The following is a 54,061-nucleotide window of genomic DNA, read 5'->3' as shown; positions in this document are numbered from 1 at the left end:
CCCCGACATCTCTCTCCTCCCCAACCCCGGACATTCTCTCTCCTCCCCAAACCCCCCCCCCACCCCGGACATTCTCTCTCCTCCCCAACCCCCCCCCAGACATTCTCTCTCCTCCCCAACCCCCCCCCCACCCCAGACATTCTCTCTCCTCCCCAACCCCTCCCACCCCAGACATTCTCTCTCCTCCCCAACCCCCACCCCAGACATTCTCTCTCCCCCCCACCCCGGACATTCTCTCTCCCCCCAACCCCCCCCCCGGACATTCTCTCTCCTCCCAACCCCCCACCCCATACATTCTCTCTCCTCCCCAACCCCCCACCCCAGACATTCTCTCTCCTCCCCAATCCCCCCCCCCCCCCACCCCGGACATTCTCTCTCCTCCTCAACCCCCCCCCCCCCGGACATTCTCTCTCCTCCCCAACCCCCCACCCCGGACATTCTCTCTCCTCCCCAACCCCCCACCCCAGACATTCTCTCTCCTCCCCAACCCCCCCCCACCCTGGACATTCTCTCTCCTCCCCAACCCCCCCCCCACCCCGGACATTCTCTCTCCTCCCCAACCCCCCCCACCCCGGACATTCTCTCTTCTCCCCAACCCCCCACCCCGGACATTCTCTCTCCTCCCCAAACCCCCCCCACCCCCGACATTCTCTCTCCTCCCCAACCCCCCCCCCCACCCTGGACATACTCTCTCCTCCCCAAACCCCCCCCAGACATTCTCTCTCCTCCCCAACCCCCCCCCACCCCAGACATTCTCTCTCCTCCCCAACCCCTCCCACCCCAGACATTCTCTCTCCTCCCCAACCCCCACCCCAGACATTCTCTCTCCTCCCCAACTCCCCCCCACCCCGGACATTCTCTCTCCCCCCCAACCCCCCCCCTGGACATTCTCTCTCCTTCCCAACCCCCCACCCCAGACATTCTCTCTCCTCCCCAACCCCCCACCCCAGACATTCTCTCTCCTCCCCAACCCCCCACCCCAGACATTCTCTCTCCTCCCCAATCCCCCCCCCACCCCGGACATTCTCTCTCCTCCCCAACCCCCCACCCCAGACATTCTCTCTCCTCCCCAACCCCCCCCCCCACCCTGGACATGCTCTCTCCTCCCCAACCCCGGACATTCTCTCTCCTCCCCAAACCCCCCCCCCACCCCGGACATTCTCTCTCCTCCCCACCCCCCCCAGACATTCTCTCTCCTCCCCAACCCCCCCCACCCCAGACATTCTCTCTCCTCCCCAACCCCTCCCACCCCAGACATTCTCTCTCCTCCCCAACCCCCACCCCAGACATTCTCTCTCCCCCCCACCCCGGACATTCTCTCTCCCCCCCAACCCCCCCCCCCGGACATTCTCTCTCCTCCCCCCCCCACCCAGACATTCTCTCTCCTCCCCAACCCCCCCCCCGACATTCTCTCCCCCACTTCCTTCCCAACCCCCCCCAGACATTCTCTCTCCTCCCCAACCCCCCCCCCAGACATTCTCTCTCCTCCCCAATCCAGACATTCTCTCTCCTCCCCAACCCCCCCCACCACTGACTTTCTCTGTCCTCCTCAACCCCCCCCCCCCGGACATTCTCTCTCCTCCCCAACCCCCCACCCCGGACATTCTCTCTCCTCCCCAACCCCCCACCCCAGACATTCTCTCTCCTCCCCAACCCCCCCCCACCCTGGACATTCTCTCTCCTCCCCAACCCCCCCCCCACCCCGGACATTCTCTCTCCTCCCCAACCCCCCCCACCCCAGACATTCTCTCTCCTCCCCAACCCCCCCCCGGACATTCTCTCTCCTCCCCAACCCCACCCACCCCAGACATTCTCTCTACTCCCCAACCCCCATCCCAGACATTCTCTCTCCTCCCCAACCCCCCCCACCCCAGACATTCTCTCTCCTCCCCAACCCCCCCCCCACCCCGGACATTCTCTCTCCTCCCCAACCCCCCCCCACCCCGGACATTCTCTCTCCTCCCCCCACCCCGGACATTCTCTCTCCTCCCCAAACCCCCCCCCCACCCCGGACATTCTCTCTCCTCCCCAACCCCCCCCCACCCCGGACAATCTCTCTCCTCCCCAACCCCCCCCCACCCCAGACATTCTCTCTCCTCCCCAACCCCTCCCACCCCAGACATTCTCTCTCCTCCCCAACCCCCACCTCAGACATTCTCTCTCCTCCCCAACTCCCCCCCACCCCGGACATTCTCTCTCCCCCCCAACCCCCCCCTGGACATTCTCTCTCCTTCCCAACCCCCCACCCCAGACATTCTCTCTCCTCCCCAACCCCCCACCCCAAAACATTCTCTCTCCTCCCCAACCCCCCACCCCAGACATTCTCTCTCCTCCCCAATCCCCCCCCCACCCCGGACATTCTCTCTCCTCCCCAACCCCCCACCCCAGACATTCTCTCTCCTCCCCAACCCTCCCCCACCCTGGACATTCTCTCTCCTCCCCAACCCCCCCCCCACCCCGGACATTCTCTCTCCTCCCCAACCCCCCACCCCGGACATTCTCTCTCCTCCCCAACCCCCCATCCCAGACATTCTCTCTCCTCCCCAACCCCCCCCACCCCAGACATTCTCTCTTCTCCCCAACCCCCCCCCGGACATTCTCTCTCCTCCCCAACCCCCCACCCCAGACATTCTCTCTCCTCCCCAACCCCCCCCACCCCAGACATTCTCTCTCCTCCCCAACCCCCCCCACCCCAGACATTCTCTCTCCTCCCCAACCCCCCCCACCCCAGACATTCTCCTCCCCAACCCCCCCCCACCCCAGACATTCTCTCTCCTCCCCAACCCCCCCCCGGACATTCTCTCTCCTCCCCAACCCCCCCCCCACCCCAGACATTCTCTCTCCTCCCCAACCCCCCCCCCACCCCGGACATTCTCTCTCCCCCCCACCCCGGACATTCTCTCTCCTCCCCAACCCCCCACCCCAGACATTCTCTCTCCTCCCCAACCCCCCCCCCACCCCGGACATTCTCCCTCCTCCCCAATCCCCACCACCCCAGACATTCTCTCTTCCCCCCCCAACCCCCCCCGGACATTCTCTCTCCTCCCCAACCCCCCCCAACGCAAACATTCTCTCTCCTCCCCAACCCCCCATCCCAGACATTCTCTCTCCTCCCCAACCCCCCCCACCCCAGACATTCTCTCTCCTCCCCAACCCCCCCCACCCCAGACATTCTCTCTCCTCCCCAACCCCCCCCACCCCAGACATTCTCTCTCCTCCCCAACCCCCCCCACCCCGGACATTCTCTCTCCTCCCCAACCCCCCCCCCCGGACATTCTCTCTCCTCCCCAACCCCTCACCCAAGACATTCTCTCTCCTCCCCAATCCCCCCCCCCATCCCGGACATTCTTTCTCCTCCTCAAACCCCCCCCGGACATTCTCTCTCCTCCCCAACCCCCCACCCCGGACATTCTCTCTCCTCCCCAACCCCCCATCCCAGACATTCTCTCTCCTCCCCAACCCCCCCCACCCCAGACATTCTCTCTCCTCCCCAACCCCCCCCTCGGACATTCTCTCTCCTCCCCAACCCCCCACCCCAGACATTCTCTCTCCTCCCCAACCCCCCCCCACCCCAGACATTCTCTCTCCTCCCCAACCCCCCCACCCCGGACATTCTCTCTCCCCCCCACCCCAGACATTCTCTCTACTCCCCAACCCCCATCCCAGACATTCTCTCTCCTCCCCAACCCCCCCACCCCAGACATTCTCTCTCCTCCCCAACCCCCCCCCCCACCCCGGACATTCTCTCTCCTCCCCAACCCCCCCCCACCCCGGACATTCTCTCTCCTCCCCCCACCCCGGACATTCTCTCTCCTCCCCAAACCCCCCCCCCACCCCGGACATTCTCTCTCCTCCCCAAACCCCCCCCCACCACGGACATTCTCTCTCCTCCCCAACCCCCCCCAGACATTCTCTCTCCTCCCCAACTCCCCCCCCACCCCAGACATTCTCTCTCCTCCCCAACCCCTCCCACCCCAGACATTCTCTCTCCTCCCCAACCCCCACCTCAGACATTCTCTCTCCTCCCCAACTCCCCCCCACCCCGGACATTCTCTCTCCCCCCCAACCCCCCCCTGGACATTCTCTCTCCTTCCCAACCCCCCACCCCAGACATTCTCTCTCCTCCCCAACCCCCCACCCCAAAACATTCTCTCTCCTCCCCAACCCCCCACCCCAGACATTCTCTCTCCTCCCCAATCCCCCCCCCCACCCCGGACATTCTCTCTCCTCCCCAACCCCCCACCCCAGACATTCTCTCTCCTCCCCAACCCCCCCCCCACCCTGGACATTCTCTCTCCTCCCCAACCGCCCCCCCACCCCGGACATTCTCTCTCCTCCCCAACCCCCCCCACCCCAGACATTCTCTCTCCTCCCCAACCCCCCCCACCCCAGACATTCTCTCTCCTCCCCAACCCCCCCCACCCCAGACATTCTCTCTCCTCCCCAACCCCCCCCACCCCAGACATTCTCTCTCCTCCCCAACCCCCCCCCGGACATTCTCTCTCCTCCCCAACCCCCCCCCCACCCCAGACATTCTCTCTCCTCCCCAACCCCCCCCCCACCCCGGACATTCTCTCTCCCCCCCACCCCGGACATTCTCTCTCCCCCCCACCCCAGACATTCTCTCTCCTCCCCAACCCCCCCCCACCCCGGACATTCTCTCTCCTCCCCAATCCCCACCACCCCAGACATTCTCTCTCCCCCCCAACCCCCCCCCGGACATTCTCTCTCCTCCCCAACCCCCCCCACCCCAAACATTCTCTCTCCTCCCCAACCCCCCCCACCCCAGACATTCTCTCTCCTCCCCAACCCCCCCCACCCCAGACATTCTCTCTCCTCCCCAACCCCCCCCACCCCAGACATTCTCTCTCCTCCCCAACCCCCCACCCCAGACATTCTCTCTCCCCCCCAACCCCCCCCCGGACATTCTCTCTCCCCCCCACCCCGGACATTCTCTCTCCTCCCCAACCCCTCCCACCCCAGACATTCTCTCTCCTACCCAACCCCCACCCCAGACATTCTCTCTCCTCCCCAACTCCCCCCCCCACCCCGGACATTCTCTCTCCCCCCCAACCCCCCCCCGGACATTCTCTCTCCTTCCCAACCCCCCACCCCAGACATTCTCTCTCCTCCCCAACCCCCCCCCCCACCCCGGACATTCTCTCTCCTCCCCAACCCCCCCCCACCCCGGACATTCTCTCTCCTCCCCCCACCCCGGACATTCTCTCTCCTCCCCAAACCCCCCCCCCACCCCGGACATTCTCTCTCCTCCCCAAACCCCCCCCCACCACGGACATTCTCTCTCCTCCCCAACCCCCCCCAGACATTCTCTCTCCTCCCCAACTCCCCCCCCACCCCAGACATTCTCTCTCCTCCCCAACCCCTCCCACCCCAGACATTCTCTCTCCTCCCCAACCCCCACCTCAGACATTCTCTCTCCTCCCCAACTCCCCCCCACCCCGGACATTCTCTCTCCCCCCCAACCCCCCCCTGGACATTCTCTCTCCTTCCCAACCCCCCACCCCAGACATTCTCTCTCCTCCCCAACCCCCCACCCCAAAACATTCTCTCTCCTCCCCAACCCCCCACCCCAGACATTCTCTCTCCTCCCCAATCCCCCCCCCCACCCCGGACATTCTCTCTCCTCCCCAACCCCCCACCCCAGACATTCTCTCTCCTCCCCAACCCCCCCCCCACCCTGGACATTCTCTCTCCTCCCCAACCGCCCCCCCACCCCGGACATTCTCTCTCCTCCCCAACCCCCCCCACCCCAGACATTCTCTCTCCTCCCCAACCCCCCCCACCCCAGACATTCTCTCTCCTCCCCAACCCCCCCCACCCCAGACATTCTCTCTCCTCCCCAACCCCCCCCACCCCAGACATTCTCTCTCCTCCCCAACCCCCCCCCGGACATTCTCTCTCCTCCCCAACCCCCCCCCCACCCCAGACATTCTCTCTCCTCCCCAACCCCCCCCCCACCCCGGACATTCTCTCTCCCCCCCACCCCGGACATTCTCTCTCCCCCCCACCCCAGACATTCTCTCTCCTCCCCAACCCCCCCCCACCCCGGACATTCTCTCTCCTCCCCAATCCCCACCACCCCAGACATTCTCTCTCCCCCCCAACCCCCCCCCGGACATTCTCTCTCCTCCCCAACCCCCCCCACCCCAAACATTCTCTCTCCTCCCCAACCCCCCCCACCCCAGACATTCTCTCTCCTCCCCAACCCCCCCCACCCCAGACATTCTCTCTCCTCCCCAACCCCCCCCACCCCAGACATTCTCTCTCCTCCCCCACCCCCCACCCCAGACATTCTCTCTCCCCCCCAACCCCCCCCCGGACATTCTCTCTCCCCCCCCACCCCGGACATTCTCTCTCCTCCCCAACCCCTCCCACCCCAGACATTCTCTCTCCTACCCAACCCCCACCCCAGACATTCTCTCTCCTCCCCAACTCCCCCCCCCACCCCGGACATTCTCTCTCCCCCCCAACCCCCCCCCGGACATTCTCTCTCCTTCCCAACCCCCCACCCCAGACATTCTCTCTCCTCCCCAACCCCCCACCCCAGACATTCTCTCTCCTCCCCAACCCCCCCACCCCAGACATTCTCTCTCCTCCCCAACCCCCCCCACCCCAGACATTCTCTCTCCTCCCCAACCCCCCCCACCCCAGACATTCTCTCTCCCCCCCACCCCCCCCCCAGACATTCTCTCTCCTCCCCAATACCCCCCCACCTCAGACATTCTCTCTCCTCCCCAAACCCCCCCCCCCCCGGACATTCTCTCTCCTCCCCAAACCCCCCCCCCCACCCCGGACATTCTCTCTCCTCCCCAACCCCCCCCCCAGACATTCTCTCTCCTCCCCAACCCCCCCCACCCCAGACATTCTCTCTCCTCCCCAACCCCTCCCACCCCAGACATTCTCTCTCCTCCCCAACCCCCACCCCAGACATTCTCTCTCCCCCCCACCCCGGACATTCTCTCTCCCCCCCAACCCCCCCCGGACATTCTCTCTCCTTCCCAACCCCCCACCCCAGACATTCTCTCTCCTACCCAACCCCCCACCCCAGACATTCTCTCTCCTCCCCAATCCCCCCCCCCACCCCGGACATTCTCTCTCCTCCTCAACCCCCCCCCCGGACATTCTCTCTCCTCCCCAACCCCCCACCCCGGACATTCTCTCTCCTCCCCAACCCCCCACCCCAGACATTCTCTCTCCTCCCCAACCCCCCCCCCACCCTGGACATTCTCTCTCCTCCCCAACCCCCCCCCCACCCCGGACATTCTCTCTCCTCCCCAACCCCCCCCCACCCCAGACATTCTCTCTCCTCCCCAACCCCCCCACCCCAGACATTCTCTCTCCTCCCCAACCCCCCCCACCCCAGACATTCTCCTCCCCAACCCCCCCCCCGCCCCAGACATTCTCTCTCCTCCCCAACCCCCCCCCCGGACATTCTCTCTCCTCCCCACCCCCCCCCCCCACCCCAGACATTCTCTCTCCTCCCCAAAACCCCCCCCCCCACCCCGGACATTCTCTCTCCCCCCCAACCCGGACATTCTCTCTCCCCCCCACCCCGGACATTCTCTCTCCTCCCCAACCCCCCCCCCACCCCGGACATTCTCTCTCCTCCCCAATCCCCACCACCCCAGACATTCTCTCTCCCCCCCCCAACCCCCCCCCCGGACATTCTCTCTCCTCCCCAACCCCCCCCACCCCAAACATTCTCTCTCCTCCCCAACCCCCCCCACCCCAGACATTCTCTCTCCTCCCCAACCCCCCCCCACCCCAGACATTCTCTCTCCTCCCCAACCCCCCCCCACCCCAGACATTCTCTCTCCTCCCCAACCCCCCCCACCCCAGACATTCTCTCTCCTCCCCAACCCCCCCCACCCCGGACATTCTCTCTCCTCCCCAACCCCCCCCCCGGACATTCTCTCTCCTCCCCAACCCCCCACCCCAGACATTCTCTCTCCCCCCCAACCCCCCCCGGACATTCTCTCTCCCCCCCCCACCCCGGACATTCTCTCTCCTCCCCAACCCCTCCCACCCCAGACATTCTCTCTCCTACCCAACCCCCACCCCAGACATTCTCTCTCCTCCCCAACTCCCCCCCCCACCCCGGACATTCTCTCTCCCCCCCAACCCCCCCCCGGACATTCTCTCTCCTTCCCAACCCCCCACCCCAGACATTCTCTCTCCTCCCCAACCCCCCACCCCAGACATTCTCTCTCCTGTCCAACCCCCCCCCCACCCCAGACATTCTCTCTCCTCCCCAACACCCCCCAACCCCACACCCCAGACATTCTCTCTCCTCCCCAACACCCCCCACCCCAGACATTCTCTCTCCTCCCCAACCCCCACCCCAGACATTCTCTCTCCTCCTCAACCCCCCCACCCCAGACATTCTCTCTCCTCCCCAACCCCCACCCCAGACATTCTCTCTCCTCCCCAACCCCCTCCACCCCAGACATTCTCTCTCCTCCCCAACCCCCCCCACCCCGGACATTCTCTCTCCTCCCCAACCCCCCCCCCACCCCGGACATTCTCTCTCCTCCCCAACCCCGGACATTCTCTCTCCTCCCCAAACCCCCCCCCCACCCCGGACATTCTCTCTCCTCCCCAACCCCCCCCCAGACATTCTCTCTCCTCCCCAACCCCCCCCCCACCCCAGACATTCTCTCTCCTCCCCAACCCCTCCCACCCCAGACATTCTCTCTCCTCCCCAACCCCCACCCCAGACATTCTCTCTCCCCCCCACCCCGGACATTCTCTCTCCCCCCCAACCCCCCCCGGACAATTCTCTCTCCTTCCCAACCCCCCACCCCAGACATTCTCTCTCCTCCCCAACCCCCCCCCCAGACATTCTCTCTCCTCCCCAATCCCCACCCCCCCCCACCCCGGACATTCTCTCTCCTCCTCAACCCCCCCCCCCGGACATTCTCTCTCCTCCTCAACCCCCCCCCCGGACATTCTCTCTCCTCCCCAACCCCCCCCCCGGACATTCTCTCTCCTCCCCAACCCCCCACCCCAGACATTCTCTCTCCTCCCCAACCCCCCCCCCACCCTGGACATTCTCTCTCCTCCCCAACCCCCCCCCACCCCGGACATTCTCTCTCCTCCCCAACCCCCCCCCACCCCAGACATTCTCTCTCCTCCCCAACCCCCCCACCCCAGACATTCTCTCTCCTCCCCAACCCCCCCCACCCCAAACATTCTCTCTCCTCCCCAACCCCCCCCACCCCAGACATTCTCTCTCCTCCCCAACCCACCCCCACCCCAGACATTCTCTCTCCTCCCCAACCCCCCCCCACCCCAGACATTCTCTCTCCTCCCCAACCCCCCCCACCCCAGACATTCTCTCTCCTCCCCAACCCCCCCCACCCCGGACATTCTCTCTCCTCCCCAACCCCCCCCCCGGACATTCTCTCTCCTCCCCAACCCCCCACCCCAGACATTCTCTCTCCCCCCCAACCCCCCCCGGACATTCTCTCTCCCCCCCCACCCCGGACATTCTCTCTCCTCCCCAACCCCTCCCACCCCAGACATTCTCTCTCCTACCCAACCCCCACCCCAGACATTCTCTCTCCTCCCCAACTCCCCCCCCCACCCCGGACATTCTCTCTCCCCCCCAACCCCCCCCCGGACATTCTCTCTCCTTCCCAACCCCCCACCCCAGACATTCTCTCTCCTCCCCAACCCCCCACCCCAGACATTCTCTCTCCTCCCCAACCCCCCACCCAAGACATTCTCTCTCCTCCCCAATCCCCCCCCCCACCCCGGACATTCTCTCTCCTCCTCAAACCCCCCCCGGACATTCTCTCTCCTCCCCAACCCCCCACCCCGGACATTCTCTCTCCTCCCCAACCCCCCATCCCAGACATTCTCTCTCCTGTCCAACCCCCCCCCCCACCCCAGACATTCTCTCTCCTCCCCAACACCCCCCAACCCCACACCCCAGACATTCTCTCTCCTCCCCAACACCCCCCACCCCAGACATTCTCTCTCCTCCCCAACCCCCACCCCAGACATTCTCTCTCCTCCCCAACCCCCCCACCCCAGACATTCTCTCTCCTCCCCAACCCCCACCCCAGACATTCTCTCTCCTCCCCAACCCCCTCCACCCCAGACATTCTCTCTCCTCCCCAACCCCCCCCACCCCGGACATTCTCTCTCCTCCCCAACCCCCCCCCACCCCGGACATTCTCTCTCCTCCCCAACCCCGGACATTCTCTCTCCTCCCCAAACCCCCCCCCCACCCCGGACATTCTCTCTCCTCCCCAACCCCCCCCCAGACATTCTCTCTCCTCCCCAACCCCCCCCCCACCCCAGACATTCTCTCTCCTCCCCAACCCCTCCCACCCCAGACATTCTCTCTCCTCCCCAACCCCCACCCCAGACATTCTCTCTCCCCCCCACCCCGGACATTCTCTCTCCCCCCCAACCCCCCCCGGACATTCTCTCTCCTTCCCAACCCCCCACCCCATACATTCTCTCTCCTCCCCAACCCCCCACCCCAGACATTCTCTCTCCTCCCCAATCCCCACCCCCCCCCACCCCGGACATTCTCTCTCCTCCTCAACCCCCCCCCCCGGACATTCTCTCTCCTCCCCAACCCCCCACCCCGGACATTCTCTCTCCTCCCCAACCCCCCACCCCAGACATTCTCTCTCCTCCCCAACCCCCCCCCACCCTGGACATTCTCTCTCCTCCCCAACCCCCCCCCCACCCCGGACATTCTCTCTCCTCCCCAACCCCCCCCACCCCGGACATTCTCTCTTCTCCCCCCACCCCGGACATTCTCTCTCCTCCCCAAACCCCCCCCACCCCCGACATTCTCTCTCCTCCCCAACCCCCCCCCACCCTGGACATACTCTCTCCTCCCCAAACCCCCCCCAGACATTCTCTCTCCTCCCCAACCCCCCCCCACCCCAGACATCTCTCTCCTCCCCAACCCCTCCCACCCCAGACATTCTCTCTCCTCCCCAACCCCCACCCCAGACATTCTCTCTCCTCCCCAACCCCCCCCCACCCTGGACATGCTCTCTCCTCCCCAACCCCGGACATTCTCTCTCCTCCCCAAACCCCCCCCCCACCCCGGACATTCTCTCTCCTCCCACCCCCCCCATCTCTCTCCTCCCCACCCCCCCAGACATTCTCTCTCCTCCCCAACCCCCCACCCCAGACATTCTCTCTCCTCCCCAACCCCCCCCACCCCAGACATTCTCTCTCCTCCCCAACCCCCACCCCAGACATTCTCTCTCCCCCCCACCCCGGACATTCTCTCTCCCCCCCAACCCCCCCCCCGGACATTCTCTCTCCTTCCCAACCCCCCCCCCAGACATTCTCTCTCCTCCCCAACCCCCCACCCCAGACATTCTCTCTCCTCCCCAATCCCCCCCCCCCACCCCGGACATTCTCTCTCCTCCCCAACCCCCCCCCCCGGACATTCTCTCTCCTCCCCAACCCCCCACCCCGGACATTCTCTCTCCTCCCCAACCCCCCACCCCAGACATTCTCTCTCCTCCCCAACCCCCCCCCACCCTGGACATTCTCTCTCCTCCCCAACCCCCCCCCACCCCGGACATTCTCTCTCCTCCCCAACCCCCCCCACCCCAGACATTCTCTCTCCTCCCCAACCCCCCCCTCGGACATTCTCTCTCCTCCCCAACCCCACCCACCCCAGACATTCTCTCTACTCCCCAACCCCCATCCCAGACATTCTCTCTCCTCCCCAACCCCCCCCACCCCAGACATTCTCTCTCCTCCCCAACCCCCCCCCCCACCCCGGACATTCTCTCTCCTCCCCAACCCCCCCCCCCACCCCGGACATTCTCTCTCCTCCCCAACCCCCCCCACCCCGGACATTCTCTCTCCTCCCCAAACCCCCCCCCACCCCGGACATTCTCTCTCCTCCCCAACCCCCCCCCACCCCGGACATTCTCTCTCCTCCCCAACCCCCCCCCACCCCAGACATTCTCTCTCCTCCCCAACCCCTCCCACCCCAGACATTCTCTCTCCTCCCCAACCCCCACCTCAGACATTCTCTCTCCTCCCCAACTCCCCCCCACCCCGGACATTCTCTCTCCCCCCCAACCCCCCCCTGGACATTCTCTCTCCTTCCCAACCCCCCACCCCAGACATTCTCTCTCCTCCCCAACCCCCCACCCCAAAACATTCTCTCTCCTCCCCAACCCCCCACCCCAGACATTCTCTCTCCTCCCCAATCCCCCCCCCACCCCGGACATTCTCTCTCCTCCCCAACCCCCCACCCCAGACATTCTCTCTCCTCCCCAACCCTCCCCCACCCTGGACATTCTCTCTCCTCCCCAACCCCCCCCCCCACCCCGGACATTCTCTCTCCTCCCCAACCCCCCACCCCGGACATTCTCTCTCCTCCCCAACCCCCCATCCCAGACATTCTCTCTCCTCCCCAACCCCCCCCACCCCAGACATTCTCTCTTCTCCCCAACCCCCCCCCGGACATTCTCTCTCCTCCCCAACCCCCCACCCCAGACATTCTCTCTCCTCCCCAACCCCCCCCACCCCAGACATTCTCTCTCCTCCCCAACCCCCCCCACCCCAGACATTCTCTCTCCTCCCCAACCCCCCCCACCCCAGACATTCTCCTCCCCAACCCCCCCCCACCCCAGACATTCTCTCTCCTCCCCAACCCCCCCCCGGACATTCTCTCTCCTCCCCCCCCCCCACCCCAGACATTCTCTCTCCTCCCCAACCCCCCCCCCACCCCGGTCATTCTCTCTCCCCCCCACCCCGGACATTCTCTCTCCCCCCACCCCAGACATTCTCTCTCCTCCCCAACCCCCCCCCCACCCCGGACATTCTCCCTCCTCCCCAATCCCCACCACCCCAGACATTCTCTCTTCCCCCCCCAACCCCCCCCGGACATTCTCTCTCCTCCCCAACCCCCCCCCAACGCAAACATTCTCTCTCCTCCCCAACCCCCCCCACCCCAGACATTCTCTCTCCTCCCCAACCCCCCCCACCCCAGACATTCTCTCTCCTCCCCAACCCCCCCCACCCCAGACATTCTCTCTCCTCCCCAACCCCCCCCACCCCAGACATTCTCTCTCCTCCCCAACCCCCCCCACCCCGGACATTCTCTCTCCTCCCCAACCCCCCCCCCCGGACATTCTCTCTCCTCCCCAACCCCTCACCCAAGACATTCTCTCTCCTCCCCAATCCCCCCCCCCATCCCGGACATTCTTTCTCCTCCTCAAACCCCCCCCGGACATTCTCTCTCCTCCCCAACCCCCCACCCCGGACATTCTCTCTCCTCCCCAACCCCCCATCCCAGACATTCTCTCTCCTCCCCAACCCCCCCCACCCCAGACATTCTCTCTCCTCCCCAACCCCCCCCTCGGACATTCTCTCTCCTCCCCAACCCCCCACCCCAGACATTCTCTCTCCTCCCCAACCCCCCCCCCACCCCAGACATTCTCTCTCCTCCCCAACCCCCCCACCCCGGACATTCTCTCTCCCCCCACCCCAGACATTCTCTCTACTCCCCAACCCCCATCCCAGACATTCTCTCTCCTCCCCAACCCCCCCACCCCAGACATTCTCTCTCCTCCCCAACCCCCCCCCCCACCCCGGACATTCTCTCTCCTCCCCAACCCCCCCCCACCCCGGACATTCTCTCTCCTCCCCCCACCCCGGACATTCTCTCTCCTCCCCAAACCCCCCCCCCACCCCGGACATTCTCTCTCCTCCCCAAACCCCCCCCCACCACGGACATTCTCTCTCCTCCCCAACCCCCCCCAGACATTCTCTCTCCTCCCCAACTCCCCCCCCACCCCAGACATTCTCTCTCCTCCCCAACCCCTCCCACCCCAGACATTCTCTCTCCTCCCCAACCCCCACCTCAGACATTCTCTCTCCTCCCCAACTCCCCCCCACCCCGGACATTCTCTCTCCCCCCCAACCCCCCCCTGGACATTCTCTCTCCTTCCCAACCCCCCACCCCAGACATTCTCTCTCCTCCCCAACCCCCCACCCCAAAACATTCTCTCTCCTCCCCAACCCCCCACCCCAGACATTCTCTCTCCTCCCCAATCCCCCCCCCCACCCCGGACATTCTCTCTCCTCCCCAACCCCCCACCCCAGACATTCTCTCTCCTCCCCAACCCCCCCCCCACCCTGGACATTCTCTCTCCTCCCCAACCGCCCCCCCACCCCGGACATTCTCTCTCCTCCCCAACCCCCCCCACCCCAGACATTCTCTCTCCTCCCCAACCCCCCCCACCCCAGACATTCTCTCTCCTCCCCAACCCCCCCCACCCCAGACATTCTCTCTCCTCCCCAACCCCCCCCACCCCAGACATTCTCTCTCCTCCCCAACCCCCCCCCGGACATTCTCTCTCCTCCCCAACCCCCCCCCCACCCCAGACATTCTCTCTCCTCCCCAACCCCCCCCCCACCCCGGACATTCTCTCTCCCCCCACCCCGGACATTCTCTCTCCCCCCCACCCCAGACATTCTCTCTCCTCCCCAACCCCCCCCCACCCCGGACATTCTCTCTCCTCCCCAATCCCCACCACCCCAGACATTCTCTCTCCCCCCCAACCCCCCCCCGGACATTCTCTCTCCTCCCCAACCCCCCCCACCCCAAACATTCTCTCTCCTCCCCAACCCCCCCCACCCCAGACATTCTCTCTCCTCCCCAACCCCCCCCACCCCAGACATTCTCTCTCCTCCCCAACCCCCCCCACCCCAGACATTCTCTCTCCTCCCCAACCCCCCACCCCAGACATTCTCTCTCCCCCCCAACCCCCCCCCCGGACATTCTCTCTCCCCCCCACCCCGGACATTCTCTCTCCTCCCCAACCCCTCCCACCCCAGACATTCTCTCTCCTACCCAACCCCCACCCCAGACATTCTCTCTCCTCCCCAACTCCCCCCCCCACCCCGGACATTCTCTCTCCCCCCCAACCCCCCCCCGGACATTCTCTCTCCTTCCCAACCCCCCACCCCAGACATTCTCTCTCCTCCCCAACCCCCCACCCCAGACATTCTCTCTCCTCCCCAACCCCCCCACCCCAGACATTCTCTCTCCTCCCCAACCCCCCCCACCCCAGACATTCTCTCTCCTCCCCAACCCCCCCCACCCCAGACATTCTCTCTCCCCCCCACCCCCCCCCCAGACATTCTCTCTCCTCCCCAATACCCCCCCACCTCAGACATTCTCTCTCCTCCCCAAACCCCCCCCCCGGACATTCTCTCTCCTCCCCAACCCCCCCCACCCCAGACATTCTCCTCCCCAACCCCCCCCCACCCCAGACCTTCTCTCTCCTTCCCAACCCCCCCCCCCGGACATTCTCTCTCCTCCCCAACCCCCCCCCCACCCCAGACATTCTCTCTCCTCCCCAACCCCGCCCCCCACCCCGGACATTCTCTCTCCCCCCCACCCCGGACATTCTCTCACCCCCCCACCCCAGACATTCTCTCTCCTCCCCAACCCCCCCCCCACCCCGGACATTCTCCCTCCTCCCCAATCCCCACCACCCCAGACATTCTCTCTTCCCCCCCCAACCCCCCCCGGACATTCTCTCTCCTCCCCAACCCCCCCCACCCCAAACATTCTCTCTCCTCCCCAACCCCCCCCACCCCAGACATTCTCTCTCCTCCCCAACCCCCCCCACCCCAGACATTCTCTCTCCTCCCCAACCCCCCCCACCCCAGACATTCTCTCTCCTCCCCAACCCCCCCCACCCCAGACATTCTCTCTCCTCCCCAACCCCCCCCACCCCGGACATTCTCTCTCCTCCCCAACCCCCCCCCCCGGACATTCTCTCTCCTCCCCAACCCCCCACCCCAGACATTCTCTCTCCCCCCCCAACCCCCCCCCGGACATTCTCTCTCCTCCCCAACCCCCCACCCCAGACATTCTCTCTCCTCCCCAACCCCTCCCACCCCAGACTTTCTCTCTCCTACCCAACCCCCACCCCAGACATTCTCTCTCCTCCCCAACTCCCCCCCCCACCCCGGACATTCTCTCTCCCCCCCAACCCCCCCCCGGACATTCTCTCTCCTTCCCAACCCCCCACCCCAGACATTCTCTCTCCTCCCCAACCCCCCACCCCAGACATTCTCTCTCCTCCCCAACCCCCCACCCAAGACATTCTCTCTCCTCCCCAATCCCCCCCCCCATCCCGGACATTCTCTCTCCTCCTCAAACCCCCCCCCGGACATTCTCTCTCCTCCCCAACCCCCCACCCCGGACATTCTCTCTCCTCCCCAACCCCCCATCCCAGACATTCTCTCTCCTCCCCAACCCCCCCCACCCCAGACATTCTCTCTCCTCCCCAACCCCCCCCCGGACATTCTCTCTCCTCCCCAACCCCCCACCCCAGACATTCTCTCTCCTCCCCAACCACCCCCCACCCCAGACATTCTCTCTCCTCCCCAACCCCCCCCACCCCGGACATTCTCTCTCCCCCCCACCCCAGACATTCTCTCTACTCCCCAACCCCCATCCCAGACATTCTCTCTCCTCCCCAACCCCCCCACCCCAGACATTCTCCTCCCCAACCCCCCCCCACCCCGGACATTCTCTCTCCTCCCCAACCCCCCCCCACCCCGGACATTCTCTCTCCTCCCCCCACCCCGGACATTCTCTCTCCTCCCCAAACCCCCCCCCACCCCGGACATTCTCTCTCCTCCCCAACCCCCCCCCCCACCCCGGACATTCTCTCTCCTCCCCAACCCCCCCCAGACATTCTCTCTCCTCCCCAACTCCCCCCCCACCCCAGACATTCTCTCTCCTCCCCAACCCCTCCCACCCCAGACATTCTCTCTCCTCCCCAACCCCCACCTCAGACATTCTCTCTCCTCCCCAACTCCCCCCCACCCCGGACATTCTCTCTCCCCCCCAACCCCCCCCTGGACATTCTCTCTCCTTCCCAACCCCCCACCCCAGACATTCTCTCTCCTCCCCAACCCCCCACCCCAAAACATTCTCTCTCCTCCCCAACCCCCCACCCCAGACATTCTCTCTCCTCCCCAATCCCCCCCCCACCCCGGACATTCTCTCTCCTCCCCAACCCCCCACCCCAGACATTCTCTCTCCTCCCCAACCCCCCCCCACCCTGGACATTCTCTCTCCTCCCCAACCGCCCCCCCACCCCGGACATTCTCTCTCCTCCCCAACCCCCCCCACCCCAGACATTCTCTCTCCTCCCCAACCCCCCCCACCCCAGACATTCTCTCTCCTCCCCAACCCCCCCCACCCCAGACATTCTCTCTCCTCCCCAACCCCCCCCACCCCAGACATTCTCTCGCCTCCCCAACCCCCCCCCCGGACATTCTCTCTCCTCCCCAACCCCCCCCACCCCAAACATTCTCTCTCCTCCCCAACCCCCCCCACCCCAGACATTCTCTCTCCTCCCCAACCCCCCCCACCCCAGACATTCTCTCTCCTCCCCAACCCCCCCCACCCCAGACATTCTCTCTCCTCCCCAACCCCCCCCACCCCAGACATTCTCTCTCCTCCCCAACCCCCCCCACCCCAGACATTCTCTCTCCTCCCCAACCCCCCCCCCGGACATTCTCTCTCCTCCCCAACCCCCCACCCCAGACATTCTCTCTCCCCCCCAACCCCCCCCGGACATTCTCTCTCCCCCCCCACCCCGGACATTCTCTCTCCTCCCCAACCCCTCCCACCCCAGACATTCTCTCTCCTACCCAACCCCCACCCCAGACATTCTCTCTCCTCCCCAACTCCCCCCCCCACCCCGGACATTCTCTCTCCCCCCCAACCCCCCCCCCCGGACATTCTCTCTCCTTCCCAACCCCCCACCCCAGACATTCTCTCTCCTCCCCAACCCCCCACCCCAGACATTCTCTCTCCTCCCCAACCCCCCCCACCCCAGACATTCTCTCTCCTCCCCAACCCCCCCCACCCCAGACATTCTCTCTCCTCCCCAACCCCCCCCACCCCAGACATTCTCCTCCCCAACCCCCCCCCCACCCCAGACATTCTCTCTCCTCCCCAACCCCCCCCCCCACCCCAGACATTCTCTCTCCTCCCCAACCCCCCCCCCCACCCCGGACATTCTCTCTCCCCCCACCCCGGACATTCTCTCTCCCCCCCACCCCAGACATTCTCTCTCCTCCCCAACCCCCCCCCACCCCGGACATTCTCCCTCCTCCCCAATCCCCACCACCCCAGACATTCTCTCTTCCCCCCCCCCGGACATTCTCTCTCCTCCCCAACCCCCCCCCACCCCAAACATTCTCTCTCCTCCCCAACCCCCCCCACCCCAGACATTCTCTCTCCTCCCCAACCCCCCCCACCCCAGACATTCTCTCTCCTCCCCAACCCCCCCCACCCCAGACATTCTCTCTCCTCCCCAACCCCCCCCACCCCAGACATTCTCTCTCCTCCCCAACCCCCCCCACCCCGGACATTCTCTCTCCTCCCCAACCCCCCCCCCCGGACATTCTCTCTCCTCCCCAACCCCCCACCCCAGACATTCTCTCTCCCCCCCAACCCCCCCCGGACATTCTCTCTCCCCCCCCCACCCCGGACATTCTCTCTCCTCCCCAACCCCTCCCACCCCAGACATTCTCTCTCCTACCCAACCCCCACCCCAGACATTCTCTCTCCTCCCCAACTCCCCCCCCCACCCCGGACATTCTCTCTCCCCCCCAACCCCCCCCCGGACATTCTCTCTCCTTCCCAACCCCCCACCCCAGACATTCTCTCTCCTCCCCAACCCCCCACCCAAGACATTCTCTCTCCTCCCCAATCCCCCCCCCCCATCCCGGACATTCTCTCTCCTCCTCAAACCCCCCCCGGACATTCTCTCTCCTCCCCAACCCCCCACCCCGGACATTCTCTCTCCTCCCCAACCCCCTATCCCAGACATTCTCTCTCCTCCCCAACCCCCCCCCCCACCCCAGACATTCTCTCTCCTCCCCAACCCCCCCCCTCGGACATTCTCTCTCCTCCCCAACCCCCCACCCCAGACATTCTCTCTCCTCCCCAACCACCCCCCACCCCAGACATTCTCTCTCCTCCCCAACCCCCCCCACCCCGGACATTCTCTCTCCCCCCACCCCAGACATTCTCTCTACTCCCCAACCCCCATCCCAGACATTCTCTCTCCTCCCCAACCCCCCCACCCCAGACATTCTCTCTCCTCCCCAACCCCCCCCCCCACCCCGGACATTCTCTCTCCTCCCCAACCCCCCCCCACCCCGGACATTCTCTCTCCTCCCCCCACCCCGGACATTCTCTCTCCTCCCCAAACCCCCCCCCACCCCGGACATTCTCTCTCCTCCCCAACCCCCCCCCCACCCCGGACATTCTCTCTCCTCCCCAACCCCCCCCAGACATTCTCTCTCCTCCCCAACTCCCCCCCCACCCCAGACATTCTCTCTCCTCCCCAACCCCTCCCACCCCAGACATTCTCTCTCCTCCCCAACCCCCACCTCAGACATTCTCTCTCCTCCCCAACTCCCCCCCACCCCGGACATTCTCTCTCCACCCCAACCCCCCCCCCCGGACATTCTCTCTCCTTCCCAACCCCCCACCCCAGACATTCTCTCTCCTCCCCAACCCCCCACCCCAAAACATTCTCTCTCCTCCCCAACCCCCCACCCCAGACATTCTCTCTCCTCCCCAATCCCCCCCCCACCCCGGACATTCTCTCTCCTCCCCAACCCCCCACCCCAGACATTCTCTCTCCTCCCCAACCCCCCCCCACCCTGGACATTCTCTCTCCTCCCCAACCGCCCCCCCACCCCGGACATTCTCTCTCCTCCCCAACCCCCCCCCACCCCAGACATTCTCTCTCCTCCCCAACCCCCCCCACCCCAGACATTCTCTCTCCTCCCCAACCCCCCCCCCACCCCAGACATTCTCTCTCCTCCCCAACCCCCCCCCCCGGACATTCTCTCTCCTCCCCAACCCCCCCCCCCACCCCAGACATTCTCTCTCTCCTCCCCAACCCCCCCCCCACCCCGGACATTCTCTCTCCCCCCACCCCGGACATTCTCTCTCCCCCCACCCCAGACATTCTCTCTCCTCCCCAACCCCCCCCCACCCCGGACATTCTCTCTCCTCCCCAATCCCCACCACCCCAGACATTCTCTCTCCCCCCCAACCCCCCCCCCGGACATTCTCTCTCCTCCCCAACCCCCCCCCACCCCAAACATTCTCTCTCCTCCCCAACCCCCCCCACCCCAGACATTCTCTCTCCTCCCCAACCCCCCCCACCCCAGACATTCTCTCTCCTCCCCAACCCCCCCCACCCCAGACATTCTCTCTCCTCCCCAACCCCCCCCCACCCGGACATTCTCTCTCCTCCCCAACCCCCCACCCCAGACATTCTCTCTCCCCCCCAACCCCCCCCCCGGACATTCTCTCTCCCCCCCACCCCGGACATTCTCTCTCCTCCCCAACCCCTCCCACCCCAGACATTCTCTCTCCTACCCAACCCCCACCCCAGACATTCTCTCTCCTCCCCAACTCCCCCCCCCACCCCGGACATTCTCTCTCCCCCCCAACCCCCCCCCCGGACATTCTCTCTCCTTCCCAACCCCCCACCCCAGACATTCTCTCTCCTCCCCAACCCCCCACCCCAGACATTCTCTCTCCTCCCCAATCCCCCCCCCCACCCCGGACATTCTCTCTCCTCCTCAAACCCCCCCCGGACATTCTCTCTCCTCCCCAATCCCCACCACCCCGGACATTCTCTCTCCCCCCCAACCCCCCCCGGACATTCTCTCTCCTCCCCAACCCCCCCCACCCCAAACATTCTCTCTCCTCCCCAACCCCCCCCACCCCAGACATTCTCTCTCCTCCCCAACCCCCCCCACCCCAGACATTCTCTCTCCTCCCCAACCCCCCCCACCCCAGACATTCTCTCTCCTCCCCAACCCCCCCCACCCCAGACATTCTCTCTCCTCCCCAACCCCCCCCCCGGACATTCTCTCTCCTCCCCAACCTCCCACCCCAGACATTCTCTCTCCCCCCAACCCCCCCCGGACATTCTCTCTCCCCCCAACCCCCCCCCGGACATTCTCTCTCCCCCCCACCCCGGACATTCTCTCTCCTCCCCAACCCCTCCCACCCCAGACATTCTCTCTCCTACCCAACCCCCACCCCAGACATTCTCTCTCCTCCCCAACTCCCCCCCCACCCCAGACATTCTCTCTCCCCCCCAACCCCCCCCCCGGACATTCTCTCTCCTTCCCAACCCCCCACCCCAGACATTCTCTCTCCTCCCCAACCCCCCACCCCAGACATTCTCTCTCCTCCCCAATCCCCCCCCCCACCCCGGACATTCTCTCTCCTCCTCAAACCCCCCCCGGACATTCTCTCTCCTCCCCAATCCCCACCACCCCAGACATTCTCTCTCCCCCCAACCCCCCCCGGACATTCTCTCTCCTCCCCAACCCCCCCCCACCCCAAACATTCTCTCTCCTCCCCAACCCCCCCCACCCCAGACATTCTCTCTCCTCCCCAACCCCCCCCACCCCAGACATTCTCTCTCCTCCCCAACCCCCCCCACCCCAGACATTCTCTCTCCTCCCCAACCCCCCCCACCCCAGACATTCTCTCTCCTCCCCAACCCCCCCCCGGACATTCTCTCTCCTCCCCAACCCCCCACCCCAGACATTCTCTCTCCCCCCCCCCCACCCCGGACATTCTCTCTCCTCCCCAACCCCTCCCACCCCAGACATTCTCTCTCCTACCCAACCCCCACCCCAGACATTCTCTCTCCTCCCCAACTCCCCCCCCCACCCCGGACATTCTCTCTCCCCCCCAACCCCCCCCGGACATTCTCTCTCCTCCCCAACCCCCCACCCCCGACATTCTCTCTCCTCCCCAACCCCCCACCCCAGACATTCTCTCTCCTCCCCAATCCCCCCCCCCACCCCGGACATTCTCTCTCCTCCTCAAACCCCCCCCGGACATTCTCTCTCCTCCCCAACCCCCCACCCCGGACATTCTCTCTCCTCCCCAACCCCCCATCCCAGACATTCTCTCTCCTCCCCAACCCCCCACCCCAGACATTCTCTCTCCTCCCCAACCCCCCCCACCCCAGACATTCTCCCTCCTCCCCAACCCCCCCCCCCACCCCGGACATTCTCTCTCCCCCCCACCCCAGACATTCTCTCTCCTCCCCAACCCCTCCCACCCCAGACATTCTCTCCTCCCCAACCCCCCCCACCCCAGACATTCTCTCTCCTCCCCAACCCCCCCCCCACCCCAGACATTCTCTCTCCTCCCCAACCCCCCCCCCGGACATTCTCTCTCCTCCCCAACCCCCCACCCCAGACATTCTCTCTCCCCCCCCCCCCACCCCGGGCATTCTCTCTCCTCCTCAACCCCCCCCCCCGGACATTCTCTCTCCTCCCCAACCCCCCCCACCCCGGACATTCTCTCTCCTCCCCCCACCCCGGACATTCTCTCTCCTCCCCAACCCCCCCCCACCCCGGACATTCTCTCTCCTCCCCAACCTCCCACCCCAGACATTCTCTCTCCCCCCCCCACCCCGGACATTCTCTCTCCTCCTCAACCCCCCCCCCGGACATTCTCTCTCCTCCCCAACCCCCCCCACCCCGGACATTCTCTCTCCTCCCCCCACCCCGGACATTCTCTCTCCTCCCCAACCCCCCCCACCCCGGACATTCTCTCTCCTCCCCAACCTCCCACCCCAGACATTCTCTCTCCCCCCCCCACCCCGGACATTCTCTCTCCTCCTCAACCCCCCCCCGGACATTCTCTCTCCTCCCCAACCCCCCCCACCCCGAACATTCTCTCTCCTCCCCCCACCCCGGACATTCTCTCTCCTCCCCAACCCCCCCCACCCCGGACATTCCCTCTCCTCCCCAACCCCCCACTCCTATCAGCGAAAGATACAAAAGCCTGAGGCCATCCCACCCCAGCAGCTCAACAGCTTCTACCCCGTTATTATCGACTGTTGAATGCTTCCCTAGTGTGATAAAACTCACTGTTCACTGTACAATCTATCTTATTATGGTTTTGCACCTTATTGTCTGCACTTTCTCTGTGGTGGTTCCAACTTTATTCTGCATTCTGTTATTTTGCCTTGTTGTACCTCAATGCACTGGGTAATGATCTGATCTGTATGAACAGTTGTAAGACAAGTTTTTCACTGTGTGTTGGTACATGCGACAATAAGAAGCCAATACACAAGCTCTGCACTGTGCCTTGGTAAAGATGACGCTCATAAGCCAATTTAGCAGTGGTTCTCTCCGCCCTGCGCAGGTGTACGTACTGAGTAAGGAAGAAGGGGGTCGTCACAAACCGTTCGTTACTAACTTCATGCCAGTGATGTTCTCCCTCACGTGGGACATGGTCTGCCGGGTGGAACTGCCAAAGGACAAGGTGAGGGGCGGGGGGCTAGTGGGCACCAAGGGAGGGTATAGGACACTGGTAGACACACACAGAAAGGTTAGGACTTTATTCGTGGAGCTGAGGAGACCTTTCAGTGGTGTGTAAAACCATGGGGTGAATGTCTGTCTTCATCCCCATGGCACAGGTTTAAGGTGAGGGGAGAGAATGTAAAAGGGACCCAAAGAGCAAATTATTCACCCTGAGAGCACTCCGTATATGGAGCCAACTGCCCAGAGGAAGTGGCTGAGGTGGGTACATGTAATGGGAGACAAATGGGTCTGGGTATGCAGCTGAAGGGCATGTTTCTGTGGTGTGTGACTGCATCAGCTCCCTGCACTGTCTGACACACTCACACAGTGCAGTGTCTGACACACACACACACTCACACAGTGCCGTGTCTGACGCTGGGACACACACACACACACACAGTGCAGTGTCTGACGCTGGGACACACACACACAGTGCAGTGTCTGACGCTGGGACACACACACAGTGCAGTGTCTGACGCTGGGACACACACACACACACAGTGCAGTGTCTGACGCTGGGACACACACAGTGCAGTGTCTGACGCTGGGACACACACACACACAGTGCAGTGTCTGATGCTGGGACACACACACACACACAGTGCAGTGTCTGATGCTGGGGGACACACACAGTGCAGTGTCTGACGCTGGGACACACACACACAGTGCCGTGTCTGACGCTGGGACACACACACACACAGTGCAGTGTCTGACGCTGGGACACACACACACACACACACAGTGCAGTGTCTGACGCTGGGACACACACACACACACACACACAGTGCAGTGTCTGACGCTGGGACACACACACACACACAGTGCAGTGTCTGACGCTGGGACACACACAGTGCAGTGTCTGACGCTGGGACACACACACACACAGTGCAGTGTCTGATGCTGGGACACACACACACACACAGTGCAGTGTCTGATGCTGGGGGACACACACAGTGCAGTGTCTGACGCTGGGACACACACACACAGTGCCGTGTCTGACGCTGGGACACACACACACACAGTGCAGTGTCTGACGCTGGGACACACACACACACACACACACACACACAGTGCAGTGTCTGACGCTGGGACACACACACACACACACACACACAGTGCAGTGTCTGACGCTGGGACACACACACACACACAGTGCAGTGTCTGACGCTGGGACACACACAGTGCAGTGTCTGACACTGGGACACACACACAGTGCAGTGTCTGATGCTGGGACACACACAGTGCAGTGTCTGACGCTGGGACACACACACACACACACACACAGTGCAGTGTCTGACGCTGGGACACACACGCACACACACACAGTGCGGTGTCTGACGCTGGGACACACACACACAGTGCATTGTCTGACGCTGGGGCACACGCACACACAGTGCAGTGTCTGATGCTGGGACACACACACACAGACACACACTGTGCAGTGTCTGATGCTGGGACACACACACACACACACAGTGCAGTGTCTGACGCTGGGACACACACACAGTGCAGTGTCTGATGCTGGGACACACACACACACACACAGTGCAGTGTCTGACGCTGGGACACACACACAGTGCAGTGTCTGATGCTGGGACACACACAGTGCAGTGTCTGACGCTGGGACACACACACAGTGCAGTGTCTGACGCTGGGACACACACACACAGTGCAGTGTCTGATGCTGGGACACACACAGTGCAGTGTCTGACGCTGGGACACACACAATGCAGTGTCTGATGCTGGAACACACACACACAGTGCAGTGTCTGACGCTGGGACACAGTGCAGTGTCTGACGCTGGGACACACACAGTGCAGTGTCTGACGCTGTGGGACACACAGTGCAGTGTCTGATGCTGGGGGACACGGACACACACACACAGTGCAGTGTCTGACGCTGGGACACACACACACAGTGCAGTGTCTGATGCTGGGACACACACACACACAGTGCAGTGTCTGACGCTGGGACACACACAGTGCAGTGTCTGACGCTGGGACACACACAGTGCAGTGTCTGACGCTGGGACACACACACACAGTGCAGTGTCTGATGCTGGGACACACACACACACACACAGTGCAGTGTCCGGCGCTGGGACACACACACACACACACAGTGCAGTGTCTGACGCTGGGACACACACACACACTGCAGTGTCTGACGCTGGGGGACACACACACACAGTGCAGTGTCTGATGCTGGGACACACAGACACACACAGTGCAGTGTCTGATGCTGGGACACACACACACAGTGCAGTGTCTGACGCTGGGGGACACACACACACAGTGCAGTGTCTGATGCTGGGACACACAGACACACACAGTGCAGTGTCTGACGCTGGGACACACACACAGTGCAGTGTCTGATGCTGGGACACACACAGTGCAGTGTCTGACGCTGGGACACACACAGTGCAGTGTCTGACTGAGCTGACACACACACACAGTGCAGTGTCGGCTGGGACACACAACACACACAGTGCAGTGTCTGAGCTGGGACACACACACACATGCAGTGTCTGACGCTGGGGGACACACACACACAGTGCAGTGTCTGATGCTGGGACACACAGACACACACAGTGCACTGGGACACACACACAGTGCAGTGTCTGCAGTGTCTGACGCTGGGACACACACACAGTGCAGTGTCTGATGCTGGGACACACACAGTGCAGTGTCTGACGCTGGGACACACACACAGTGCAGTGTCTGACGCTGGGACACACACACACAGTGCAGTGTCTGATGCTGGGACACACACAGTGCAGTGTCTGACGCTGGGACACACACAATGCAGTGTCTGATGCTGGAACACACACACACAGTGCAGTGTCTGACGCTGGGACACACAGTGCAGTGTCTGACGCTGGGACACACACAGTGCAGTGTCTGACGCTGTGGGACACACAGTGCAGTGTCTGATGCTGGGGGACACGGACACACACACACAGTGCAGTGTCTGACGCTGGGACACACACACACAGTGCAGTGTCTGATGCTGGGACACACACACACACAGTGCAGTGTCTGACGCTGGGACACACACAGTGCAGTGTCTGACGCTGGGACACACACAGTGCAGTGTCTGACGCTGGGACACACACACACAGTGCAGTGTCTGATGCTGGGACACACACACACACACACAGTGCAGTGTCCGGCGCTGGGACACACACACACACACACAGTGCAGTGTCTGACGCTGGGACACACACACACACTGCAGTGTCTGACGCTGGGGGACACACACACACAGTGCAGTGTCTGATGCTGGGACACACAGACACACACAGTGCAGTGTCTGATGCTGGGACACACACACACAGTGCAGTGTCTGATGCTGGGACACACACACAGTGCAGTGTCTGACGCTGGGACACACACACACACACAGTGCAGTGTCTGTCGCTGGGACACACTCACACACACACAGTGCGGTGTCTGACGCTGGGACACACACACACAGTGCATTGTCTGATGCTGGGGCACACACACACACAGTGCAGTGTCTGATGCTGGGACACACACATAGAGTGCAGTGTCTGACGCTGGGACACACACACACACACACACACTGTGCAGTGTCTGATGCTGGGACACACACACACACACACAGTGCAGTGTCTGACGCTGGGACACACACACACAGTGCAGTGTCTGATGCTGGGACACACACACACACACACAGTGCAGTGTCTGACGCTGGGACACACACACAGTGCAGTGTCTGATGCTGGGACACACACACAGTGCAGTGTCTGACGCTGGGACACACACACAGTGCAGTGTCTGACGCTGGGACACACACACAGTGCAGTGTCTGATGCTGGGACACACACACACAGTGCAGTGTCTGACGCTGGGACACACACAATGCAGTGTCTGATGCTGGAACACACACACACAGTGCAGTGTCTGACGCTGGGACACACAGTGCAGTGTCTGACGCTGGGACACACACAGTGCAGTGTCTGACGCTGTGGGACACACAGTGCAGTGTCTGATGCTGGGGGACACGGACACACACACACAGTGCAGTGTCTGACGCTGGGACACACACACACAGTGCAGTGTCTGATGCTGGGACACACACACACACAGTGCAGTGTCTGACGCTGGGACACACACAGTGCAGTGTCTGACGCTGGGACACACACACAGTGCAGTGTCTGACGCTGGGACACACACACACAGTGCAGTGTCTGATGCTGGGACACACACACACAGTGCAGTGTCCGGCGCTGGGACACACACACACACACACAGTGCAGTGTCCGGCGCTGGGACACACACACACACACACAGTGCAGTGTCTGACGCTGGGACACACACACACACTGCAGTGTCTGACGCTGGGGGACACACACACACAGTGCAGTGTCTGATGCTGGGACACACAGACACACACAGTGCAGTGTCTGATGCTGGGACACACACACACAGTGCAGTGTCTGACGCTGGGGGACACACACACACAGTGCAGTGTCTGATGCTGGGACACACAGACACACACAGTGCAGTGTCTGACGCTGGGACACACACACAGTGCAGTGTCTGATGCTGGGACACACACACACACACACACAGTGCAGTGTCTGACGCTGGGACACACACACAGTGCAGTGTCTGATGCTGGGACACACACAGTGCAGTGTCTGACGCTGGGACACACACACAGTGCAGTGTCTGACGCTGGGACACACACACACAGTGCAGTGTCTGATGCTGGGACACACACAGTGCAGTGTCTGACGCTGGGACACACACAATGCAGTGTCTGATGCTGGAACACACACACACAGTGCAGTGTCTGACGCTGGGACACACAGTGCAGTGTCTGACGCTGGGACACACACAGTGCAGTGTCTGACGCTGTGGGACACACAGTGCAGTGTCTGATGCTGGGGGACACGGACACACACACACAGTGCAGTGTCTGACGCTGGGACACACACACACACAGTGCAGTGTCTGATGCTGGGACACACACACACACAGTGCAGTGTCTGACGCTGGGACACACACAGTGCAGTGTCTGACGCTGGGACACACACAGTGCAGTGTCTGACGCTGGGACACACACACACAGTGCAGTGTCTGATGCTGGGACACACACACACACACACAGTGCAGTGTCCGGCGCTGGGACACACACACACACACACAGTGCAGTGTCTGACGCTGGGACACACACACACACTGCAGTGTCTGACGCTGGGGGACACACACACACAGTGCAGTGTCTGATGCTGGGACACACAGACACACACAGTGCAGTGTCTGATGCTGGGACACACACACACAGTGCAGTGTCTGACGCTGGGGGACACACACAGTGCAGTGTCTGACGCTGGGACACACACACACACACAGTGCAGTGTCTGACGCTGGGACACACGCACACACACACAGTGCGGTGTCTGACGCTGGGACACACACACACAGTGCATTGTCTGATGCTGGGGCACACACACACACAGTGCAGTGTCTGATGCTGGGACACACACACAGAGTGCAGTGTCTGACGCTGGGACACACACACACACACACACACTGTGCAGTGTCTGATGCTGGGACACACACACACACACACAGTGCAGTGTCTGACGCTGGGACACACACACACAGTGCAGTGTCTGATGCTGGGACACACACACACACACACAGTGCAGTGTCTGACGCTGGGACACACACACAGTGCAGTGTCTGATGCTGGGACACACACACAGTGCAGTGTCTGACGCTGGGACACACACACAGTGCAGTGTCTGACGCTGGGACACACACACAGTGCAGTGTCTGATGCTGGGACACACACACACAGTGCAGTGTCTGACGCTGGGACACACACAATGCAGTGTCTGATGCTGGAACACACACACACAGTGCAGTGTCTGACGCTGGGACACACACACACACACAGTGCAGTGTCTGACGCTGGGACACACACACACACACAGTGCAGTGTCTGACGCTGGGACACACACAATGCAGTGTCTGATGCTGGAACACACACACACAGTGCAGTGTCTGACGCTGGGACACACAGTGCAGTGTCTGACGCTGGGACACACACAGTGCAGTGTCTGACGCTGTGGGACACACAGTGCAGTGTCTGATGCTGGGGGACACGGACACACACACACAGTGCAGTGTCTGACGCTGGGACACACACACACAGTGCAGTGTCTGATGCTGGGACACACACACACACAGTGCAGTGTCTGACGCTGGGACACACACAGTGCAGTGTCTGACGCTGGGACACACACACAGTGCAGTGTCTGACGCTGGGACACACACACACAGTGCAGTGTCTGATGCTGGGACACACACACACAGTGCAGTGTCCGGCGCTGGGACACACACACACACACACAGTGCAGTGTCTGACGCTGGGACACACACACACACACACTGCAGTGTCTGACGCTGGGGGACACACACACACAGTGCAGTGTCTGATGCTGGGACACACACACACACACAGTGCAGTGTCTGATGCTGGGACACGCACACACACACACAGTGCAGTGTCTGGCGCTGGGACACACACACACACAGTGCAGTGTCTGACGCTGGGGGACACACACACACAGTGCATTGTCTGACGCTGGGGGACACACACACAGTGCAGTGTTTGACACTGGGACGGACACACACACACACACACAGTGCAGTGTCTGATGCTGGGACACACACACACACAGAGCAGTGTCTGACGCTGGGACACACACAGTGCAGTGTCTGACGCTGGGACACACACAGTGCAGTGTCTGACGCTGGGACACACACACACACACAGTGCAGTGTCTGACGCTGGGACACACACACACAGTGCAGTGTCTGATGCTGGGACACACACACACACACAGTGCAGTGTCTGATGCTGGGACACGCACACACACACACAGTGCAGTGTCTGGCGCTGGGACACACACACAGTGCAGTGTCTGACGCTGGGGGACACACACACACAGTGCATTGTCTGACGCTGGGGGACACACACACAGTGCAGTGTCTGACACTGGGACACACACAGTGCAGTGTCTGATGCTGGGACACACAGTGCAGTGTCTGATGCTGGGACACACAGTGCAGTGTCTGACACTGGGACACACACAGTGCAGTGTCTGACGCTGGGACACACACACACTGCAGTGTCTGACGCTGGGGACACACACAGTGCAGTGTCTGACGCTGGGGGACACACAAACACAGTGCAGTGTCTGACGCTGGGACACACACAGTGCAGTGTCTGACGCTGGGACACACACACACAGTGCAGTGTCTGATGCTGGGACACACACACACACAGTGCAGTGTCTGACGCTGGGACACACACAGTGCAGTGTCTGACGCTGGGACACACACACACACAGTGCAGTGTCTGACGCTGGGACACACACACACACAGTGCAGTGTCTGATGCTGGGACACACACACACACAGTGCAGTGTCTGATGCTGGGACACACACACAGTGCCGTGTCTGACGCTGGGACACACACACACACACACACACACAGTGCAGTGTCTGACGCTGGGACACACACACAGTGCCGTGTCTGATGCTGGGACACACACACCCACAGTGCAGTGTCTGATGCTGGGACACACACACACACACACACACACACAGTGCAGTGTCTGATGCTGGGACACACACACACACAGTGCAGTGTCTGACGCTGGGACACACACACAGTGCAGTGTCTGACGCTGGGACACACACACACACAGTGCAGTGTCTGATGCTGGGACACACACACACACAGTGCAGTGTCTGACGCTGGGACACACACACACAGTGCAGTGTCTGACGCTGGGACACACACACACACACACACAGTGCAGTGTCTGATGCTGGGACACACACACACACAGTGCAATGTCTGACGCTGGGACACACACACACACACACACAGTGCAGTGTCTGATGCTGGGACACACACACACACAGTGCAGTGTCTGATGCTGGGACACACACACACACACACAATGCAGTGTCTGATGCTGGGACACACACACACACACAGTGCAGTGTCTGACGCTGGGACACACACACACACAGTGCAGTGTCTGACGCTGGGACACACACACACAGTGCAGTGTCTGACGCTGGGACACACACACACACACACTGTGCAGTGTCTGATGCTGGGACACACACACAGTGCAGTGTCTGACGCTGGGACACACACACACAGTGCAGTGTCTGACGCTGGGACACACACACAGTGCAGTGTCTGACGCTGGGACACACACACACAGTGCAGTGTCTGACGCTGGGACACACACGGTGCAGTGTCTGACGCTGGGGGACACACAGTGCAGTGTCTGACACTGGGACACACACAGTGCAGCGTCTGACGCTGGGGGACACACACACAGTGCAGTGTCTGACGCTGGGACACACACACACAGTGCAGTGTCTGACGCTGGGACACACACACACACACACACTGCAGTGTCTGACGCTGGGACACACACACAGTGCAGTGTCTGACGCTGGGTCTCACACACACAGTGCAGTGTCTGATGCTGGGACACACACACACACTGTGCAGTGTCTGACGCTGGGGGACACACACACAGTGCAGTGTCTGATGCTGGGACACACACACACTGTGCAGTGTCTGACGCTGGGGGACACACACACAGTGCAGTGTCTGACACTGGGACACACACCGTGCAGTGTCTGACGCTGGGACACACACACACACACACAGTGCAGTGTCTGACGCTGGGACACACACACACACACACAGTGCAGTGTCTGATGCTGGGACACACACACACACAGTGCAGTGTCTGACGCTGGGACACACACACACACACACAGTGCAGTGTCTGACGCTGGGACACACACACAGTGCAGTGTCTGACGCTGGGACACACACACACACACAGTGCAGTGTCTGACGCTGGGACACACACACACAGTGCAGTGTCTGACGCTGGGACACACACACACAGTGCAGTGTCTGACGCTGGGACACACACACACAGTGCAGTGTCTGACGCTGGGACACACACACACACACACAGTGCAGTGTCTGACGCTGGGACACACACACAGTGCAGTGTCTGACGCTGGGACACACACACAGTGCAGTGTCTGACGCTGGGACACACACACACAGTGCAGTGTCTGATGCTGGGACACACACACACACAGTGCAGTGTCTGACGCTGGGACACACACACACACACAGTGCAGTGTCTGACGCTGGGACACACACACACACACAGTGCAGTGTCTGACGCTGGGACACACACACACACAGTGCAGTGTCTGACGCTGGGACACACACACACACAGTGCAGTGTCTGACGCTGGGACACACACACACAGTGCCGTGTCTGACGCTGGGACACACACACACACACACACAGTGCAGTGTCTGACGCTGGGACACACACACACACACAGTGCAGTGTCTGACGCTGGGACACACACAATGCAGTGTCTGATGCTGGAACACACACACACAGTGCAGTGTCTGACGCTGGGACACACAGTGCAGTGTCTGACGCTGGGACACACACAGTGCAGTGTCTGACGCTGTGGGACACACAGTGCAGTGTCTGATGCTGGGGGACACGGACACACACACACAGTGCAGTGTCTGACGCTGGGACACACACACACAGTGCAGTGTCTGATGCTGGGACACACACACACACAGTGCAGTGTCTGACGCTGGGACACACACAGTGCAGTGTCTGACGCTGGGACACACACAGTGCAGTGTCTGACGCTGGGACACACACACACACACAGTGCAGTGTCTGACGCTGGGACACACACACACAGTGCAGTGTCTGATGCTGGGACACACACACACACACACAGTGCAGTGTCTGATGCTGGGACACGCACACACACACACAGTGCAGTGTCTGGCGCTGGGACACACACACAGTGCAGTGTCTGACGCTGGGGGACACACACACACAGTGCATTGTCTGACGCTGGGGGACACACACACAGTGCAGTGTCTGACACTGGGACACACACAGTGCAGTGTCTGATGCTGGGACACACAGTGCAGTGTCTGATGCTGGGACACACAGTGCAGTGTCTGACACTGGGACACACACACAGTGCAGTGTCTGACGCTGGGACACACACACACAGTGCAGTGTCTGACGCTGGGGGACACACACAGTGCAGTGTCTGACGCTGGGGGACACACAAACACAGTGCAGTGTCTGACGCTGGGACACACACAGTGCAGTGTCTGACGCTGGGACACACACACACAGTGCAGTGTCTGATGCTGGGACACACACACACAGTGCAGTGTCTGACGCTGGGACACACACACACACAGTGCAGTGTCTGACGCTGGGACACACACACACACAGTGCAGTGTCTGATGCTGGGACACACACACACACAGTGCAGTGTCTGATGCTGGGACACACACACAGTGCCGTGTCTGACGCACACACACACACACACACACACACACAGTGCAGTGTCTGACGCTGGGACACACACACAGTGCCGTGTCTGATGCTGGGACACACACACCCACAGTGCAGTGTCTGATGCTGGGACACACACACACACACACACACACAGTGCAGTGTCTGATGCTGGGACACACACACACACAGTGCAGTGTCTGACGCTGGGACACACACACACAGTGCAGTGTCTGATGCTGGGACACACACACACACAGTGCAGTGTCTGACGCTGGGACACACACACACACACACACAGTGCAGTGTCTGATGCTGGGACACACACACACACAGTGCAATGTCTGACGCTGGGACACACACACACACACACACACACACAGTGCAGTGTCTGATGCTGGGACACACACACACACAGTGCAGTGTCTGATGCTGGGACACACACACACACACACAATGCAGTGTCTGATGCTGGGACACACACACACACACAGTGCAGTGTCTGACGCTGGGACACACACACACACAGTGCAGTGTCTGACGCTGGGACACACACACACAGTGCAGTGTCTGACGCTGGGACACACACACACAGTGCAGTGTCTGACGCTGGGACACACACACACTCACTGTGCAGTGTCTGATGCTGGGACACACACACAGTGCAGTGTCTGACGCTGGGACACACACACACAGTGCAGTGTCTGACGCTGGGACACACACACAGTGCAGTGTCTGACGCTGGGACACACACAGTGCAGTGTCTGACGCTGGGACACACACGGTGCAGTGTCTGACGCTGGGGGACACACAGTGCAGTGTCTGACACTGGGACACACACAGTGCAGCGTCTGACGCTGGGGGACACACACACAGTGCAGTGTCTGACGCTGGGACACACACACACAGTGCAGTGTCTGACGCTGGGACACACACACACACACACACTGCAGTGTCTGACGCTGGGACACACACAGTGCAGTGTCTGACGCTGGGTCTCACACACACAGTGCAGTGTCTGATGCTGGGACACACACACACACTGTGCAGTGTCTGACGCTGGGGGACACACACACAGTGCAGTGTCTGATGCTGGGACACACACACACTGTGCAGTGTCTGACGCTGGGGGACACACACACAGTGCAGTGTCTGACACTGGGACACACACCGTGCAGTGTCTGACGCTGGGACACACACACACACACACAGTGCAGTGTCTGACGCTGGGACACACACACACACACACAGTGCAGTGTCTGATGCTGGGACACACACACACACAGTGCAGTGTCTGACGCTGGGACACACACACACACACACAGTGCAGTGTCTGACGCTGGGACACACACACAGTGCAGTGTCTGACGCTGGGACACACACACACACACAGTGCAGTGTCTGACGCTGGGACACACACACACAGTGCAGTGTCTGACGCTGGGACACACACACACAGTGCAGTGTCTGACGCTGGGACACACACACACAGTGCAGTGTCTGACGCTGGGACACACACACACACACACAGTGCAGTGTCTGACGCTGGGACACACACACAGTGCAGTGTCTGACGCTGGGACACACACACAGTGCAGTGTCTGACGCTGGGACACACACACAGTGCAGTGTCTGATGCTGGGACACACACACACACAGTGCAGTGTCTGACGCTGGGACACACACACACACAGTGCAGTGTCTGACGCTGGGACACACACACACACACAGTGCAGTGTCTGACGCTGGGACACACACACACACAGTGCAGTGTCTGACGCTGGGACACACACACACACAGTGCAGTGTCTGACGCTGTGACACACACACACAGTGCCGTGTCTGACGCTGGGACACACACACACACACACACAGTGCAGTGTCTGACGCTGGGACACACACACACACACAGTGCAGTGTCTGACGCTGGGACACACACAATGCAGTGTCTGATGCTGGAACACACACACACAGTGCAGTGTCTGACGCTGGGACACACAGTGCAGTGTCTGACGCTGGGACACACACAGTGCAGTGTCTGACGCTGTGGGACACACAGTGCAGTGTCTGATGCTGGGGGACACGGACACACACACACAGTGCAGTGTCTGACGCTGGGACACACACACACAGTGCAGTGTCTGATGCTGGGACACACACACACACAGTGCAGTGTCTGACGCTGGGACACACACAGTGCAGTGTCTGACGCTGGGACACACACAGTGCAGTGTCTGACGCTGGGACACACACACACACACAGTGCAGTGTCTGACGCTGGGACACACACACACAGTGCAGTGTCTGATGCTGGGACACACACACACACACACAGTGCAGTGTCTGATGCTGGGACACGCACACACACACACAGTGCAGTGTCTGGCGCTGGGACACACACACAGTGCAGTGTCTGACGCTGGGGGACACACACACACAGTGCATTGTCTGACGCTGGGGGACACACACACAGTGCAGTGTCTGACACTGGGACACACACAGTGCAGTGTCTGATGCTGGGACACACAGTGCAGTGTCTGATGCTGGGACACACAGTGCAGTGTCTGACACTGGGACACACACACAGTGCAGTGTCTGACGCTGGGACACACACACACAGTGCAGTGTCTGACGCGGGGGGACACACACAGTGCAGTGTCTGACGCTGGGGGACACACAAACACAGTGCAGTGTCTGACGCTGGGACACACACAGTGCAGTGTCTGACGCTGGGACACACACACACAGTGCAGTGTCTGATGCTGGGACACACACACACAGTGCAGTGTCTGACGCTGGGACACACACACACACAGTGCAGTGTCTGATGCTGGGACACACACACACACAGTGCAGTGTCTGATGCTGGGACACACACACAGTGCCGTGTCTGACGCTGGGACACACACACACACACACACACACACACAGTGCAGTGTCTGACGCTGGGACACACACACAGTGCCGTGTCTGATGCTGGGACACACACACCCACAGTGCAGTGTCTGATGCTGGGACACACACACACACACACACACACAGTGCAGTGTCTGATGCTGGGACACACACACACACAGTGCAGTGTCTGACGCTGGGACACACACACACAGTGCAGTGTCTGATGCTGGGACACACACACACACAGTGCAGTGTCTGACGCTGGGACACACACACACACACACACAGTGCAGTGTCTGATGCTGGGACACACACACACACAGTGCAATGTCTGACGCTGGGACACACACACACACACACACACACACAGTGCAGTGTCTGATGCTGGGACACACACACACACAGTGCAGTGTCTGATGCTGGGACACACACACACACACACAATGCAGTGTCTGATGCTGGGACACACACACACACACAGTGCAGTGTCTGACGCTGGGACACACACACACACAGTGCAGTGTCTGACGCTGGGACACACACACACAGTGCAGTGTCTGACGCTGGGACACACACACACAGTGCAGTGTCTGACGCTGGGACACACACACACTCACTGTGCAGTGTCTGATGCTGGGACACACACACAGTGCAGTGTCTGACGCTGGGACACACACACACAGTGCAGTGTCTGACGCTGGGACACACACACAGTGCAGTGTCTGACGCTGGGACACACACAGTGCAGTGTCTGACGCTGGGACACACACGGTGCAGTGTCTGACGCTGGGGGACACACAGTGCAGTGTCTGACACTGGGACACACACAGTGCAGCGTCTGACGCTGGGGGACACACACACAGTGCAGTGTCTGACGCTGGGACACACACACACAGTGCAGTGTCTGATGCTGGGACACACACACACACACACAGTGCAGTGTCTGACGCTGGGACACACACACAGTGCAGTGTCTGATGCTGGGACACACACACACAGTGCAGTGTCTGACGCTGGGACACACACAATGCAGTGTCTGATGCTGGAACACACACACACAGTGCAGTGTCTGACGCTGGGACACACAGTGCAGTGTCTGACGCTGGGACACACACAGTGCAGTGTCTGACGCTGTGGGACACACAGTGCAGTGTCTGATGCTGGGGGACACGGACACACACACACAGTGCAGTGTCTGACGCTGGGACACACACACACAGTGCAGTGTCTGATGCTGGGACACACACACACACAGTGCAGTGTCTGACGCTGGGACACACACAGTGCAGTGTCTGACGCTGGGACACACACACAGTGCAGTGTCTGACGCTGGGACACACACACACAGTGCAGTGTCTGATGCTGGGACACACACACACAGTGCAGTGTCCGGCGCTGGGACACACACACACACACACACAGTGCAGTGTCTGACGCTGGGACACACACACACACACACTGCAGTGTCTGACGCTGGGGGACACACACACACAGTGCAGTGTCTGATGCTGGGACACACACACACACACAGTGCAGTGTCTGATGCTGGGACACGCACACACACACACAGTGCAGTGTCTGGCGCTGGGACACACACACACACAGTGCAGTGTCTGACGCTGGGGGACACACACACACAGTGCATTGTCTGACGCTGGGGGACACACACACAGTGCAGTGTTTGACACTGGGACGGACACACACACACACACACACACAGTGCAGTGTCTGATGCTGGGACACACACACACACAGTGCAGTGTCTGACGCTGGGACACACACAGTGCAGTGTCTGACGCTGGGACACACACAGTGCAGTGTCTGACGCTGGGACACACACACAGTGCAGTGTCTGACGCTGGGACACACACACACAGTGCAGTGTCTGATGCTGGGACACACACACACACACACAGTGCAGTGTCTGATGCTGGGACACGCACACACACACACAGTGCAGTGTCTGGCGCTGGGACACACACACAGTGCAGTGTCTGACGCTGGGGGACACACACACACAGTGCATTGTCTGACGCTGGGGGACACACACACAGTGCAGTGTCTGACACTGGGACACACACAGTGCAGTGTCTGATGCTGGGACACACAGTGCAGTGTCTGATGCTGGGACACACAGTGCAGTGTCTGACACTGGGACACACACACAGTGCAGTGTCTGACGCTGGGACACACACACACAGTGCAGTGTCTGACGCTGGGGGACACACACAGTGCAGTGTCTGACGCTGGGGGACACACAAACACAGTGCAGTGTCTGACGCTGGGACACACACAGTGCAGTGTCTGACGCTGGGACACACACACACAGTGCAGTGTCTGATGCTGGGACACACACACAGTGCAGTGTCTGACGCTGGGACACACACACACACAGTGCAGTGTCTGATGCTGGGACACACACACACACAGTGCAGTGTCTGATGCTGGGACACACACACAGTGCCGTGTCTGACGCTGGGACACACACACACACACACACACACAGTGCAGTGTCTGACGCTGGGACACACACACAGTGCCGTGTCTGATGCTGGGACACACACACCCACAGTGCAGTGTCTGATGCTGGGACACACACACACACACACACACACAGTGCAGTGTCTGATGCTGGGACACACACACACACAGTGCAGTGTCTGACGCTGGGACACACACACACAGTGCAGTGTCTGATGCTGGGACACACACACACACAGTGCAGTGTCTGACGCTGGGACACACACACACACACACACAGTGCAGTGTCTGATGCTGGGACACACACACACACAGTGCAATGTCTGACGCTGGGACACACACACACACACACACAGTGCAGTGTCTGATGCTGGGACACACACACACACAGTGCAGTGTCTGATGCTGGGACACACACACACACACACAATGCAGTGTCTGATGCTGGGACACACACACACACACAGTGCAGTGTCTGACGCTGGGACACACACACACACAGTGCAGTGTCTGACGCTGGGACACACACACACAGTGCAGTGTCTGACGCTGGGACACACACACACAGTGCAGTGTCTGACGCTGGGACACACACACTGTGCAGTGTCTGATGCTGGGACACACACACAGTGCAGTGTCTGACGCTGGGACACACACACACAGTGCAGTGTCTGACGCTGGGACACACACACAGTGCAGTGTCTGACGCTGGGACACACACACAGTGCAGTGTCTGACGCTGGGGGACACACAGTGCAGTGTCTGACACTGGGACACACACAGTGCAGCGTCTGACGCTGGGGGACACACACACAGTGCAGTGTCTGACGCTGGGACACACACACAGTGCAGTGTCTGACGCTGGGACACACACACACACACACACTGCAGTGTCTGACGCTGGGACACACACAGTGCAGTGTCTGACGCTGGGTCTCACACACACAGTGCAGTGTCTGATGCTGGGACACACACACACACTGTGCAGTGTCTGACGCTGGGGGACACACACACAGTGCAGTGTCTGATGCTGGGACACACACACACTGTGCAGTGTCTGACGCTGGGGGACACACACACAGTGCAGTGTCTGACACTGGGACACACACCGTGCAGTGTCTGACGCTGGGACACACACACACACACACAGTGCAGTGTCTGACGCTGGGACACACACACACACACACACAGTGCAGTGTCTGATGCTGGGACACACACACACACAGTGCAGTGTCTGACGCTGGGACACACACACACACACAGTGCAGTGTCTGACGCTGGGACACACACACAGTGCAGTGTCTGACGCTGGGACACACACACACAGTGCAGTGTCTGACGCTGGGACACACACACACAGTGCAGTGTCTGACGCTGGGACACACACACACAGTGCAGTGTCTGACGCTGGGACACACACACACACAGTGCAGTGTCTGACGCTGGGACACACACACACACACACACAGTGCAGTGTCTGACGCTGGGACACACACACAGTGCAGTGTCTGACGCTGGGACACACACACAGTGCAGTGTCTGACGCTGGGACACACACACAGTGCAGTGTCTGATGCTGGGACACACACACACACAGTGCAGTGTCTGACGCTGGGACACACACACACACAGTGCAGTGTCTGACGCTGGGACACACACACACACACAGTGCAGTGTCTGACGCTGGGACACACACACACAGTGCAGTGTCTGACGCTGGGACACACACACACACAGTGCAGTGTCTGACGCTGGGACACACACACACAGTGCCGTGTCTGACGCTGGGACACACACACACACACACAGTGCAGTGTCTGACGCTGGGACACACACACACACACAGTGCAGTGTCTGACGCTGGGACACACACAATGCAGTGTCTGATGCTGGAACACACACACACAGTGCAGTGTCTGACGCTGGGACACACAGTGCAGTGTCTGACGCTGGGACACACACAGTGCAGTGTCTGACGCTGTGGGACACACAGTGCAGTGTCTGATGCTGGGGGACACGGACACACACACACAGTGCAGTGTCTGACGCTGGGACACACACACACAGTGCAGTGTCTGATGCTGGGACACACACACACACAGTGCAGTGTCTGACGCTGGGACACACACAGTGCAGTGTCTGACGCTGGGACACACACAGTGCAGTGTCTGACGCTGGGACACACACACACACACAGTGCAGTGTCTGACGCTGGGACACACACACACAGTGCAGTGTCTGATGCTGGGACACACACACACAGTGCAGTGTCTGATGCTGGGACACGCACACACACACACAGTGCAGTGTCTGACGCTGGGACACACACACAGTGCAGTGTCTGACGCTGGGACACACACAGTGCAGTGTCTGACGCTGGGACACACACACAGTGCAGTGTCTGATGCTGGGACACACACACACACAGTGCAGTGTCTGACGCTGGGACACACACACACACAGTGCAGTGTCTGACGCTGGGACACACACACACACACAGTGCAGTGTCTGACGCTGGGACACACACACACAGTGCAGTGTCTGACGCTGGGACACACACACACACAGTGCAGTGTCTGACGCTGGGACACACACACACAGTGCCGTGTCTGACGCTGGGACACACACACACACACACAGTGCAGTGTCTGACGCTGGGACACACACACACACACAGTGCAGTGTCTGACGCTGGGACACACACAATGCAGTGTCTGATGCTGGAACACACACACACAGTGCAGTGTCTGACGCTGGGACACACAGTGCAGTGTCTGACGCTGGGACACACACAGTGCAGTGTCTGACGCTGTGGGACACACAGTGCAGTGTCTGATGCTGGGGGACACGGACACACACACACAGTGCAGTGTCTGACGCTGGGACACACACACACAGTGCAGTGTCTGATGCTGGGACACACACACACACAGTGCAGTGTCTGACGCTGGGACACACACAGTGCAGTGTCTGACGCTGGGACACACACAGTGCAGTGTCTGACGCTGGGACACACACACACACACAGTGCAGTGTCTGACGCTGGGACACACACACACAGTGCAGTGTCTGATGCTGGGACACACACACACAGTGCAGTGTCTGATGCTGGGACACGCACACACACACACAGTGCAGTGTCTGGCGCTGGGACACACACACAGTGCAGTGTCTGACGCTGGGGGACACACACACACAGTGCATTGTCTGACGCTGGGGGACACACACACAGTGCAGTGTCTGACACTGGGACACACACAGTGCAGTGTCTGATGCTGGGACACACAGTGCAGTGTCTGATGCTGGGACACACAGTGCAGTGTCTGACACTGGGACACACACACAGTGCAGTGTCTGACGCTGGGACACACACACACAGTGCAGTGTCTGACGCTGGGGGACACACACAGTGCAGTGTCTGACGCTGGGGGACACACAAACACAGTGCAGTGTCTGACGCTGGGACACACACAGTGCAGTGTCTGACGCTGGGACACACACACACAGTGCAGTGTCTGATGCTGGGACACACACACACAGTGCAGAGTCTGACGCTGGGACACACACACACACAGAGCAGTGTCTGATGCTGGGACACACACACACACAGTGCAGTGTCTGATGCTGGGACACACACACAGTGCCGTGTCTGACGCTGGGACACACACACACACACACACACACAGTGCAGTGTCTGACGCTGGGACACACACACAGTGCCGTGTCTGATGCTGGGACACACACACCCACAGTGCAGTGTCTGATGCTGGGACACACACACACACACACACACACACAGTGCAGTGTCTGATGCTGGGACACACACACACACAGTGCAGTGTCTGACGCTGGGACACACACACACAGTGCAGTGTCTGATGCTGGGACACACACACACACAGTGCAGTGTCTGACGCTGGGACACACACACACACACACACACAGTGCAGTGTCTGATGCTGGGACACACACACACACAGTGCAATGTCTGACGCTGGGACACACACACACACACACACAGTGCAGTGTCTGATGCTGGGACACACACACACACAGTGCAGTGTCTGATGCTGGGACACACACACACACACACAATGCAGTGTCTGATGCTGGGACACACACACACACACAGTGCAGTGTCTGACGCTGGGACACACACACACACAGTGCAGTGTCTGACGCTGGGACACACACACACAGTGCAGTGTCTGACGCTGGGACACACACACACAGTGCAGTGTCTGACGCTGGGACACACACACACACACTGTGCAGTGTCTGATGCTGGGACACACACACAGTGCAGTGTCTGACGCTGGGACACACACACACAGTGCAGTGTCTGACGCTGGGACACACACACAGTGCAGTGTCTGACGCTGGGACACACACACACAGTGCAGTGTCTGACGCTGGGACACACACGGTGCAGTGTCTGACGCTGGGGGACACACAGTGCAGTGTCTGACACTGGGACACACACAGTGCAGCGTCTGACGCTGGGGGACACACACACAGTGCAGTGTCTGACGCTGGGACACACACACACAGTGCAGTGTCTGACGCTGGGACACACACACACACACACTGCAGTGTCTGACGCTGGGACACACACAGTGCAGTGTCTGACGCTGGGTCTCACACACACAGTGCAGTGTCTGATGCTGGGACACACACACACTGTGCAGTGTCTGACGCTGGGGGACACACACACAGTGCAGTGTCTGATGCTGGGACACACACACACTGTGCAGTGTCTGACGCTGGGGGACACACACACAGTGCAGTGTCTGACACTGGGACACACACCGTGCAGTGTCTGACGCTGGGACACACACACACACACACACACAGTGCAGTGTCTGACGCTGGGACACACACACACACACACAGTGCAGTGTCTGATGCTGGGACACACACACACACAGTGCAGTGTCTGACGCTGGGACACACACACACACACAGTGCAGTGTCTGACGCTGGGACACACACACAGTGCAGTGTCTGACGCTGGGACACACACACACACAGTGCAGTGTCTGACGCTGGGACACACACACACAGTGCAGTGTCTGACGCTGGGACACACACACACACAGTGCAGTGTCTGACGCTGGGACACACACACACACAGTGCAGTGTCTGACGCTGGGACACACACACACACACACACAGTGCAGTGTCTGACGCTGGGACACACACACAGTGCAGTCTCTGACGCTGGGACACACACACAGTGCAGTGTCTGACGCTGGGACACACACACAGTGCAGTGTCTGATGCTGGGACACACACACACACAGTGCAGTGTCTGACGCTGGGACACACACACACACAGTGCAGTGTCTGACGCTGGGACACACACACACACACAGTGCAGTGTCTGACGCTGGGACACACACACACACAGTGCAGTGTCTGACGCTGGGACACACACACACACAGTGCAGTGTCTGACGCTGGGACACACACACACAGTGCCGTGTCTGACGCTGGGACACACACACACACACACAGTGCAGTGTCTGACGCTGGGACACACACACACACACAGTGCAGTGTCTGACGCTGGGACACACACACACACAGAGCAGTGTCTGTCGCTGCGACACACACACACACAGACCAGTGTCTGACGCTGGGACACACACACACAGTGCCGTGTCTGACGCTGGGACACACACACACACACACAGTGCAGTGTCTGACGCTGGGACACACACACACAGTGCCGTGTCTGACGCTGGGACACACACACACACACACAGTGCAGTGTCTGACACTGGGACACACACACACACACAGTGCAGTGTCTGACGCTGGGACACACACACACAGTGCCGTGTCTGACGCTGGGACACACACACACAGTGCAGTGTCTGACGCTGGGACACACACACACACACAGTGTAGTGTCTGACGCTGGGACACACACACACACACACACAGTGCAGTGTCTGACGCTGGGACACACACACACACACACACACAGTGCAGTGTCTGACGCTGGGACACACACACACACACAGTGCAGTGTCTGATGCTGTGATACACGCACAGTGCAGTGTCTGACGCTGGGACACACACACAGTGCAGTGTCTGACGATGGGACACACACACACACAGTGCAGTGTCTGACGCTGGGTCTCACACACACAGTGCAGTGTCTGATGCTGGGACACACACACACTGTGCAGTGTCTGACGCTGGGGGACACACACACAGTGCAGTGTCTGATGCTGGGACACACACACACTGTGCAGTGTCTGACGCTGGGGGACACACACACAGTGCAGTGTCTGACACTGGGACACACACCGTGCAGTGTCTGACGCTGGGACACACACACACACACACACACACAGTGCAGTGTCTGACGCTGGGACACACACACACACACACAGTGCAGTGTCTGATGCTGGGACACACACACACACAGTGCAGTGTCTGACGCTGGGACACACACACACACACAGTGCAGTGTCTGACGCTGGGACACACACACAGTGCAGTGTCTGACGCTGGGACACACACACACACAGTGCAGTGTCTGACGCTGGGACACACACACACAGTGCAGTGTCTGACGCTGGGACACACACACACACAGTGCAGTGTCTGACGCTGGGACACACACACACACAGTGCAGTGTCTGACGCTGGGACACACACACACACACACACAGTGCAGTGTCTGACGCTGGGACACACACACAGTGCAGTGTCTGACGCTGGGACACACACACAGTGCAGTGTCTGACGCTGGGACACACACACAGTGCAGTGTCTGATGCTGGGACACACACACACACAGTGCAGTGTCTGACGCTGGGACACACACACACACAGTGCAGTGTCTGACGCTGGGACACACACACACACACAGTGCAGTGTCTGACGCTGGGACACACACACACACAGTGCAGTGTCTGACGCTGGGACACACACACACACAGTGCAGTGTCTGACGCTGGGACACACACACACAGTGCCGTGTCTGACGCTGGGACACACACACACACACACAGTGCAGTGTCTGACGCTGGGACACACACACACACACAGTGCAGTGTCTGACGCTGGGACACACACACACACAGTGCAGTGTCTGACGCTGGGACACACACACACACAGTGCAGTGTCTGACGCTGGGACACACACACACAGTGCCGTGTCTGACGCTGGGACACACACACACACACACAGTGCAGTGTCTGACGCTGGGACACACACACACAGTGCCGTGTCTGACGCTGGGACACACACACACACACACAGTGCAGTGTCTGACACTGGGACACACACACACACACAGTGCAGTGTCTGACGCTGGGACACACACACACAGTGCCGTGTCTGACGCTGGGACACACACACACAGTGCAGTGTCTGACGCTGGGACACACACACACACACAGTGCAGTGTCTGACGCTGGGACACACACACACACACACACAGTGCAGTGTCTGACGCTGGGACACACACACACACACACACAGTGCAGTGTCTGATGCTGGGACACACACACACACACAGTGCAGTGTCTGATGCTGTGATACACGCACAGTGCAGTGTCTGACGCTGGGACACACACACAGTGCAGTGTCTGACGATGGGACACACACACACAGTGCAGTGTCTGACGCTGGGACACACACACACACAGTGCAGTGTCTGACGCTGGGACACACACACACACAGTGCAGTGTCTGACGCTGGGACACACACACACACACACAGTGCAGTGTCTGACCCTGGGACACACACACACACAGTGCAGTGTCTGATGCTGGGACACACACACACACACAGTGCAGTGTCTGACCTTGGGACACACACACACACAGTGCAGTGTCTGATGCTGGGACACACACACACACACAGTGCAGTGTCTGATGCTGGGACACGCACACACACAGACAGTGCAGTGTCTGGTGCTGGGACACACACACACACACACACAGTGCAGTGTCTGACGCTGGGGGACACACACACAGTGCATTGTCTGACGCTGGGGGACACACACACACAGTGCAGTGTCTGATGCTGGGATGCACACGCACACACAGTGCAGTGTCTGATGCTGGGACACACACGCACACACAGTGCGGTGTCTGACACTGGGACACACACACACAGTGCAGTGTCTGACGCTGGGGGACACACAGTGCAGTGTCTGACGCTGGGACACACAGTGCAGTGTCTGACGCTGGGACACACACAGTGCGGTGTCTGACGCTGGGACACACACACACAGTGCAGTGTCTGATGCTGGGACACACACACACACACACACACACACAGTGCAGTGTCTGACGCTGGGACACACACACACACAGTGCAGTGTCTGATGCTGGGACACACACACACACACACACAGTGCAGTGTCTGATGCTGGGACACACACATAGTGCAGTGTCTGACGCTGGGATATACACACACACACACAGTGCCGTGTCTGATGCCTGGACACACACACACACAGTGCAGTGTCTGACGCTGGGACACACACGCACACACACACAGTGCAGTGTCTGACGCTGGGACACACACAGTGCGGTGTCTGACGCTGGGACACACTGCAGTGTCTGGCGCTGGGACACACACACAGTGCAGTGTCTGACGCTGGAACACACACACACACACAGTGCAGTGTCTGATGCTGGGACACACAGACACAGTGCAGTGTCTGACGCTGGGACACACACACAGTGCAGTGTCTGATGCTGGGACACACACACAGTGCAGTGTCTGACGCTGGGAAACACACACACACAGTGCAGTGTCTGACGCTGGGACACACACAGTGCAGTGTCTGACGCTGGGACACACACACACACACACAGTGCAGTGTCTGACGCTGGGACACACAGTGCAGTGTCTGACACTGGGACACACAGAGTGCAGTGCCTGGTGCTGGGACACGCACACAGTGCAGTGTCTGACGCTGGGACACACACACAGTGCAGTGTCTGACGCTGGGACACACACACACAGTGCAGTGTCTGATGCTGGGACACACACACACAGTGCAGTGTCTGATGCCTGGACACACACACACACACACACACACACACACACAGTGCAGTGTCTGACGCTGGGACACACACACACACACACACAGTGCAGTGTCTGACGCTGGGACACACACACACACAGTGCAGTGTCTGATGCTGGGACACACACACACACACACACACACAGTGCAGTGTCTGACACTGGGACACGCACACAGTGCAGCGTCTGACGCTGGGACACACACACAGTGCAGTGTCTGACGCTGGGGGACACACACAGTGCAGTGTCTGACGCTGGGGGACACACACAGTGCAGTGTCTGACGCTGGGGGACACACAAACACAGTGCAGTGTCTGACGCTGGGACACACACACACAGTGCAGTGTCTGACGCTGGGGGACACACACAGTGCAGTGTCTGACGCTGGGACACGCACACACAGTGCAGTGTCTGATGCTGGGACACACACACACACACACACACACAGTGCAGTGTCTGACGCTGGGACACACACACACAGTGCAGTGTCTGATGCTGGGACACACACACACACAGTGCAGTGTCTGATGCTGGGACACACACACACACACACAGTGCAGTGTCTGACGCTGGGACACACACACAGTGCAGTGTCTGACGCTGGGACACACACACAGTGCAGTGTCTGACGCTGGGACACACACACACACAGTGCAGTGTCTGATGCTGGGACACACACACAGTGTAGTGTCTGATGCTGGGACACACACACAGTGCAGTGTCTGACGCTGGGACACACACACACACACAGTGCAGTGTCTGACGCTGGGACACACACACACACACACACACACAGTGCAGTGTCTGACGCTGGGACACACACACACACACACAGTGCAGTGTCTGACGCTGGGGGACACACACACACAGTGCAGTGTCTGACGCTGGTGGACACGGGCTGTGGAGTGTCTGACGCTGGGACACACACCGTGCAGTGTCTGATGCTGGGACACACACACACACACAGTGCAGTGTCTGACGCTGGGACACACACACACACACACACACAGTGCAGTGTCTGACGCTGGGACACACACACACACACACAGTGCAGTGTCTGACGCTGGGGGACACACACACACAGTGCAGTGTCTGACGCTGGGGGACACGGGCTGTGGAGTGTCTGACGCTGGGACACACACCGTGCAGTGTCTGATGCTGGGACACACACACACACAGTGCAGTGTCTGACGCTGGGACACACACACAGTGCAGTGTCTGACGCTGGGACACACACACAGTGCAGTGTCTGACGCTGGGACACACACACACACAGTGCAGTGTCTGATGCTGGGACACACACACAGTGTAGTGTCTGATGCTGGGACACACACACAGTGCAGTGTCTGACGCTGGGACACACACACACACAGTGCAGTGTCTGACGCTGGGACACACACACACACACACAGTGCAGTGTCTGACGCTGGGACACACACACACACACACACAGTGCAGTGTCTGACGCTGGGGGACACGGGCTGTGGAGTGTCTGACGCTGGGACACACACCGTGCAGTGTCTGATGCTGGGACACACACACACACAGTGCAGTGTCTGATGCTGGGACACACACACAGTGCAGTGTCTGATGCTGGGACACACACACAGTGCAGTGTCTGACGCTGGGACACACACACACACACACACACACACACACAGTGCAGTGTCTGACGCTGGGGGACACGGGCTGTGCAGTGTCTGACGCTGGGACACAGACACACACAGTGCAGTGTCTGACGCTGGGACACACACACAGTGCAGTGTCTGATGCTGGGACACACACACACACAGTGCAGTGTCTGACGCTGGGATACACACACACACACAGTGCTGTGTCTGATGCCTGGACACACACACACACAGTGCAGTGTCTGACGCTGGGACACACACGCACACACACACAGTGCAGTGTCTGACGCTGGGACACACACAGTGCGGTGTCTGACGCTGGGACACACTGCAGTGTCTGATGCTGGGACACACACACACAGTGCAGTGTCTGACGCTGGAACACACACACACACACAGTGCAGTGTCTGATGCTGGGACACACAGACACAGTGCAGTGTCTGATGCTGGGACACACACACACAGTGCAGTGTCTGACGCTGGGACACACACACACACAGTGCAGTGTCTGACGCTGGGACACACACACACACACACACAGTGCAGTGTCTGATGCTGGGACACACACACACACACACAGTGCAGTGTCTGATGCTGGGACACACAGACACAGTGCAGTGTCTGACGCTGGGACACACACACACAGTGTAGTGTCTGACGCTGGGACACACACACACACAGTGTAGTGTCTGACGCTGGGACACACACACAGTGCAGTGTCTGATGCTGGGACACACACACACAGTGCAGTGTCTGACGCTGGGACACACACAGTGCAGTGTCTGACACTGGGACACACACACAGTGCAGTGTCTGACGCTGGGACACGCACACAGTGCAGTGTCTGACGCTGGGACACGCACACAGTGCAGTGTCTGACGCTGGGGGACACACACACAGTGCAGTGTCTGACGCTGGGACACACACACACACAGTGCAGTGTCTGACGCTGGGACACACACACACACAGTGCAGTGTCTGACACTGGGACACACACAGTGCAGTGTCTGACGCTGGGACACACACACACACACAGTGCAGTGTCTGACGCTGGGACACACACACACACACAGTGCAGTGTCTGATGCTGGGACACACACACACAGTGCAGTGTCTGATGCTGGGACACACACACACAGTGCAGTGTCTGATGCTGGGACACACACACACAGTGCAGTTTCTGACGCTGGGACACACACACACAGTGCAGTGTCTGACGCTGGGACACACACACACACACACACACACACACAGTGCAGTGTCTGACGCTGGGACACACGCACACACACACAGTGCAGTGTCTGATGCTGGGACACACACAGTGCAGTGTCTGACGCTGGGACACACACAGTGCGGTGTCTGACGCTGGGACACACACTGCAGTGTCTGACGCTGGGACACACACACACACAGTGCAGTGTCTGACACTGGGACACACACACACAGTGCAGTGTCTGACGCTGGGACACACACACACACAGTGCAGTGTCTGATGCTGGGACACACACACACAGTGCAGTGTCTGATGCTGGGACACACACACACACAGTGCAGTGTCTGATGCTGGGACACACACACACACAGTGCAGTGTCTGATGCTGGGACACACACACACAGTGTAGTTTCTGACGCTGGGACACACAGTGCAGTGTCTGACGCTGGGACACACACACACACACACAGTGCAGTGTCTGACGCTGGGGCACACACACACAGTGCAGTGTCTGACGCTGGGACACACACACAGTGCAGTGTCTGACGCTGGGACACACAGTGCGGTGTCTTACGCTGGGACACACACTGCAGTGTCTGACGCTGGGACACACACACACACAGTGCAGTGTCTGACGCTGGGACACACACACAGTGCAGTGTCTGACGCTGGGACACACACACACAGTGCAGTGTCTGACGCTGGGGGACACACACACACACAGTGCAGTGTCTGACGCTGGGGGACACACACACACAGTGCAGTGTCTGACGCTGGGGGACACACACACACACAGTGCAGTGTCTGACGCTGGGGGACACACACACAGTGCAGTGTCTGACGCTGGGACACACACACACAGTGCAGTGTCTGATGCTGGGACACACACACACACACAGTGCAGTGTCTGATGCTGGGACACACACAGTGCAGTTTCTGACGCTGGGACACACACACACACACACAGTGCAGTGTCTGACGCTGGGACACACACACACACAGTGCAGTGTCTGACGCTGGGACACACGCACACACACACAGTGCAGTGTCTGACGCTGGGACACACAGAGTGCGGTGTCTGACGCTGGGACACACACTGCAGTGTCTGACGCTGGGACACACACACACACAGTGCAGTGTCTGACGCTGGGACACACACACACAGTGCAGTGTCTGACGCTGGGACACACACACACACACACACACAGTGCGGTGTCTGACGCTGGGACACACACACACAGTGCAGTGTCTGATGCTGGGACACACACACACACAGTGTAGTGTCTGATGCTGGGACACACACACACACAGTGCAGTGTCTGATGCTGGGACACACACACACAGTGCAGTGTCTGATGCTGGGACACACACACACACACACGTGCAGTGTCTGACGCTGGGGGACACACACACAGTGCAGTGTCTGATGCTGGGACACACACACACAGTGCAGTGTCTGATGCTGGGACACACACACACACAGTGCAGTGTCTGATGCTGGGACACACACACACACAGTGCAGTGTCTGATGCTGGGACACACACACACACACACAGTGCAGTGTCTGATGCTGGGACACACACACACAGTGCAGTTTCTGACGCTGGGACACACACACAGTGCAGTGTCTGACGCTGGGACACACACGCACACACACACAGTGCAGTGTCTGACGCTGGGACACACACACAGTGCAGTGTCTGACGCTGGGACACACACAGTGCGGTGTCTGACGCTGGGACACACACTGCAGTGTCTGACGCTGGGACACACACACACACAGTGCAGTGTCTGATGCTGGGACACACACACACACACAGTGCAGTTTCTGACGCTGGGACACACACACAGTGCAGTGTCTGATGCTGGGACACACACGCACACACACACAGTGCAGTGTCTGACGCTGGGACACACACACAGTGCAGTGTCTGACGCTGGGACACACACAGTGCGGTGTCTGACGCTGGGACACACACACACACAGTGCAGTGTCTGACGCTGGGGGACACGGGCTGTGGAGGAACCTGCACCTTGACTGAGCATTCCCCACGCTCACTTCTTTTCCCTCTCTCTCTCTCTGCAGGAGCTGGTCATGCCTGGGGAAGACACCTCCCTCACCCTCACCCTGCGGCAGCCCATGGTGTTGGAGAAAGGCCAGCGTTTCACCCTGAGGGATGGGAACAAGACCATCGGCACAGGTCTGGTCATCAACGTCCTGCAGAGCACGCCCGAGGACATCAACTGGGGCTGATCCGTGCCCCTCACCGCACCCATACCAAATTCTGCAACTGGTCCCTCCCCAAGCTCTCACTCTCAGATGTTATTTAAAATGTTCTTTTTTATTATTAAAAATAAACTCATTGAGGAATGAAAAGTGTTGAATGGCTGGATGGATCAAAGTACTGCGCAGAAATTCCTTTGTCTGTCCCATCACACACTCCTGCGGTCAGACACAGAGTGAATCTCCCTCCACACCGTCCCATCACACACTCCCAGAGTCAGACACAGAGTGAAACTCCCTCCACACCGTCCCATCACACACTCCCGGGGTCAGACACAGGGTGAATCTCCCTCCACACCGTCCCATCACACACTCCCGGGGTCAGACACAGAGTGAAACTCCCTCCACACCGTCCCATCACACACTCCTGCGGTCAGACACAGAGTGAATCTCCCTCCACACCGTCCCATCACACACTCCCAGAGTCAGACACAGAGTGAATCTCCCTCCACACCGTCCCATCGCACACTCCCGGGGTCAGACACAGAGTGAATCTCCCTCCACACCGTCCCATCACACACTCCCGGGGTCAGACACAGAGTGAATCTCCCTCCACACCGTCCCATCACACACTCCCGGGGTCAGACACAGAGTGAATCTCCCTCCACACCGTCCCATCACACACTCC

General features: G+C 60.5%; 2 protein-coding genes across 2 annotated transcripts in view; one reads left to right on the top strand and one right to left on the bottom strand.

Annotated features, from left to right (window-relative positions):
• LOC134353527 (sarcoplasmic/endoplasmic reticulum calcium ATPase 1-like) overlaps positions 1–15,971 on the bottom strand; it is a 43,597-nt gene extending 27,626 nt beyond the window's left edge. The window contains exon 1 of the mRNA XM_063061526.1: positions 15,952–15,971. Coding sequence (XP_062917596.1) covers positions 15,952–15,971 — 20 coding nt within the window. The remainder of the gene's footprint in view (positions 1–15,951) is intronic.
• A 7,226-nt stretch (positions 15,972–23,197) lies between these two features.
• tufm (Tu translation elongation factor, mitochondrial) lies at positions 23,198–53,526 on the top strand. The gene is made up of 2 exons (XM_063063420.1): positions 23,198–23,380; positions 53,236–53,526. Exons 1-2 carry the CDS (start codon positions 23,213–23,215, stop codon positions 53,401–53,403), a joined length of 336 nt encoding a protein of 111 aa, XP_062919490.1. The 5' UTR covers positions 23,198–23,212; the 3' UTR covers positions 53,404–53,526.
• Positions 53,527–54,061: the final 535 nt, after the last annotated feature.

The sequence above is a fragment of the Mobula hypostoma genome, chromosome 11, assembly GCF_963921235.1.
Source record: "Mobula hypostoma chromosome 11, sMobHyp1.1, whole genome shotgun sequence".
In the NCBI taxonomy this organism is placed as follows: Eukaryota; Metazoa; Chordata; class Chondrichthyes; order Myliobatiformes; family Myliobatidae; genus Mobula; species Mobula hypostoma.
The sequence above is the reverse complement of the archived record's forward strand: the minus strand, read 5'-3'. Positions and strand labels throughout refer to the sequence as shown.

Bases quoted from the DNA above. Each gene is read 5' to 3' on its own strand.
- tufm (XM_063063420.1), top strand. From the start codon at position 23,213: ATGACGCTCATAAGCCAATTTAGCAGTGGTTCTCTCCGCCCTGCGCAG. The intron at 23,381-53,235 runs GTGAGGGGCGGG...CTCTCTCTGCAG, and splicing joins TGGAACTGCCAAAGGACAAG to GAGCTGGTCATGCCTGGGGA.